Source organism: Triticum urartu, chromosome 1A (genome assembly GCF_056163025.1).
Source record: "Triticum urartu cultivar PI428250 chromosome 1A, HENAU_Tu73, whole genome shotgun sequence".
Lineage (NCBI taxonomy): Eukaryota > Viridiplantae > Streptophyta > Magnoliopsida > Poales > Poaceae > Triticum > Triticum urartu.
The window spans coordinates 517565432-517637520 of NC_141873.1; the positions used below are offsets into that span (position 1 = coordinate 517565432).

A 72089-nucleotide genomic window follows, 5' to 3' on the forward strand; every position below is an offset into this window, starting at 1 on the left:
GGAAAAAAAGGAGAGAAGAGAAAGTTGGAAGAGGAATTTGGACATGCGGTTAATTTTCTTGGACTCACAAAAAAATAAGTTTGACCCAAGAAAATTAGAAACGGCAAGATTGAAAGATATAAATTCAAACTCATTTGAATTTAATTCAAATGGGTTTGAACTGGGACTTGGTAAAAGGAAGGTCCAAAAATGTTGAGGTTTTTGGTGGAATTCCGGAAAACGACGAAAGAATTTACGGACAAGGTTCGAGGTCAAGAAGCGAGATAACAAAGGCATGGGGAAATTTTGCAAGTGTGTTTTAGGTGATTCCATAAGAATGGATTATTTATCATAGCTCCCTAATATTGGGAGGGTATGTTACAAAGAGAATCACCATGTGAATTCCCTCGATTTAAATGGACCGAAGATCCATTCATTTTATTTAGTTGAGTTGCAAAAAGAATTATGAGATGATGGCATGATGACATGATGCAATGCACAAGATGCAACAAACCAAACAAATCACACGACGAAACCCAGAAACCCTGGAAGGCATCTGAAGCTCCGGTCTTGGGGCGTCACATAAGGCTGTGGAAAGAATTCAAGATAACTATGCCTAAGGAGGCACATGCAATCTTCCAAGTGTCCACTAGGGTTCTGGTAGGCGATGGCCAAGGGACAATTGTCTGTGGGTACAGATGGATCAATGTGTTCAGAGCACATGAGCTTACCCCAAGGATCTACCATCGCATTACGGCGGGGGAGAATCCAACAGGACGGTGCACTTGGCGGTGATCGATGGAAATTGGGATGCGGATGTGGAATTGTGGGCCTGGAGATGGATGCAGACACCCATGATGAATACATGCTCCTATGGATAGCTGTTATAGAGGTCTACCTGAACATGGATGTGTTGGATAAGGTCAGGTGGGCGTGGGAAACGAATGGTGATTTTTTTGTTCGATCGCCTTATGCAGCGAAGTTCGCAGGACGTGAAGTGACACCGTACTCAGAGATTGTGTCGAAGTCTACATGATACGTCTCCGTCGTATCTACTTTTTCAAACACTTTTGCCCTTGTTTTGGACTCTAACTTGCACGATTTGAATGGAACTAACCCGGACTGACGCTGTTTTCAGCAGAATTATCATGGTGTTATTTATGTGCAAAAACAAAAGTTCTCGGAATGACCTGAAACTTCACGGAGCAAATTTTTGGAAAATATAAAAAGTACCGGCAAAAGATGAAGGCCAGGGGGCCCACCACCTGTCCACGAGGGTGGGGGCGTGCCCCCTACCTCGTGGGCCCCCTGGAGCTCCTCCGACTCCAACTCCAACTCTATATATTGTGTTTCGGGGAGGAAAAAATCAGGGAGAAGAATTCATCGCATTTTACGATACGGAGCCGCCGCCAAGCCCTAAAACCTCTCGGGAGGGCTGATCTGGAGTCCGTTTGGGGCTCGAAGAGGGGAATCCGCCGCCATCGTCATCATCAACCATCCCCCATCACCAATTTCATGATGCTCACCGATGTGCGTGAGTAATTCCATCGTAGGCTTGCTGGACGGTGATGGGTTGGATGAGATCTATCATGTAATCGAGTTAGTTTTGTTAGGGTTTGATCCCTAGTATCCACTATGTTCTGAGATTGATGTTGCTATGACTTTGCTATGCTTAATGCTTGTCACTAGGGACCGAGTGCCATGATTTCAGATCTGAACCTATTATGTTTTCATCAATATATGAGAGTTCTAGATCCTATCTTGCAAGTCTATAGTCACCTATTATGTGTTATGATCCGTTAACCCCGAAGTGACAATAATCGGGATACTTACCGGTGATGACCGTAGTTTGAGGAGTTCATGTATTCACTATGTGTTAATTCTTTGTTCCGGTACTCTATTAAAAGGAGGCTGTAATATCCCTTAGTTTCCGTAAGGACCCCCGCTGCCATGGGAGGGTAGGACAAAATATGTCATGCAAGTTCTTTTCCATAAGCACGTATGACTATATTCGGAATACATGCCTACATTACATTGATGAACTGGAGCTAGTTCTGTGTCACCCTAGGTTATGACTGTTACATGATGAACCGCATCCGGCATAATTCTCCATCACTGATCCATTGCCTACGAGCTTTCCATATATTGTTCTTCGCTTATTTACTTTTCCGTTGCTATTGCTATCATCATTACAAAATACCAAAAACATTATTTTTACTATTGTTACCTTTTGCTATCGTTACCACTACTATCATATTACTTTGCTACTAAACACTTTGCTGCAGATACTAAGTTTCCAGGTGTGGTTGAATTGACAACTCAGCTGCTAATACTTGAGAATATTCTTTGGCTCCCCTTGTGTCGAATCAATAAATTTGGGTTGAATACTCTACCCTCGAAAACTGTTGCGATCCCCTATACTTGTGGGTTATCACTACAGAGCCGCTACAGTTTCATTTCTTTGTGTGGTTGGACATGACGAACTACTTTTGGACATATTGGCGGCGAGGGGACTACCACACCAGGAGACCTGCCCTTATTGTGATCAACATGAAGAATCGATCAATCATATACTCGCCACCTATGTCTTCGCTAGAACTATTTGGTCGAAAGTGTGGACAGCCCTAGGTAATCCTGATTGGACATCTTCATCTGAAGACCACATGGTGGAGTGGTGCACAGATTGACAGGGGATCGACGTTAGAGGAAGGAAGCACAAGCAATTGTCATGCTAGTCTTTGGAGCTCTGGAAGCGTATGAATGCCAAGTTTTCAATGGTGTGGCTCCATCCACTACTCAGGGTTTTCGAAGGTTGAAGAGGAGGGTCATGTGTGGATGCAGGCGAGTCTCCACCAAGGGGGACTATGATCCTCTTTTGGGGGTCTTGGCTAGGTGGGTAGGTATTGAGTAATCACCTTGTAGCCGCCAAATTCTTTGACCATTACTTCATAATTAGCCACCGCACCCACTAAGCCAATCACCATACATGCCTCACCCTGTCCAACCTCTAGCAAAAGGTGACATGGCAAGAACAAAGCAACCAAGCTATGTCACGACCGATGTCGGAGACCTTTGCAACAAGACCCTAACTCCAGGATAGTCTAACTAGAAGGACGTGGCAACACCGACTAGCCTATGGTAGAGTCCTCGACATCCTCATCATCGCAGAGTCCACGAGAGAACCCAGACGTGTTCGCCGACTCACCCCCGGTTTACCAGAAGGTGCGGAGCTCATATCTACTTAGAAGCAAATGTATATTTTGGTTGAATAAGTGGTTCATATGAACTTGATGAGAACGGATGTTTATTTAAAATTAGTAGTATTAAGTTCGATGAGAAGCGCTCTTAGTTCACTTCGGTAGAACGCTGGTCTACAAAACCTGATGTCATAGGTTCAAATCCTACAGAGCATGATTCCATCTATTTTATGTCGAAGTAGAGTAAACAAATGTTTATTTAATATTAGTAGCACTAAGTTTGAAGTGTATGATACAAGATGAAAACATTGTGATATGATCCCAAACAGATGAACCACAACGAAACAACATGATTGTTTTTGTGAAACATAATAAAACATTATGGTAAAACATTTGAATTTGTTAGAATATTATGTTTCTTGTAAATGACAATATATTTTATCTAATTTACTCTTAGCTCACTGTGCTTCAAACATGATTGATAAATAAGATGTATAGGTTAAAAAAATCAATTGTTTTATTGTAAATTATTATTTTTTTGCATGTCGGGAGCATATCACAATGTTACATTCCGTATCAATATACTTCAAACTTAATATCTGGATTTTAATAAACATTCATTCTTATTAGGTTTTCTTCATGTTCTATAGTCCATCCCTATGTTTCATAATTAAAAAAATTATCAAAATATATTCACTATTGATCTTGTTAAGAAGCCCTCATTACCATGAACACAATTGTGCAAATGGATCATAAATTCGACTTTATGTTCAACAGATATGGAGGCTTCAATTTTCAGAATAAGATTTTAATGCATATGGTTGTGGAATGAGAGAGTAGATGGATTGTTGCACTGTACAATGTCGATGGTGACACACACATACTCCTATGTAACATACCTGACATCAACACGGTATGTATATGAGAGTATATAGTGATAATAGAAATCTATTATGTACTCTTACCTTTCATGTACATGTGAAAGCATGAACGACTAAGCCATGCACAGTACCTTCCGCGCACGGTAAAAAAACAGTCTGCTGAAGAGGTAAAAAACAGCCTTTGGAAGTAGGAGCGACTGGAATTGGGGATTGGGAGGCCCCGATTATGCGAGCATTGCAACGTCCCCACTTGATAGTTCATCCACAGATAGCAACTGTACCTCCCGTGAGTGAACTGAAGAGAGATAAATCGATCTCTACCATGTCATGCTGTAAAACATGGTGTAGCATGAAAACAAGGAAGACTATATTTTTTTTCCATCCACAGAGGAAAGATAAATCATTCTTAGTCAGGAAAAATGATAAATTGATGTATTTGTGCTTAAGCTATGTAGTTGTGACAGGTCTCTACCTAAACAATGTGAGATCTTTGTGCATGATGTATTTTCCTTTTGACGAATTTGTGCGTGAGCACTTGCGTTCCTCGCACCTACATCATCTCTCCCAGCATTTGTTTCAACCTTTTGAAAGTTAAATCATGATCATCAAGATATCTGAAGGAAAAAAACTACACGTGCTGCACTAAATGGGCCACTAAAATGGGGCAAGGGGCCCATGGCCTGTTGTATTTGGTATAAATAACACAGCCGGCCCTTGGTCAGATTCAGTACTTGATTCTAGTTGAACCCTACTCGGCTCGGGGAATGCATAGCGCATAGCGGAGAATCCAGTGCGGCGGCGTCTCATCTGGAAAATCCACCGCGGCGGCGGCGGCGCAGTACATGGAGATGGAGGGTGCCAAGAAGAGGAAACTAGCCGCAATGGGCATCAACGAAGCCACGCCGGCGGTTACGGAAGGCCACGATCCCAAACCACCGACGACGACGGCGGTGAGAAGCCCAGAACAGCCGCCCGGCGACCACATCAGCAACCTCCCCGACGCAATCCTCGGTGAGATCATCACCCTTCTCCCCACCAAGGACGGCGCTCGCACCCAAGTCCTCGCGTCACGCTGGCGCCACCTCTGGCGCTCTGCCCCTCTTAACATCGACGTCCGTGACCTCCACGCCTATGGGATACAAGCGAAAGCTCTCCTCGGCGTCATCCTTTCTGCCCACCACGGGCCCGGACGCCGCCTGTGTCTACCTGCGCCTTATCTTCTGTACCAAGCAAAAGCAGCGCATGGCTCAGTTGGAACCCTCGGATCCCCTGCCCTTGATAACCTCCAAGAGCTGGAGCTCTACGTGGCCCCATTTGCAAGCCGAAGCCCACAACTGCCATCATCGCTTTCAACGTCCATCTTTCGGTTCACGCCCACTCTCCGTGTCCTCACCATCAGCCAGTACTCTCTCCGGGACTATATGGTCGAAACGCTCCGCTTTCCCCAGCTCAAGAAACTTGCACTGGTGGAGGTCATTATATCACAATTCGCGCTGCACATTATCCTCGCGAGCTGCCCTGTCCTGGAAAGCTTGCTTCTTGATTACACTTTTGGCATCCGTTGTCTCCGGATCAACTCCCCTACCATCAGAAACATCGGCATTCGTTGTGGCACAATGGAGCTTGTCATCGAGGATGCGTTTTTGCTTCAAAGGATGCTCAATCTTGATACATACACACAAATGCAAATTTCTGTTATATCGGCGCCTAAACTTGAGATATTGGGCTGCATTCCTGAATTGTATAGCGACTCCAAAATTGTGTTTGGCTCAACAGTTATTCAGGTAGCTATGTCTGTTTTACTTATTACATGGCTTCTCATTAGTTGCACTTTTGTGTGCACATATGTTATGCATATCAATCGTATATATTTATATTTCATTGTGCTAATGTTTCGTTCTATGCATGCTTGACAAAGGGATTGCGCATTCATAGCTTGACAACGGTGGTGCCTAATGTCAAGATCTTGGCTATCAGTATGTATATTTATGATCTGGATAAAGTTATTAATTTATTGAGATGTTTTCCCTGCTTGGAGAAATTGTATATAAAGGTAAAATTTCTCATGTATAAAGTTCATATCGTATTAGTGGTCACCATTCCGCTGGCATATGGTTGACCAGCTTTCAAGTGGTTAATTTTTCTCAATGGCTCCTTTCAGGGAGGCAGATCAGGAAAACGAAATTTGTGGCGCCGGAAGCATCGGAATCTTCTCAAATCTCTTGATATCTGTTTGAAGACAATAGTGATGCATTGTTATCGAGGCATCAAGGCACAAATTAACTTTGTCCAATTCTTTGTGCTGAATGCCAGAATCCTAGAATCACTTAAACTTGCGGTTGAATACCACAATCATAATGATGAATTTTTTGATAAGCAACATAGGATGCTTCAGATGGAGAATAGGGCTTCTAGGGGTGCTCGGCTTTGTTTTACAATAGCTTGTCGGCATGATGTTTCAGATATCATGCATGTCCGTGATTTGGATTTGACCGATCCCTTCACATGTGGATGCTGAAAAATGGGGCCCCCCTTCCATCTTGCTTGTCCCATCTTGTGTTTTGTTCAAGCCTGAGTAGTTCCAATGTGCTTGTAGTGTGGAGAAGTTCATATTATCCCAATTTATTGTATCTAAACAAGTCATTTGGTGGAGCTATGCACAATTGCACTGTTAAGAAATTCAGTACTAAACAACGATGGCTGACAGAAGGTATATCAATTAAGAAGTTTCTTTTAGAACTGTTTTTATGTTTTTTTCTAGTGTAGCATCATTGAAAATTTGCATGCCACTAAACTTCATGATTTGAGTACCTCTGATAGCTCAAAGTTTTTGAATGGAAGGGAAGAGTTCTTTCTTTTTCATCTGAAAATCAGGGACATGCGACATGCTGCTTTTTTCGCGAATACGCTAGAGAGGGTATCTTTTCATTGATAGGAAGAAGGGGAAAGTACAAGGGGGGGGGGGGGGCTCGGTGTCCAGCATGCATGCAAGACAAGCAGCAAGGAGCAGTGGTGACGGGCTGCTCAGCCCGGGTACAAGTTTAGGGACCAAAGTCAGCACCGCATTTAAACCGTGAGCGCCAGCCCTAGCCCAAGAACGTGCCTCGTTCTGGATAAGCTCAAAAAGCCGGGAGGTGGAGGGGGATTCGCCGTCGAAGACACAACGGTTGCGCTGCTTCCAGATAGACCAGGCCGTCAGGGTTGCAAGAGTGGCAAGCCCCTTGCGGTGCCCTGTGGGGGAGCTCATGATCATCGAGGAGCACCAGGGGAGGAACTCCTCGGGACCGGACGGAGGGGGGACGGTGGCGTGCACCCAAGACAGGACATCATTCCAAATCTTCCTGGAGAAAGGGCAGGCGATGATGATATGTTGCATGGTCTCGACGTCCTGGTCGCAAAGAGCACATCTGTCATTGTGGGGGAGACCGTGGCGCGCCAGTCTATCGGCAGTCCAGCAGCGGTCGAGGTCGGCCAGCCAGGTGAACATCTTAACGCGCAGTGGGGCCCAACATTTCCAGGTGAGGCGCCAGAATGGGGCGGATATGGAGCTGGCAAAGAGGGCTCGATAGCAGGATCTGGCAGAGTAGTTCCCATCTGCAGTCCAGCGCCAGACAAGTCGGTCTGGGGAGGCGGACATGTGAAGGTGACGGAGCCTAGTCCAGAGCTGACGTACTCCACCAGTGCAGTGGGCGTGAGCGCACCACGCAAGTCCGCAATCCAGCAGCGGTCCTGGAGCCCCTCCGCCACGGTGCGTTTGCGACGCCGTCAGGGGACTAGGGGAAGGAGGGTAGGGGCGATGTCCGCGATGGCCAAGCCGTCGATCCAAGCATCAGTCCAGAAACGGCAAGACCTGCCATCACCGAGAATCCAAGAAGTGGACGCGTGGAAGATGGCGGAGGAGTCAGTATCGGAGGGCAGGTGCAGGTGTGCCCACGGCCAGGCTGGGTCGGTGCGCTGCAGCCACAGCCAGCGCACACGGAGAGAGATCCCTTGCCGATGGAGGTCCGGGATGCCGAGCCCGCCGAGATGGAGGGGCCGGCAGACACGCTGCCAGTTGACTGGCCCGTGGCCAGCGCGGGTTTCCCTTATTGCCATGCCAGAGGAATTCGCGGATCGTGCGGTTCACTTGCTTGAGAATCGTCGGACAGAGAGCGATGACAACCATGATGTGGGAGGGGATCGCGCACAGCACTTGGCGGACGAGGGCGAGATACTCGCCGCGGGACAGGAGCATCGCCCGCCAGGAGGAAAGCTTCTTGGCCAGCTTCTCTACGATCGGCCAGAGCGACGAGGTGGACGGCTTCCGGAGTGATAGCGGAATGCCCAAGTAGGTGATAGGGAAGTCCATGACAGTGCAGGCCAGTTCGCACGCGATGGAAGCACGCGTGGGGTCGTCGCAACGGATCGGGGTTGCCGAACACTTGGAAAAGTTCGTGCAGAGCCCGGAGGCCTCGCCTAAGACATGAAGCAGCTCCCGAATGACCCGGAGATCGCGGGTTGACGGGTGGCAGAAGATGATCACGTCGTCGGCATAGAGAGAAATGCTCGAAGAGGCGTGCCGAGTGGTGAGCCGCTGAAGAAGGCTGCTGTGGTGGGCATGGAGGAGGAGGGAGTTGAGAGCATCAATGGCAATCGTAAAAAGCATTGGGGACACGGGATCGCCTTGCCGCAGTCCGCAAGCGTGGGCGATGGGAGGGCCGGGGGATCCCTTGATGAGGACGCGTGTGCTGGACGTGGAGTGTAAGATGGCAATCCACTCGAGCCACCTACGACCGAAGCCCAGGTGGCGTAGCACGTCGAGGAGGAAAGCCCAAGAGACCGTATCAAACGCGCGTGCAATGTCAAGCTTGAGGAGGACACGAGGCACGCGGAGGTTGTGAAGCTGGCGGGCGGTCTGCTGGACCAGCATAAAATTATCGTGCACACACCGCCCGGCGATGAATGCACTTTGGTTGGAGGAGACGAGTTGGCCCAGGCGAGGAGCAAGGCGTAGGGAGAGGACTTTTGCGACGAGCTTCGCAATCAGGTGGATTAGGCTGATGGGGCGGTAGTCCGAGAGAGAGGAGGCATCCGGCTTCTTTGGGATCAGCGTGATTAGGGCTTCATTGAGGCGCTGGAGGCTGCGCCCGTTCATGGAGTAGAACTTGTCGAACACCTCGCAGATATCGGCTTTGATTGTATCCCAGCACGCCACAAGGAACTCGGCCGTGAATCCATCGGGGCCTGGGGCTTTTCCACGGGGGAGCGCCTTGACCGCGGTCCAGATTTCCTCCTCAGAGAAAGGAAGCTCGAGCTCCTCGAGATCGAAGGAGCGGTCATCAATTTGTTGCAGATCGAGGGAGAAATCACGGGGCCTTGGAGTGCCGAGAAGCGAGGAGAAGTGGTGGTAGGCCGCCTTGGCCATGTCCTGCTCATCGGTGATCGTAGAGCCCTCGCGCAGAAGGGAGAGGATGTGGTTCTTCTGGTGCCTGTGGGCCGCGTGAATTTTGAAGAAGGCTGTGTTAGTCTCGCCCTCCTTTAGCCATCCAAACCGCGCCCGCTCGCGGGCGATGGATCTCTCGAGCGAGGCTAATCCAAGGTAGGCGCGCTTTAGACTGCGCCGAAGCCAGATCTCAGAGGGAGAGAGAGCCCGAACGTCCTGGGCCGCATCGAGGCGGGCAATGAGCTCCCGTGCAATCATAAGTTGCAGGGACACGTGGCCATGAGTGCGCGCGCCCCAGCTCTGGAGGCGGTGAGCCGTGATCTTGAGGCGGAGGTAGACGCGCCGGAAGGGGTCCGGGTCGTGGACGGAGCCCCAAGCAGCCGCCACCGTTTCTTGAAAACCTTCAAGCTTGATCCAAAACTGCTCGAAGTGGAAACGTCTCGGGCCAGCCGAGCGCGGAGTGCAGTCGAGAAACAGCAGGCAGTGGTCGGACACCGTCGAGGCAAGGCAGCGGAGGATGGCATGCGGCTGCGCGAGATCCCACTCAGAGGTGCATAGAAAGCGGTCGTTGCGCACAAGCGTGGGCGAGTCTCTCTCGTTGGACCAAGTGTAGCGGCGGCCATGCATGTAGACGTCGCGCAGCTCCATATCAGCAATGAAGCGACGGAATCTGTTGGAAGTGCGTCTGTTAATCCGGCCGTTGCTTTTGTCACTAGAGGAGGAGACGAGGTTGAAGTCACCGCCGAGGAGCCAGGGGCCAGCGCAAGAGTCACGGGTATCTTGCAAGTCCTCGAGGAACAAGATCTTTTCACCGTCGTCCTGCGGGCCATAGACCCCGGTGATCCACCAAGGATGCGCGCCCGAGGTGGTAGAAACGAGGGCCGTGATGTGGTGTTGACCAAAGTAGGGGCTGGAGATAGCGATCTCATTACGGTTCCAAGTAAGAAGGATGCCGCCCCGGGTGCCGGAGGCCGGGAGGAAGAAGTAATCCAGGAAGCATGAGCCGAGCGTCTCCACAACAAGGGGCAACGAGAACGAATCGAGCTTCTGCTGAAACTTTATTTTGAAACCGATCATGTGAGTGTCAGGCATATGGGAAAATGCTGACCTAGTTTATGGTAATACGTTGGCCTGGGGGATTACTAAGGTACACCTGTAATTTCTGGACAGAATCAGGTTGTCAGTTACTTGTGCTCTTTTTATCCCCGGATTTATTTCTTTTGGTGGGAGGTACAAAGATTGTTCAGCAATCGGCATAGTTACCATTTCACTAGCGAGGTGTGTCGCTCTAAGAAAAGTTCACTAGGGAGGTGTGCTTCGGGATCGCAGCCTGCTGCTCGCAACCCACGCCGGCGGATGCTGCACCTCAGTATTGCGCTAGCTGCGAGTGTGCCTGAGAATTGCAAGACGAGTGAAGTGATCCTCCATTGTGCGCGAGAGGAGAACAGAAAGAGATGATGTCCCTCCGGTGTATCAGGCCTAACATAGACGGAGATAGGTTGTCTAACTGCTATGGTACATCTAAATTATCGTTGTGCAATATAAGTCAAGAAAAGTAAAAAAAATTATCATATGTATATCATCGCCTGGCTTTTGTATTTTCTTTTTCCTCTGAAAACTATATCATCATATTCATCACCCAGCCTTGGTTACCCCATCACGGCCATACCTCAACAAATCAGGGACTGCTTTCTTTGTTGTGTCACATACTCAGTCGTCAATATACATATCCAAGAACCATTCTTAAATAGTTATTTCTAGACTTATATGATGCATACCACTTTGTGGAACCTTTGAATTTGTGTACTGAGCTTGGGGACCTCTGTGCTCGAGCTCAAATGAGCTTGAGTAAACAGTAAAATTGAAACAAATTTCAAAGACAACTGTTTTTTTGGTGCAAACATTGACAAATGTTTCGAGTGATCACAAAATTTCATTGCGAAATGACATTAGTGGAAGTCGTGGCAAAAACAAAACGATGCTCCAAAAGTGTTATTTTCAAAAGTGTATTGGATTGCTGATTTATTTTTGGCCACGACTTCTACGAATGTCATTTCATGATGCTCCTAAACTGAACAAATTTGAGTATCAATGGCAACCACTTTTTTCTACACATTTGCATAGGATTGTAATGCATGCCATCATATCGTCTATGAAAATACAGACTCAAACTGCAAGTTTCCTAGAACAATAAATTATAGCTTGTCGTATTAGTAAGTGTAGAATTGTGAAGCTCCATGGTATCATAGACATGAGCATGCCAATACCAGAAGGAATCAACCTTGGCCCAGCCATTAGACAACTTTCTGTCAGCTTTCACTTGTGAAAACAAAAATCTTCAAATTATATGACCCATGATTCAACCTGATGGAAGAAGCTAATTAGTCAAGTTGTCAATTCTTTGCGAATTAAATGAAGCGGCATGTTAAATACGAAAACTAAAGCAGATAGGAGATTTTCCCAATAAAGTATTCAATGTTCTTTATCTAATAAGATGTTGCAGCAAGTTAATTGATTTGTGGAGTGAAGTGACATTCGCAATATGTTTTGATCATCTATCGGCTGCAAATTTGTATTAACATGGCATTCATGGATCACGAGCGCAACCAAGAAGAAGTAATGTAGGTTCTATGTTGTGGCGGAGATAGACATAAACCACTAGGAGGCTAAACGCAATAGATGAAGAGCTGGGGGGGGGGGGGGCAAAGGCTAATGTTTTCCTAATTTAAGCCCTTCAAAAAATAATTTCTCTAGGGATCTCTCAAGGCCGGGGGGCACTGCCCCCCCCCCCCATCCCACCACATAGCTCTTTGATTGGTGCAGAGCACCGAATCGATCAATCTTTGAAGATGACGGTGTCTACGATGGCCATTACCGGGTGCAGCCGGCGGGGTCGGCCATGTCGAGCAGTGTCGAAAAATAGTGCTCCTTCCGTCATTCGGGTAGGATGAGCCTTGCCACACCAGCAGGCACAACCCATATCCCCTCATGAACAGAAATAGAGTCTAACAAGGGATGTGTCGTTCATGGTTGCGACCCGCGGTCGTTGTGACGGCTATTTTATTTGCCTTTGTTTCACATGGTGCTCTCGTGCCATGGACCTCCCCTTGGACCCTCGGGTCGTAGTCTTCCTTCTCTTCCCTTTATTCCTTCGTTATATTAATTCTCTTTAGGGATGGGACCCAATCATCCACTCTGTTTTTATTCCAATGAGCCTATTTGATAACTCAAGAAACTTAAAGACGTATATAAGTTGCAGGAATAGAGTGTAAGGAAGCGAGATGGGACTATTCAATATATTTTTTAGACATCGGTGGGACTATTCAATAGATATACTGACCCTATTTAGGAGCAATATTTTTGCATCGCAATCGGGCTGCATGTATCTTAAATGGGCCTACTCGGACCTACACACGTACAACAACAGCCCGAAGAAAAAAAGGCAATGTTTTTCCTTTCTACTAATAGTTCACACAAGGTATAAATAGAATAAAATATGTTGTTTTTTGCAAGAGATAGCTAGATTAGTTGGTTATTTGTGACTAGATGATGTTGTGAGTTCAAATTCAATTGGCACCAACTTTTTTATATGACCGAGCAGGCCCGCGCGTACCGGTGGGATGCTAAAAAAAACCTACCCTAACGAAAAATTCAGAAAAACACATCCAATAATAATAATAATAATAATAATAATAATAATAATAATATAGGTGAACGGATGAACAAATGAAAAATGACCTTGCTTTATAATTATATATATAATATAATATAATAATAATAATATATAATTAAAAATTAAAGAAGAAGAAGAAGATAGAGATATAGACATAGACATGGATATATAGGCATATAGGCATAGATATAGATTTAGAATGTTTACAGGGATCACCTCCGAATCGTGTGGATTACCTAGCCAAACATGTCTTCCCTGATGGAGAGAGACACCATACCTAGCCAAATTATTTGGTTCTTTAAGGGTATTTTATTTGTTTTTTTAGATAAACCCTTTCTGATTTGAGGGGAGGCTAAAGAAAAATACACGGGCTGCACTGAATGGGTCACTGAAAAGCGGCAAGGTACCAGTGGGCCGTTAAATGTGGTTATACACACCCCCGCCCTTTGTCAGGTCCAGTACTTAATACTAGTCGAACCCAACAGACTATCTGTTGGCGTACGTTGTTTTCCCGACCAACTTGTGTGTCGAGGATGTAGTGTTGTGGTGTAGTGCCACCACCAGGGCACTACCAACTCGGCAATGGACGATCTCCTGAATGCTGAGTACAAGGTGGAGGAAGTGAAAACTGCTTTATTTCAAATGTTCCCGGCCAATGCGTCGGGTTCAGACGGGTTCCCTGCACATTTTTATCAACATCATTGAGATGTGTATGGCAAGGAGATAACCAAGGCTGTTCTACGCATTATTAGTGGCACTGAATCAGCAGCATGTATTAACGAGACCATCCTGATTTAATACTAAAGGTAAAAAACCCAAACTTGATGTCACAGTTCAGGCCCATCTCTCTCTATAATGTATTATACAAGATAGCATCCAATGTTATTTCTAACAGGCTGAATCTAGTACTTCCAGACGTTATCTTAGAGGAGCAGTCAGCTTTTGCCTAGGAAGCACTACTAGAGAAAACCTTACTAGTGGCGCTGGTTTTTTACATACCAGTAGCGCGGGCACCCGCGCTACTGCTAGGGCGCTACAGCTATTATTTAACAGTAGCGCGTTTCTAAACAAGCGCTGCAGCTAAAATACTTAGTAGTAGCGCCTCTTTCTCTACCAACGCTACTACTATCATCATGTAGTAGTAGCGCCCTATTTTCTCCCCACGCTACAACTAGCTAAATAAAAATTTAAAATAATAAAAAGAAGTCAGATGCAATATTCATGGAAATCAAGACAAGTCCAGTGCAAATAAACTAAGTTCACAGAACCACCTCACAAACATTAACGACAATACCACATTTAATATAACCACACAATCTCACAAACTCATATATAGTAGTCAACAATCCATGGATAGATCATAGTTGATAAGTCTACTAGGTAGTCATACTAGCATATATATGGTTCAGCAGCCACACATATGCATATGTAGTTCTAGATGATATCGATGACGATCATCATCCTCAAGCCTGTGCGGTGGGTGTTCTTGATAGTAATTAGGATAGCCTGTCCAACATGAAGATTCTTGCCGACGAGAAAGCTCTTCCACCCAACCGAGTTGAAGTGTGTGCGACCGCCCGTGTCCACGCCGTACGCAAAGGTGGTGACGAAGCCCCTCGCGGTAAGGCGTATTCCAGCAGAGCCTTCTTCATCAGGCTTGATACTACAACTCTCGGATAGGCTCTTTGGCAATTTCTGAATAAGAAAAACATATCAATTAATAAGAAGCCTCACACATTCTACACTATCAAAAGACAGTACTACATTTCTACTAAGCATGAATTCTACTAATAAGTATATATGGATTCTACATTATTAATAGTTCTTTGATTCTACATGAAGCATATATATCATCAGATTCACTAAGCATATAGATCATCGGATTCACTAAGCATATAAGATTCATTAAGCATATATATCATCGGACTCTACACTAAGTATAACAATAAAGCATATATATCATCGGATTCACTAAGCATATAGACCATCGGATTCACTAAGCATATAAGATTCGCTAAGCATATATATCATCGGACTCTACACTAAGTATAACAATAAAGCATATCATCAAATTACTATAGTAAATGCAACATACCATGACATGCCGATCAACCATGGTACTTGTCAGGCGGGTCACGAATGGCACTCTGACGAAGTCAACACGTGGCGGAATGATGTCCCATAGGTTGCACACCTCCTCGCTCAACCTCATTCTTTGAGCTACGACGGCTTCATCAAGTGGGTCGTCATCATCCTCATCATCCTCATCATCTTCATCATCTTCTGCTTTCTTGACATAAATGACGGCCAGCTTGGGTCTTTCTACTCTGAAGGAGAAGCTGATCAACTCACCACCGGTGATACGCATGTAGGCAATGAAATGAACCCATCCATCTCCTCCCACCTGCGTCATATTTCGTCCTTTCTCGACCTCCATAGTGTAGGGGCTCTGCTACCTCTTGAGCACTGTGTTGGTTTTCCCTTGAACAGGAAAGGATGATGCAGTAAAGTAGCGCAAGTATTTCCCTCAGTTTTGATAACCAAGGTATCAATCCAGTAGGAGATCACGCTCGAGTCCCACGCACCTACACAAACAAATAAGAACCTCGCAACCAACGCGATAAAGGGGTTGTCAATCCCTTCACGGTCACTTACGAGAGTGAGATCTGATAGATATGATAAGATAATATTTTTGGTATTTTTATGATAAAGAGAAATAAAGATGCAAAGTAAAATAAACGGTAATAGAAATAGCTAAGTGTTGGAAGATTAATATGATGGAAGATAGACCCGGGGGCCATAGGTTTCACTAGTGGCTTTTCTCAAGAGCATAAGTATTACGGTGGGTAAATGAATTACTATCGAGCAATTGATAGAAAAGCGAATAATTATGAGAATATCTAGGTATGATCATGTATATAGGCATCACATCCGCGACAAGTAGACCGAAACGATTCTACATCTACTACTATTACTCCACACATCGACTGCTATCCAGCATGCATCTAGAGTATTAAGTTCATAAGAACAGAGTAATGCTTTAAGTAAGATGACATGATGTAGAGGGATAAACTCATGCAATATGATATAAACCCCATCTTTTTATCCTCGATGGCAACAATACAATACATGTCGGTTCTCTTTCTGTCATTGGGATCGAGCACCGCAAGATTGAACCCAAAGCTAAGCACTTCTCCCATTGCAAGAAAGATCAATCTAGTAGGCCAAACCAAACTGATAATTCGAAGAGACTTGCAAAGATAAACCAATCATACATAAAAGAATTCAGAGGAGAAACAAATATTGTTCATAGATAATCTGAATCATAAACCCACAATTCATCGGATCTCGACAAACACACCGCAAAAGAAGATTACATCGAATAGATCTCCAAGAATATTGAGGAGAACTTTGTATTGAGATCCAAAGAGAGAGAAGAAGCCATCTAGCTAATAACTATGGACCCGTAGGTCTGAAATAAACTACTCACACATCACCGGAGAGGCTATGGAGTTGATGTAGAGGCCCTCCGTGATCAGTGCCCCCTCCGGCGGAGCTCCGGAAAAGGCCCCAAGATGGGATCTCCCGGGTACAGAAGGTTGCGGCGGTGGAATTAGGTTTTTCGTGGTTCTCCTGGATGTTTGGGGGTACGTGGATATATATAGGAGGAAGAAGTACGTCGGTGGAGAGGGGCCTACGAGGGTGGAGGGTGCGCCCAAGGGGTAGGCGCGCCTCCCTGCCTCGTGCCCTCCTTGATCGCTTCTTGACGCCCATTCCAAGTCTCCTAGATCATGTTTGTTGAGAAAATCACGTTCCCGAAGGTTTCATTCCGTTTGGAATCCGTTTGATATTCCTTTTCGGCGAAACTCTAAAATAGGCAAAAAACAGCAATTTGGGCTGGGCCTCCGGTTAGTAGGTTAGTCCCAAAAATGATATAAACGTATAAAATAAAGCCCATTGACATCCAAAATAGATAATATAATAGCATGGAGCAATCAAAAATTATAGATACGTTGGAGACGTATCAAGCATCCCCAAGCTTAATTCCCGCTCGTCCTCGAGTAGGTAAATGATAAAAGAAGAATTTTTGATGTGGAATGCTTTCTAACACATTTCTCAGTGTAATTTTTCTTTATTGTGGCATGAATGTTCAGATCCGAAAGATTCAAGACAAAAGTTTAATATTGACATAGAAATAATAATACTTCAAGCACACTAACTAAGCAATTATGTCTTCTCAAAATAACATGGCCAAAGAAAGTTATCCCTACAAAATCATATAGTCTGGCTATGCTCTATCTTCACCACAAAAAATATTTGAATCATGCACAACCCCGATGACAAGCCAAGCAATTTTTTCATACTTTTGATGTTCTCAAACTTTTTCAATCTTCACACAATATATGAGCGTGAGCCATGGATATAGCACTATACGTGAAATAGAATGGTGGCTGTGGAGAAGACAAAAAGGAGAAGATAGTCTCACATCAACTAGACGTATCAACGGGCTATGGAGATGCCAATCAATAGATATCGATGTGAGTGAGTAGGGATTGCCATGCATCGGATGCACTAGAGCTATAAGTATATGAAAGCTCACAAAAGAAACTAAGTGGGTGTGCATCCAACTTGCTTGCTCATGAAGACCTAGGGCATTTTGAGGAAGTCCATCATTGGAATATACAAGCCAAGTTCTATAATGAAAAATTCCCACTAGTATATGAAAGTGATATCATAGGAGACTCTCTATCATGAAGATCATGGTGCTACTTTGAAGCACAAGTGTGGTAAAAGGATAGTATCATTGTCCCTTCTCTCTTTTTCTCTCATTTTTTTGTTTGGGCCTTTTCTCTTTTTTTGGCCTCTTTTTTTCCTTTTTTATTTTTCGTCCGGAGTCTCATCCCGACTTGTGGGGGAATCATAGTCTCCATCATCCTTTCCTCACTTGGGACAATGCTCTAATAATGATGATCATCACACTTTATTTACTTACAACTCAAGAATTACAACTCAATACTTAGAACAAAATATGACTCTATGTGCATGCCTCCGGCGGTGTGCCGGGATGTGCAATGATGCATGAGTGACATGTATGAAGAATTATGAATGGTGGATTTTCCACAAATACGATGTCAACTACATGATCATGCAAGCAATATGACAATGATGAAGCGTGTCATAATAACAGAACGGTGGAAAGTTGCATGGCAATATATCTCGGAATGGCTATGGAAATGCCATAATAGGTCGGTATGGTGGCTGTTTTGAGGAAGGTATATGGTGGGTTTATGGTACCGGTGAAAGTTGCGCGATACTAGAGAGGCTAGCAACGGTGGAAGGGTGAGAGTGCGTATAATCCATGGACTCAACATTAGTCATGAAGAACTCACATACTTATTGCAAAAATCTATTAGGTATCGAAACAAAGTATTACGCGCATGCTCCTAGGGGGGTAGATTGGTAGGAAAAGACAATCGCTCGTCCCCGACCGCCACTCATAAGGAAGACAATCAATAAATAAATCATGCTCCGACTTCATCACATAACGGTTCACCATACGTGCATACTACGGGAATAACAAACTTAAACAAAAGTATTTCTCAAATTCACAACTACTCAACTAGCATGACTCTAATATCACCATCTCCATATCTCAAAACAATTATCGAGTATCAAACTTCTCATAGTATTCAATGCACTTTCTATAAAAGTTTTTATATTATTCCTAAAAGAAAATTTCCATGTTGTTATAAAGGACTCTCAAAATAATATAAGTTAAGCATGAGAGAACAATAGTTTCTATAAAACAAATCCACCACCGTGCTCTAAAAGATATAAGTGAAGAACTAGAGCAAAAACTATATAGCTCAAAAGATATAAGTGAAGCACATAGAGTATTCTAATAAATTTCAAATCATGTGAGTCTCTCTAAAAATGTGTGTATAGCAAGGATTATTGTGGTAAACTAAAAAGCAAAGACTCAAATCATACAAGACGCTCCAAGCAAAACACATATCATATGGTGAATAAAAATATAGCTCCAAGTAAAGTTACCGATAGACGAAGACGAAAGAGGGGATGCCTTCCGGGACATCCCCAAGCGTAGGCTTTTTGGTGTCCTTGAATTTTACCTCCGGGTGCCATGGGCATCCCCAAGCTTAGGCTCTTTCCTCTCCTTTTTCCATAATCCATCAAATCTTTACCCAAAACTTGAAAACTTCACAACACAAAACTGAAAATAGAAAATCTCGTGAGCTCCGTTAGCGAAAGAAAACAAAACACCACTTCAAGGTACTGTAATGACCTCATTTTTTATTTATATTGGTGTTAAACCTACTGTATTCCAACTTCTCTATGGTTTATAAACTCTTTTACTAGCCATAGATTCATCAAAATAAGAAAACAACACAAGAAAAACAGAATTTGTCAAAAACAGAACAGTCTGTAGTAATCTGTAGGTTTCGACCACTTCTGGAACCCAAAAAATTCTAAAATAAATTTATGGACGTGAGTAATTTATCTATTAATCATCTGAAAAAATAATTAACTAAATAGCACCTTCTAAATAAAACTGGCAGCAATTCTCGTGAGCGCTAAAGTTTCTGTTTTTTTACAGCAAGATCAAAAAGATTTCCCCCAAGTCTTCCCAACGGTTCTACTTGGCACAAACACTAATTAAACACAAAAAACACAACCAAAACAGAGGCTAGATAAATTATTTATTACTAAACATGAGCAAAAAGTAAGGAATAAAAATAAAATTGGGTTGCCTCCCAACAAGCGCTATCATTTAACGCCCCTAGCTAGGCATAAAAGCGAAGATAGATCTAGGTATTGCCATCTTTGGTAGGCAATCCATAAGTGGCTCTCATAATAGATTCATATGGTAATTTATTTTTATTTCTTGGGAAGTTTTCCATGCCTTTCCTTAACGGAAATTGGAGTCTAATATTCCCTTCCTTCATATCAATAATTGCACCAATCGTTCTAAGGAAAGGTCTACCAAGAATAATAGGACATCAAGGATTGCAATCTATGCCAAGAACAATGAAATCTACGGGCATATAGTTCCTATTTGACACAATAAGAAAATCATTAATTTCTCCCATAGGTTTCTTAATAGTGGAATCCGCAAGGTGCAAGTTTAAAGAACAATCATCAAAATCACGGAAACCTAGCAAATCACATAAAGTTTTTGGAATCGTGGAAACACTAGCACCCAAATCACACAAAGCATAGCACTCATGATCTTTAATTTTAAATTTTATTGTAGGTTCCCACTCATCATAAACTTTTTTAGGGATAGAAACTTCCAACTCAAGTTTTTCTTCCTAAGATTGCATCAAAGCATCAACGATATGTTTAGTAAAAGCTTTATTTTGACTATAAGCATAAGAAGAATTTAGCACAGATTGCAACAAGGAAATAAAATCTATCAAAGAGAAATTATCATAATTAAATTCCTTGAAATCCAAGATAGTGGGTTCATTGATATCTAAAGTTTTAACCTCTTCAATCCCACTTTTAACAATTTTTGCATCAAGATCTAAAAACTTCGAATTTCTGTAATGCCTTCTAGGTAAAGGTGGCTCATCTCCAGTCCCATCATTACCAATATACATATTTCAAAACAAAGATTTAATAGGGGACACATCAATAACTTTTAGATCTTCATCCTTATTTTCATAAAAACTAGAAGAACACGCTTTCATAAAGCAATCTTTTTAGCACGCATCCTAGCGGTTCTTTCTTTGCACTCATCAATGGAAATTCTCATGGCTTTGAGAGACTCATTGATATCATGATTAGGTGGAATAGATCTACGTTTCAAAGAATCAACATCAAGAGAAATTTTATCAACGTTCCTAGCCAATTCATCAACCTTAAGCAATTTTTCTTCAAGCAAAGCATTAAAATTCTTTTCTGAATTCATAAACTCCTTAACGCTAGTCTCAAATTCAGAGGGAATCTTATTAAAATTTCCATAAGAATTGTTGTAGGAATTACCATAATTATTAGAGGAATTACTAGGGAACGGCCTAAAATTAAAATTACCTCTATACGCGTTATTACCAAAATTGTTCCTGCCAACAAAATTCACATCCATAGATTCATTATTATTCTCAATCAAAGTAGACAAAGGCATATCATTAGTATCAGTAGGAGCACTCTTATTAGCAACAAATTTCATAAGTTCATCCATCTTTCCACTCAAAACATTAATTTCTTCTATCGCATGCACTTTTTCACTAGTAGATCTTTCGGTGTGCCATTGAGAATAATTAACCATAATATTATCTAGGAGTTTGGTAGCTTCTCCTAAAGTGATTTCCATAAAAGTGCCTCCCGCGGCCGAATCTAAAAGATTTCTAGAAGCAAAATTCAATCCGTCATAAATTTTTTTGTATAATCATCCATAAATTCAAACCATGTGTAGGGTAATTACGTATCATTAATTTCATTCTCTCCCAAGATTGTGCAACATGTTCATGATCAAGTTGCTTAAAATTCATAATATCGTTTCTAAGAGAGATGATCTTAGTGGGAGGAAAATACTTAGAGATAAAAGCATCTTTGCACTTATTCCATGAATCAATACTATTTTTAGGCAAAGACGAAAACCAAGCTTTAGCACGATCTCCAAGGGAAAAAGTAAATAGCTTCAATTTAACAATATCATTGTCCACATCTTTCTTCTTTTGCATATCACACAAATCAACAAAGCTATTTAGATGGGTAGCAACATCTTCACTAGAAAGGCTGCCGAATTGATCTTTCATGACAAGATTCAACAAAGCAGCACTAATTTCACACAAGATTCAGCATCGGTAAGAGGAGCAATCGGAGTGCTAAGAAAATCATTGTTGTTGGTATTGGTAAAGTCACACAATTTGGTATTATCTTGAGCCATCATGACAAGCAAGCAATTCAACACATGAGCAAACAAGAAGAAAGCGAAAAAGAGGCGAACGGAAAGAGAGGGTGATAGGAAAAGAGAGGGTGAATAAAACGGCAAGGGTGAAGTGGGGGGAGGAAAACGAGAGGCAAATGGCAAATAATGTAATGCGAGGGATAAGAGTTTGTGATGGGTACTTGTTATGTCTTGACTTGTGCGTAGACTCCCCGACAACGGCGCCAGAAATGGTTCGTTGTCGGGAGTTAAATATTGACTTGACTTGGCGCAAATCTCCCCGACAACGGTGCCAGAAATCATTCTTGCTACCTCTTGAGCACTGCGTTGGGTTTCCCTTGAAGAGGAAAGGGTGATGCAGTAAAGTAGCGTAAGTATTTCCCTCAGTTTTGAGAACCAAGGTATCAATCCAGTAGGAGATCACGCTCGAGTTCCACGCACCTACACAAACAAATAAGAACCTCGCAACCAACGCGATAAAGGGGTTGTCAATCCCTTCACGATCACTTACGAGAGTGAGATCTGATAGATATGATAAGATAATATTTTTGGTATTTTTATGATAAAGAGAAAAATAGATGCAAAGTAAAATAAACGGTAATAGAAATAGCTAAGTGTTGGAAGATTAATATGATGGAAGATAGACCCGGGGGCCATAGGTTTCACTAGTGGCTTCTCTCAAGAGCATAAGTAGTATGGTGGGTAAACGAATTATTGTCGTGCAATTGGTAGAAAAGCGAATAATTATGAGAATATCTAGGTATGATCATGTATATAGGCATCGCGTCCGCGACAAGTAGACCGAAATGATTCTGCATCTACTACTATTACTCCACACATCGACCGCTATCCAGCATGCATCTAGAGTATTAAGTTCATAAGAACAGAGTAATGCTTTAAGTAAGATGACATGATGTAGAGGGATAAAGTCATGCAATATGATATAAACCCCATCTTTTTATCCTCGATGGCAACAATACAATACATGTCGGTTCTCTTTTTGTCACTGGGATCGAGCACCGCAAGATTGAACCCAAAGCTAAGCACTTCTCCCATTGCAAGAAAGATCAATCTAGTAGGCCAAACCAAACTGATAATTCGAAGAGACTTGCAAAGATAAACCAATCATACATAAAAGAATTCAGAGGAGAATCAAATATTGTTCATAGATAATCTGGATCATAAACCCACAATTCATTGGATCTCGACAAACACACCACAAAAGAAGATTACATCGAATAGATCTCCAAGAAGATCGAGGAGAACTTTGTATTGAGATCCAAAGAGAGAGAAGAAGCCATCTAGCTAATAACTATGGACCCATAGGTGTGAAATAAACTACTCACACATCACCAGAGAGGCCATGGAGTTGATGTAGAGGCCCTCCGTGATTAATGCCTCCTCCGGCGAAGCTCCGGAAAAGGCCCCAAGATGGGATCTCTCGAGTACAGAAGGTTGCGGCGGTGGAATTAGTTTTTCGTGGTGCTCCTGGATATTTGGGGGTACGTGGATATATATAGGAGGAAGAAGTATGTCGGTGGAGCAATGAGGGGCCCACGAGGGTGGAGGGCGCGCCCCCTGCCTCGTGCCCTCGTCGATCGTTTCTTGACACCCACTCAAAGTCTCCTGGATCACGTTTGTTGATAAAATCATGTTCCCGAAGGTTTCATTCCGTTTGGACTCCGTTTGATATTCATTTTCGGCAAAACTCTAATATAGGCAAAAAAACAACAATTTGGGCTGGGCCTCCGGTTAGTAGGTTAGTCCCAAAATGATATAAAAGTGTAAAATAAAGCCCATTGACATCCAAAATAGATAATATAATAGCATGGAGCAATAAAAAATTATAGATACATTGGAGACGTATCAGGCCCCTAGGAGCCTCAAAGGTCACAGAGTCTCCGGTCAACTTGTTGAATTCCGACCTCACATTGCATGGGACGATCTGTGTACAAAAAGCAAAATGATATATACACGATGCATTAATGCCAATAACGCTAAAAACAAAATAGTGGCTACTAGTTTCATATAATTCATTACGGCCGCATGAAGAAAACTAGACTCGAAGTAGATGTCGAACAGCATGCCAGTTGCAAGGCTGCTGGCGCACCTTAACTTGCACCGTCGACATGGTGGTGTTGGTGGTGGTGCCATTTCCCTAAAGAAAAATAACAACTAAATTGTAGTTCAGTTCAGACAATAACCTAATAGAGATCGTGTAACCCAAACAGAGCCTAATAATAAGATAAATGGCATATTGCCATTATTGCGCAAGCAGATAAGCAAAAGTAGTTCAAAAACAGCCTAATTCTGCATTATTACTAGATAAAATGCCGTTTATTCACACATTAATCGAGGCAGCTATAAGGCAGCAATAAGATCATCAATAGATAAAATACTATTTATTTACACAAATATCAATTATGCATTATCTCTGCAAGCATGGCAAACCAGAGCAATAACTCTTCCATCCTCATCAAGGACAACTCCGAGCCCTAACACAAGGGTAAAAACACTTCCATCCTCATCAAGGACAACCGAACTAAGTGGATCAATCCAGGGGAGCACTTTATCTATAACCACATCCAAAAGTTGAACCAGCTTAGAATATTTCAAAACAGCACGGCACAAGATTCACAAAATACAATAAGTAAACATCCATTCAACCATTGGCATTAGATGCACAATAATTAAAACTATAAAAGGCAAACACCCTCCTTTTAGATCAGATACAACTCCTGTCTCTCTGTGTTTTCTTTTTCTGAAATTTACCAAAAATGGGCTCACTAACAGCATCAAATGGATAGCGATTTGGGTCCATCATTCCATTAATGGCCGGGTGCTGGCGGATCGACGTCGTCACCGGCTAACCTCCTCCTACTCCTAAAAGGCAATGAAACAACACTGCAAGTGCATGCTTCCCTTTGCATCAACCGCTCTGGCCTCTATCTAATATGCCTGCTCTAGCCCACCTCAGGCCTGGTCTGCGCCTCTACATCGTCAAGGCAGGACAAGAGAGAGAACCCCTTTCTAAACCCTAGAACACTAGGCACCACCGCCACCGCCACTGCTCCAGGGACAACAGCCAAGGAAGAAGAAACCAAGCCTACGCCATGTCGAAATCCAAGCGCAATCGCTCAGGTCAGTTCAGTTGCTCCCTTCTGCTGCCCTCAATCCCCCCTCCCACCTCTACCCGCTTCCTTTTCTATCTCCTGGATTCGACCAAGTTTTTGGCTGACCAAACTTGTGCATCTGGATTAGTTCCAACAACTAGTGGTGTTCATATATGTGCTAAACTGCTAATCAAGAATTGAAACCCATGTTTCGGTGAGCAACAAAAAGCCTCTACTTCTCTCACCTAACCCCTCTCTCTACTCTCTCCCCAATCACGCGAGGAAACAAGCCTGGAACACGTAGCATCTAAGAACGGAGCCACCGTGCAATCCCTAAATCCCTTTCCCCCACGCGAAATCCAAAAACATGGCGAGCTGCCACGGCGAATGAATCGGAGCCTAGTGGTGGCGCGCGCAAGGAGGAGGAGATCGAGGGGGACTTACGGGGCTGGAGCGTTGGAGGAGGCGAGAGGCGACATCGCATGGTGGCGGCGCACGGCGCCATTGCCGGGGTGAGGCGGCCGAGGAGGAACCCTAACCGCGGCGGCGGCAGGCAGAGGGGGTCGATGTGAGAGTGAGGGGGTGCGGGGGCACGCGGGCTGGTTTTCTTTTCCTCTAGTAGTAGCGCTGGATAGAGGCCGACGCTACTGCTAAGCCCACCAGCTGTAGTGCCCGTTCAAAACAAACGCTACGGGTAAGTGGGCTACCATTTTTGGCCTGCGGCCCATGTAACAGCAGCACGGCCCAAGCTAACAAACGCTGCTGTTATTTAGTAGTAGTAGCGTGTTTTGTACCAGGCGCTGCTGGTAAATACCAGTAGCGCGGGTACTTAAACAGGCGCTACCGCTGAACTTCTATCTATAAGCATTTTCCTAGTAGTGGAGGCTTACCACAAATAACATAATTGAAGTGTATGAATGTCTTCATTTTATGAAGCGGAACAAAGCAAAGCACGACCGGCATTGTGCGTTGAAATTGGATATGATGAAGGCTTATGACAGAGTGGAGTGGAACTATTTACAGGCAATCATGCTCAAGCTAGGCTTCACAGAGAGATGGGTTGATATTGTTATGAGCTTGGTAAGAACTGTGAAATTCTCAGTTTTATTTAATGGCAAGAGATTGTAGGAGTTCACACCATATCGTGGAATTCGACACGGAGACGCAATCTCCCCGTACCTCTTCCTGATAGCAACAAAGGACCTTTCGCACCTCTTAAAATCTGTAGACGAGTCATCAAACATGAGTGTGGTGAAGGTGGCGACCTCGGCACAACCGGTAAACCACTTGTTATTCGCAGATGACAGCCTGTTGTTTTTTAAGGCAAGTGGAGATGGGGCAATAGAGGTAAACCAGTTGCTAACCACTTATTGTCAGGCATCTGGCCAATGCATAAACTATGATAAATCATCTATCTTATTCAGTAAGGGATGCCCAGGAAATATTAGAGAGGAAGTTAAAGCATTGCTGCATGTTCCAAATGAGACCTAGAATAAAAAATAGTTGGGGATGCCTTCTGATGTGGGCTCTTCGAAGAACGGTGCCTTCAAGTACTTAAAGGATTATCTGCGGAGTAGAGTGCAAGGGTGGATTCAGAAAACCACGTCCTCAGCTGGTAAGGAAGTGTTGGTAAAGTCAGTTGCGCAAGCTGTACCTATTTATTCTATGTCATGCTTTAAGCTTCCACGGGGATTATGTGCGCACCTGAATATATTGATCCGCAAGTTTAGGTGGGGCAGTAAAGATGGACCGGAAAGCCAACTGGGTCCCTTGGGATACGTTGACACAACCAAAATATACGGGAGGCCTGGGCTTCAGAGATTTTGATTTGTTTAACCTGGCCCTTCTAGCAAATCAGTCATGGCGTATTCTTTAGACTCCAAATTCACTCAGCACAAGAATATTGAAGGATGTTTACTTTCCTTCTGGTACAATTTTAGATGCAGAACTGATGACCAACAAGTATAGGGGATCTATCGTAGTCCTTCCGATAAGTAAGAGTGTCGAACCCAATGAGGAGTAGAAGGAAATGACAAGCGATTTTCAGTAAGGTATTCTCTGCAAGCACTGAAATTATCGATAACAGATAGTTTTATGATAAGGTAATTTGTAACGGGTAACAAAAGAAAACAAGGTGCATCAAGGTGGCCCAATCCATTTTGTAGCAAAGGAGAAGCCTGGAAAAACTCTTATATAAAGGAAAACGCTCCCGAGGACACATGGGAATTATCGTCAAGCTAGTTTTCTTCATGCTCATATGATTCGCGTTTGTTACTTTGATAATTTGATATGTGGGTGGACCGGTGCTTGGGTACTGCCCTTCCTCGGACAAGCATCCCACTTATGATTAACCCCTCTCGCAAGCATCCGAAACTACGAAAGAATAATTAAGGTAAACCTAACCATAGAATGAAACATATGGATCCAAATCAGCCCCTTAAGAAGCAACGCATAAACTAGGGTTTAAGCTTTGTCACTCTAGCAACCCATCATCTACTTATTACTTCCCAATGCCTTCCCCTAGGACCAAATAATGGTGAAGTGTCATGTAATCGACGTTCACATAACACCACTAGAGTAAAGACAACATACATCTCATCAAAATATCGAACGAATACCAAATTCACATGACTACTTATAGCAAGACTTCTCCCATGTCCTCAGGAACTAACGTAACTACTCACAATCATGGTCATGTTCATAATCAGAGGGGTATTAATATGCATAAAGGATATGAACATATGATCTTCCACTGAATAAACCAACTAGCATCAACTACAAGGAGTAATCAACACTACTAGCAACCCACAGGTACCAATCTATGGTTTTGAGACAAAGATCGGATACAAGAGATGAACTAGGGTTTGAGAGGAGATGGTGCTGGTGAAGATGTTTATGGAGATTGACCCCCACCCGATGAGAGGATCGATGGTGATGACGATGGTGACGATTTCCCCCTCCCGGAGGGATGTTTCCCCGGCAGAACAGCTCCGCCGGAGCCCTAGATTGGTTCCGCCTCGAGACAGCGGCGCTTCGTCCCGAAATCTTCCTTCTTCTTTTTTCCAGGGCAAAAGACACCTTATACCAGAAAATGGGCATCGGGGGCTTCCAGGTGGCCCACGAGGCAGGGGGCACGCCCCCACCCTCGTGGACGGTGGGTGGCCCCCCTCTGGTGCTTTCTTCGCCCAATATTTTTAATATATTCCAAAACTGACTTTCATGGAGTTTCAGGACTTTTGGAGTTGCGCAGAATAGGTCTCTAATATTTGCTCCATTTCTAGCCCAGAATTCTAGCTGCCGGCATTCTCCCTCTTCATGTAAACCTTGTAAAATAAGAGAGAAAAGGCATAAGTATTGTGACATAATGTGTAATAACAGCTCCTAATGCAATAAATATCGATATAAAAGCATGATGCAAAATGGACGTATCAACTCTCCCAAGCTTAGACCTCACTTGTCCTCAGGAGAAAGCTGATATCGAAAAATATGTCCACGCCCATACCCCGCGTCCGTTAACCCTGTTGGCCCGCTGGCCCTATGACAAGTGGGGCCTCAAGCCCCCAGAACGTATTTAAAAAATAAAGATAATTAATTAAAGAATTAATTAAATTAATTAATTTTGATTAATTAAACTAATCAAATAATTAAGCTAATTAAACATTAGTTATCTAATTAACCTGGTTAGTTAATTAGCTAATTAATTAGTATGACAGTGGGGCCCACCCCCTAATTAATACTAATTAGGTTAATTAAATTGTTTAATTAAAATGTGTCACTAACCAGTGGGACCCACTGGTCAGGTTGACCAGTCAACCCTGTTGACTGCTGACGTCAGCCTGACATCATGCTGATGTCATAAATACAATTTTGAATTAATTTAAATAATTAATTAAATTCCAGAAATTAATAAAATCTTTAGAAAATCATATATTTTAAACCGTAGCTCTGATGGAAAAACTTTTACATGAAAGTTGCTCAGAACGACAAGACGAATCCGGATACGCAGCCCGTTCGTCCGCCACGCATCCCTAGCATAGCAAACACGCAACTTTCCCCCTCCGGTTCGTCTGTCCAAAAACATGAAACACCCGAGATAATTTCCCGGATGTTTCCCCCTTCACTGGTACCACCTCGTACCGCATTAGGGCACACCTAGCTTTACGCTTTGTTATGTCATGCATCGTCATGCATTTGTTTGCATTATATTTATTGTTTTCTCCCCCCTCTTCTCTCGCTAGACACTGAGACCGACGTCGCGCTACCCAGTACGACTATGGTGCTGACGACCCCTCTCTCTTGCCAGAGCAACCAGGCAAGCCCCCCCTTGATCACCAGATATCGCCTACTCTCCTCTATACTGCTTACATTAGAGTAGTGTAGCATGTTACCGCTTTCCGTTAATCCTATTCCCATGCATAGCCTGTCATTGTTGCTCTAGCTGTTGATACCTTACCTGCAATCCTAAATGCTTAGTATAGGATGCTAGTTTACCATCAGTGGCCCTACATTCTTATATGTCCTCCATGCTATACTATTGGGCCGTGATCACTTGGGAGGTGGTCACGAGTATATACTTATACATAATATATGATACTTGTGGTGATTAAAGTCGGGTCGGCTCGTAGGAGTACCCGCGAGTGATTCCAATGTTGGGGGCTGAAGGGGCAGGTGGCTCCATCCTGGTAGAGGTGGGCCTGAGTTACCGAAGGCCCCCGACGGTTACTTTGTGGCGGAGCGACAGGGCAGGTTGAGACCACCTAGGAGAGAGGTGGGCCTAGCCCTGGTCGGTGTCCGTGGTTATTTCGGAATAACACGCTTAACAAGATCTTGGTATTTGATCTGAGTCTGGCTACTAGCCTATACGCACTAACCATCTATGCAGGGACAATTATGGGCACTCGACGTCGTGGTATCAGCCGAAGCCTTCGTGACGTCAGCGACTGAGCGGCGCGCGCCGGGTTGGACCGCATAACGCAACTTCCTTTGTAATGGAGGTTGCTAGGTTTGCTCACCGGCCGCGTACGCAACGTGCAGGTGTGCAATGGGCGATGGGCCCAGACCCCTGCGCCATAGGGTTTAGACCGGCGTGCTGACCTCTCTATTGTGCCTAGGTAGGGTTGCGACGTGTTGATCTTCCGAGGCCGGGCATGACCCAGGAAAGTGTGTCCGGCCAAATGGGATCGAGCGTATTGGGTTATGTGGTGCACCCCTGCAGGGAAGTTAATCTATTCGAATAGCCGTGTCCCTCGGTAAAAGGACGACCCAGAGTTGTACCTTGACCTTATGACAACTAGAACCAGATACTTAATAAAACACACCCTTCCAAGTGCCAGATACGACCGGTGATCGCTCTCTCACAGGGCGATGAGGGGAGGATCATCGGTTAGGATTATGCTATGCGATGCTACTTGGTGAACTTACCATCAACTCTCTTCTCCTGCTGCAAGATGGAGGTTACCAGAAGCGTAGTCTTCGATAGGACTAGCTATCCCCCTCTTATTCTGGCATTCTGCAGTTCAGTCCACATATGATACCCCTTAATCCTTTTGATACCAATGCATACATATGTAGTGTAGCTCCTTGCTTGCGAGTACTTTGGATGAGTACTCACAGTTGCTTTGCTCCCCCTTTTCCCCTTTCTATACTCGATTGTTGCGACCAGACGTTGGAGCCCAGGAGCCAGACGCCACCATCGACGACGATTACTACTACTCGGGAGGTGCCTACTACTACGTGCAGCCCGCTGACGACGACCAGGAGTAGTTTAGGAGGATCCCAGGCAGGAGGCTTGCGCCTCTTTCGATCTGTATCCCAGTTTGTGCTAGCCTTCTTAAGGCAAACTTGTTTAGCTTATGTCTGTACTCAGATATTGTTGCTTCCGCCGACCGTCTATGATCGAGCTCTTGTATTCGAGCCCTCGAGGCCCCTGGCTTGTAATATGATGCTTGTATGACTTATTTTATTTGTAGAGTTGTGTTGTGATATCTTCCCGTGAGTCCCTGATCTTGATCATACACATTTGCGTGTATGATTAGTGTACGATTGAATCGGGGGCGTCACAATTATGGTGTCAATAACATTGGTTTCTACATTTATGGGATTATCCGAGATATAATGTTTGATTCTTTAACCGTTCACCACCTTCGGATTTGTGCCTTCGAAGTTGTTGATTTTTATGGCACCGGAACGATAGACCTCCTCGATAACGTAAGGACCTTCCCATTTAGAGAGGAGTTTTCCTGCAAAAAATCTTAAACGAGAGTTGTATAGCAAAACATAATTACCTATGTTAAACTCACACTTTTGTATCCTTTTGTCATGCCATCTTTTAACTTTTTCTTTAAACAGTTTGGCATTCTCATAGGCCTGGGTTCTCCACTCATCAAGTGAGCTAATGTCAAATAGTCTCTTCTCACTCGCAAGTTTGAAATCATAATTGAGCTCTTTAATGGCCTAATGTGCCTTATGTTCTAGTTCGAGAGGTATGTGACATGCTTTTCCCTAAACCATTTTAAACGGAGACATACCCATAGGATTTTTATATGTAGTTCTATAGGTCCATAATGCATCATCAAGTTTCTTGGACCAATTATTTCTAGATCTATTAACAGTCTTTTGCAAAATTAATTTAATTTCTCTATTACTCAGTTCTACTTGACCACTAGATTGTGGATGGTATGGAGATGCAATTCTATGATTAACGTCATACTTAGCAAGCATTTTACGAAAACCACCATGAATAAAATGTGAACCACCATCAGTCATTAAGTATCAGGGACTCCAAACCTCGTAAACTTCTTTAAGCATCTTAATAGAGGTGTTATGATCAGCACTACTAGTTGGAATAGCTTCTACCCACTTAGTAACATAATCAATAGCAACTAAAATATGTGTATACCCATTAGAGGAAGGAAACAGTCCCATATAATCAAAGCCCCAAACAACAAATGGTTCAATAACAAGTGAATAGTTCATAGGCATTTCTTGACGTCTACTAATATTACCAATTCTTTGACATTCATCACAAGATAGGACAAACTTACGGGCATCTTTGAAAAGAGTTGGCCAATAAAACCGGATTGCAATACCTTATGTGCAGTTCTATCTCTAGCGTGATGTCCTCCATAAGCCTCGGAGTGACACTTGTGTAGGATCTGTTCATGTTCATGCTCAAGTACACAACGCCTAATAACACCACCTACTCCTTTATAAAGGTGTGGGCCATCCCAGAAGTAATGTCTTAAATCATAGAAAAAACGTTTTCTTTTGCTGGTATGTGAAACTAGGTGGTATAAATTTAGCTACAATGTAATTAGCATAATCAGCATACCATGGAGCAGTACGAGAAGCATTTATGACAGCTAATTGTTCATCAGGAAAGCTATCATCAATAGGTAGTGGGTCATCAAGAACATTCTCTAACCTAGATAAGTTGTCTGCAACGGGGTTCTCAGCTCCCTTTCTATCAATAATATGCAAATCAAATTCTTGTAGCAAGAGAACCCATCTAATAAGTCTAGGTTTAGCATCTTTCTTTTCCATGAGATATTTAATAGCAGCATGATCAGTGTGAACAGTTACTTTAGAATCAACAATATAAGGTCTGAACTTATCACAAGCAAATACAACTGCTAAAAATTCTTTTTCAGTAGTAGCATAATTTCTCTGGGCATTGTCTAGAGTTTTACTAGCATATTGGATAAATTTAATTTCTTATCAACTCTTTGTCCTAGAACAGCACCTATAGCATAATCACTAGCATCACACATAATTTCAAAGGGTAAATTCCAATTAGGTGGCTGAACAATAGGTGTAGAGATCAAGGCATTCTTAAGTTTTCAAATGCTTCTACACAATCATCATCAAAGACAAAAGGAACATATTTTTGTAAGAGATTAGTCAGAGGCCTAGAAATTTTGGAGAAGTCTTTAATGAACCTCCTATAAAACCGGCATGACCAAGGAAACTTCATATACCTTTAATGTCCTTAGGACACGACATCTTTTCAATAACATCAACTTTAGCTTTATCAACTTCAATGCCTCTTTCAGAAATTTTATGCCCCAAGACAATACCTTCCTTAACCATAAAGTGGCACTCCTCCCAATTCAATACAAGATTAGTTTCTTCACATCTCTGCAAAACTCGATAAAGGTTGCTTAAGCAATCATCAAAAGAAGTTCCATTCGGGACAAATCATCCATGAAAACCTCAACAATCTTTTCACAAAAGTCAGAGAATATAGCAGTCATACATCTTTGAAAGGTAGCAGGTGAATTACATAAACCAAAAGGCATACGTCTATAAGCAAAGGTACAGAAAGTGCAAGTAAAATTTGTCTTTTCCTGATCTTCTTTTGACATAGGTATTTGAGAGAAACCAGAATAACCGTCTAGAAAGCAAAAATGTGTATGTTTGGATAATCTTTCTAGCATTTGGTTAATAAAAGTTAAAGGGTAATGATCCTTTTTAGTAGCTTTATTTAATTTGTGGAAGTCAATTACCATTCTATAAGCTATAACAATTCTTTGTGGGGAGAAATTCATCTTTATCATTACGAACAACAGTAATACCACCGTTCTTAGGGACACAATGGACATGACTTACCCACACACTATCAGCAACGGGATAAATTATACCTGCCTCCAGAAGCTTTAGTATTTCATTTCTTACCACTTCTTTAATCTTAGGATTTAACCGTTGTTGGTGATCAACAACCAGTTTAGCGTCCTTCTCCAATTTTATTTTGTGCTAGCATAGAGTGGGACTAATGCCCGTAAGATCATCAAGAGTATATCCAATAGCAGCATGGTGCTTCTTAAGAGTTTTCAATAATTTCTCTTCTTCCTACTCTGAACGGTTAGCACTAATAATAACAGGATATATCTTCTTTTCATCAAGATAATCATATTTAAGAGTATCAGGTAATGGTTTAAGTTCAAACACGGGATCACCCTTGGGTAGAGGAGGATCCCCTAGAATTTTAATAGGAAAGTTGTGTTTCAAAATAGGTCCCAGTTTAAAGAATACTTCTTCTATTTTCCTTCTCTCATTCATAAACATATCATTTTCATGGTCTAGCAAATATTGTTCTAAAGGATCATTAGGAGGCACGACAATAGACGCAAGACCAATAATTTCATCTTTACTAGGCAATTCTTTATCATGGGGTTGTCTACGACATTTAGAAAAATTAAAATCATGAGACATATCCCCTAAACCAACAGTAACAATATCCTTTTCGCAATCTATCCTAGCATTAACAGTGTTCAAGAAGGGTCTACCAAATATAATGGGGAAAAAGTCATCTTGTGGGGAACCAAGAACAAGAAAATCAGTAGGATATTTAACTTTCCCATACAAGACTTCAACATCTCTAACAATCCCAACTGGTGAAATAGTATCTCTATTGGCAAGCTTAATTGTAACATCAATATCTTCTATCTCGGTAGGTGCAATATCATGCATAATTTCTTTGTATAAGGAATGAGGTATTGCACTCGCACTAGCACCCATATCACATAAGCCATGATAACAATGATCTCCTATTTTAACAGAAATAACAGGTATGCCTACAATAGGTCTATGTTTATTTTTAGTATCGGGTCTAGCAATTATAGCAGCTTCATTACAGAAGTAAATAACATGCCCATCAATATTATCGACCAAGAGATCTTTAACCATAGCAATACTAGGTTCAACTTTAATTTTCTCAGAGGGTGTAGGTGTTCTAGCACTACTCTTATGAACCACAGCTGAAGCTTTAGCATGATCCTTTATTCTAATAGGGAAAGGTGGTTTCTCAATATAAGCGGTAGGAACAATAGGATCAACGTTATAAGTGATAGTCTTTTCTTCAACTTTAATAGGTTCAACTAATTTTACTTCAATGGGAGGGTGATATTTAAACCACTTCTCCTTAGGGAGATCAACATGAGTAGCAAATGATTCACAGAAAGAAGCTACTATCTCAGAGTCAAGTCCGTCTTTAGTGCTAAATTCATGAAAAACATTGGTATCCATAAAAGATTTAACACAATCAAACTTAGGTGTTATACCTGACTCCTTACCTTCGTCGAGTTCCCAATCTTCAGAGTTGCGTTTAATTCTTTCCTATAAATCCCATTTGAATTCAATAGTCTTCATCATAAAAGAACCAGTACAAGAAGTATAGAGCATGGAGCGATTATTGAGAGAAAGCCGAGCATAAAATTTTTGAATAATAATTTCTCTTGAGAGCTCATGATTGGGGCATGAATATAACATTGACTTAAGCCTCCCCCAAGCTTGAGCGATACTTTCTCCTTCGCGAGGCCAAAAATTATATATATAATTACGATCGCGATGAACCAGATACATAGGATAAAACTTCTGATGAAATTCCAATTTCAATCGGTTGTAGTTCCATGGTCAAATACCATCACATAGCCTAAACCATGTCAACGCCTTTCCCTTCAAAGATAAAGGGAAGACCTTATTCTTGATAACATCCTCAGGCATACCTGCACGCTTAAATAATCCACAAACTTCATCCACATAGATTAGTGCATATCGGGATGTAATGTTCCATCTCCTGTAAAATTATTAGCTAGCAGTTTCTCTATCATACCCAAAGGAATTTAAAATTAAACATTTTCAGTAGGTTCAGTAGGTTGAGGAGCAACTCTTTGCTCTACTGGTCGGGGTGAAGATACCCCGAACAAGCCCCTCAAAGGATTATTTTCCATAGTAACAAGTGATAGTAAATTTCAGCAAACTATATAAATTTTTCCTTACCAAATTCCACCTACCAAAGGCGCTTCACTCCCAGGCAACAGCGCCAGAAAAGAGTCTTGATGACCTACAAGTATAGGGGATCTATCGTAGTTGTAACACCCCGGATGCAACTTTCCATATTTGTAACTCTGACTCTTGCCTTTTCCGGAGATGCGATATGAGTTTCCCTTCGATGGTTGGGTTTTTGTCTTTTGTTTTGCATTTTGTTCATGTCATGCATTTCATATCATGTCATCATGTGCATCGCATTTGCATTCGTGTTCGTCTCATGTGTCCGAGCATTTTCCCCATTGTCTGTTTCGCAATCCGACACTCCCACATGCACCGGCGCACCCCTCTTGTCTCTTTTCATGAGCGGGTGTTAAATGTTCTCGGAATGGACCGAGATTTGCCAAGTGGCCTTGGTACACCATCGGTAGACAGCCTGTCAAATTTCGTTCCGTTTGGAGACCGTTTGATGCTCCAACGGTTAAGCGGGTAACCGCAAAGGTCTCTTGTGTGTTGCAGCCCAACACCGCTCCAAAATGACCCAATAACCCATCTAAACCAACTCCATGTCCTCCGTCGTCGGATCACGATCGTGTGGGCGAAAACTACACCTCATTTGGACACTCCCACCTCCTTCTACCTATATATATGTGACCCCCTCCGAATTTCGCGCAGTTGAACCCTAGCCCCGCTCCCCTCGCGCCGCCGGACATGTCCAGCCTCCACGTCGCCCGGACCAATCCGTGGACGCCACGTCACCCCGCCGCCGCTCACCTCCAACTGGAGCACGCCACGCCACCCTCTCTCTCCTCCCACCGCACCGGGCCTGCCGGAGCCCATCGCGGGACCTCCCGGCCCGTTTCCCCGCCGCCGCCGCCCGCCGCCACCTCGCCACTGCGCGCCTGCCGCCGTGCACCGCGCTGCCCCGCCGCCTCCCGTCACCGCAGTCGCCAGAGTTCGCCCAGGCCAGATCCACCCCGGGTGGATGAGATCCATCGGGAGTTGAACCAAACGGCCTCCCCGCGCCCTGGATCTATCCGTCCCCAATATCCTCGTCCCGTTGACTTTTTGGAGGGAAAAAATCCACTAAGTCCCGAATTCCTGATATTTTGTGCACTTCTTCAACATGTCATATCTCGGTGACCATAGCTCCAAATGGTGCATATGATATGTTGAATTGTTCGCCTCGTTGAGCTCTCCACGCTAGAAGCATTTCCATGCATGTTCATGTTCTTTATGATGCCATTTGCATTGATGCAAGGGTGCTATAAAATGTTAACTGCTGGTACTTATCAGATCATGAGGTTTTGTCACTTTTGTCACATTTGATGTGTGCTTCATATGAGTTTGAGGTCTACATGTGTTTTGAACTACAACATGCCATCTTTACGGAGGTGCTTGTATTGTATTTTTTGTGATCTTTGTGGTGACTAGCACAAGCATGCAAAGTAGCCTTCATGACGTTGCTATTTTTAGGGACTTCGGATTTTGCAGACTTTTTCCTGCTGTTATTTTGACGCCATGTAAACTTGATGTTATAGTGAGATCCATGCTTATTTTGGGATACTTCAGTAAGGGTGTTTTTAACATGTGGTTATGTTCTATCCATCCATGCGCCTGTTTGCAATTGTGGAGTTGCCTAGCATATCTTGTTCTTGCTCTACTTTTGCTATAAAATGTTCCTGGCAGAATATTAACATGTTAATCAATATTGCCATGGTTGTTGCTAGTGATCCATGCATCCTATGAACTTGCTCTTGCCATGGTTAGCTTCATAAACATGTCATCTTGCTATTGGTATACTTATATTGCCATGTAATACTTTGTGGTGAGTGGCATGAGCTCACAAAGTTTTTTTTGACTATGTACTGCAAGGCAACAGCCTCATAGTGCTTTATTAAATTAATAAGAGGGTTACATAATTACAGTGTACCAGAAAACAAAGAAAATAATATACTTACAAGAGTCCTATGAGAGAGAGGCTATCCAGGAGACCAAGCTATCCTTATATTTACATTTGATTCTATGAGCTAATAGGGAAATATCATGTATGAAATTTCTCCTCCAAGAAATGAAGGTAGGTCTCTCATTTCTAAAGATTTTCCCATTCCTTTATGTCCAGATATTCCAAGTAGTAGTAAAAACCACCTCAGTGAAGAAAGGATGACCAAAATCCCTCCTAGCAGCAAGAGCCATCTCATATGTATTCTAGTTGGGTTGAGCATTCCAAGAAATCCCAAGGTAATTCCAAACCCTTTGGCTGAAGTTGCAAGCAAAGAAAAGATGTGCACGATCCTCATGTGAAGCACAGAGGCAAAGAACACATGTATCATCCTGGATGATCCAGTTCCTGCGTTGCATCATATCCCTAGTGTTCAAACGGTCCATTAGAAGAAGCCATCCAAACACTTTAAACTTCAGCGTGCAAGCACACTTCCAAATCCATTTGAAGATGGGATCAACCACTAGATGGGAGAAGCAAGACTCATAATATATCTTTGATTTAAACTCCCCAGTTTTAGATGGCCACTTCCATATGTCCTTATTCTCCCCTTTCAAGCTGACTAAAGACAACAAATCTTGAAGCTGAGTTAGTTCAGTATAGGCCTCTTGTGACAGTGGCAGATGGAAGTGTTCCGAGATCTCTGGAAGCTCCATAAACTCTCTGACTATGATCGTGTCATCAATGACAAAAGAATGAAGCCTAGGGAAATGCTCGCTCAAAAAAACCACATTATTACCCAGTTGCCAGCGATCAAGCCAAAAGACCACTGTGTTTCCAGCATGTACTTGTGGGACGGCTAACTTGCAGAAGTTGGTGTACAAGTTCATGACATCCCTCCACCAAAATGAGCCACAGCTCTAAGTGACCTGTGGTGGCGAAGCAGCATAATAGGTGTCCCAAATTAATGTGACCCAAGGCGTGTCCAATCTGTTAAAAAACTTGAAAAGATGTTTGAGTAACAAGGCTTCATTTTGGAGTCCCAAATTAGGCACACCCAAACCACCACACTTCTTGGGTCGGCAGACCAGATCCCATGCAGCTAAGGATTGTCGAGGATTATCTGTGTTGCCTCTCCACAGGCATTGTCGCATGATTCTCTCAATCTGTTGCAAGATGCCCTTGGGGAGAGATAGTGTACACAGGAAGTAGATTGGCATTGAGCAAAGCACTGACTGAAGCAGTTGCAGTCGACTTCCTTGATTCATCAGACACGAGGAAGCAGATAACCGGCGTTCAATACGATCAACAAGAGGTAGTAGATCATAGATCGTGGTCCTGGAAGTACCCATGGGTAACCCTAGATATGTGAAAGGCATAGATCCCACATCACAACCTAGCAGGTTGGCGACCCTAGCGCCCTCCTCATCACTCATATTGATTAGAATAAGAGATGACTTACTGAAGTTGACACGTAAACCAGTTGATGTTGCAAAGGTGTTAAGCATGCCCTTGAAGGCGATCAGCTGGTCAGCAATCGCAGGCAAAACAATGAGTGTGTCATCCGCATATTGTACGATCGGGTAGGCATTGGAGTTTGTTGGTATTGGCAGAGTCAGTATGTTTCTCGAGCACATCTCATTGACTACCGACTGAAGCAAGTCCACCGCAATGACAAATAATAATGGAGAGAGTGGGTCTCCTTGGCGTACTCTAGATCTGCAGACAAAATGATTACCTGGCACTCCATTTAAGAGGACAGAAGAAGAACCCGTGGACAAAATGTTATCAATCCAGCCAGTCCAACGAGCATCAAAACCCTTGCATTGCAAGATTCTGAGGATGGCTTCATGCTCAATTGTATCGAAGGCCTTCGTGAGATCATGCTTAAAGAGGATGATGGGCCCTTTAGATGCTTTACATTGATGAATATATTCGAAGCACCAGGCTAAACAATCCTGGATAGAGCGGCAACGAAGAAAACCATACTGATTGCGATGTATACATCTCAGAATCACTTTTTGTAGCCGATTGGCCAGCAGCTTAGTCAAAAACTTCAAACATGTGTTGGTCAAGGATATGGGCCTGAAATCTCCAACCACTTCTGGGCTTAGCTTCTTGGGGACAAGGATGATTAAGGAAGTATTAAGACATTCCAAATTACACCTCCCCTCATAAAACTCGTTGACAAGTTGCATAAAATCCTCCTTGAGAATAGACCAATACCTTTTTAGGAAAAGAACTGTAAAGCCATCGGGGCCTGGAGCACGGTCGCACGGATGTTCTTAATTATGGCATCAACCTCAGAATCCGTGAACGGCAAAGATAAATCTTCCAGACCATCAACTCTCTGAATTAAATTGTGCAGATCAAAACTCATTTGTATTCCTTTTGCATGGCCCATTCGCTGATCGAAATCAGACCAAAACATGCCTGCCAACATTTGATGATCAGAAACCACCTCACCCACCGAATTCTTGATTGAATAAATCGTATCCTTCGGTACCTTTCGGTGGCCATAGCGTGAAAAAAATTAGAATTTTCCTCCCCCACCTTAATGCTTCTGATCGTACAGCGTTGTTTCCAATAAACATACTGCCAGTGCAGAATATCCTGTAGATGCAACTTAACTATTCGCCTGAAATTGAATTCATGCCAACTTAATGGCCGGATCTCCTCCATCTCATCAAAGAATAGAATTACTTTGTTACAATCAGAAATTAGCGCCTTAACTGTGGACAGCTTTAAATGCCATTTCTTTAATGCATGTCTGAGGCTTTGAACTTGGAGGATGTCCTTAAAGCAGCCGTTGGTTTATGCACCGTCCTGCCCCAAACCTGAGCAACACACTCATTAAAGCCAGGTAAGTCAACCCAATAATTTTTGAAACGAAAAACTTTAGCTTTAGGAATGGCCGTGGCCATTGTGACCACACAAGGAACATGATCTGATGTCGATCGCGCAAGAGGCAAGAACAAAGTGTTTGGATGATCCGAAGTCCAAGCAACCGAAGTGAAAAACCAGTCAATTTGTTCAAGAAGGGGCTGAGATTGCATATTAGAACAAGTAAATTGCCTTCCCTTAATTGGCAGCTCAACAAGACCCAAGTGACCTATGATTTCATTAAACAGGAAGATGTCGTTGGCATTACCACCAGGCAGGTTACGGTTTTCAAGCGATCTCATAAAGTTAAAGTCCCCCAAAAGAAGCCATTTGTCATCACAATTAATGTCCAGATTATATAACCACTGCACGAACTCATCACGAGCAAGACTCTAACAAGGACCATAGACAGTCACTAGCTTCCAAACTTCAGATGTATGTTTGGAAAGGAACTCCACAATAATACCAAAAGGTTTGGCCTCAATTAACTTGCCCTCAAAAAAAGAAGAATTCCAAATAACAACCATACCAGCTGATGCACCGACCAAAGGCACATAAGCAAAATTGTCAAAACGTCGAGGACAGAACTTTCTAATGAACCTATGATCAATATGCATACACTTAGTTTCTTGTAGGCAAACCACAGAGCAACCACTTTCATCAATTTTCTGTTTAACAGGAAGCTGTCACGCTTCAGAATTAAGGCCACGCACGTTCCAACACAGAACCTTCCATTCTTTAAACCCAGTCTGACTCATTACAAACCATAAGAAGTTGCAGCAAAAGTAGACCACACAATGATCCACATAGTCCAGCTAAGCATAGCAAAATGATAGAGTTCGAAACATAAAGACATAAATAAAGATAGATGACGTTTAAGGTGGTACGCCATGGACTAGAAAGCAGACGTATGCAATCAATCATCAGAACTCTTGCTGCTGGTAGATTGAGCCGGATTAGCAACAAGCTTATCCGCGGTGATCTTCTCCGGAGCAATGCGCAGTCGAGCCCCAATACGCTGGAGGTCGGCGATGGCAGTTGGTGGTGGCACTGTCGAAGCTCCATCAGACTGAGCCGACTTGGTCTTGTGCTTCTTCAGAGTGTGAGGTGACCTGCTCAGACCTTTAGATTTGCTGGTGCCACTGCATGGTAAATTACGGTAGCCATCTCGTAAAGCACTGAGCCATGCACTGCGACGAACCTCAGTGTCCACCAAAGCTGCCGACTTTTGCTTGCGATCGCGTTTCAAAGTCACCTTTGGTGCAGCAGTGAACTCAAAAGATTCAGTGATGGGTTCAGAAATATCATCAAAATAGAGGGCCCGAGCAACTGGCCTTTTGCTAGAGAAATAAGGCGAGAACTGACGCTGGAAGGAGCAGGCACAGGTGTCAGAACAGTGCTGAGATCATATCCATTATAGCAAACATCCCAAGACTTGTTAGAAAGCAAGAGTGACCCAAAACCAGACTTAAACATGAGCTTTGGGATTTCAGCAAAGCGAAGAGAGGGCATCATCTTCTCAAACGAGCGCTGCCATAGCATGTCAGGAGGCAGGACAGGCCCAAAGATAGTGAGCACCTGTCCAATATGCAGAGGAGGCTGCAAGGGAGCCCCAGGTTGCTGAAAAATGACCATATCATTCACTGGCTGATTATTAACTGAATCATCTGAAACTTGCAGGACCATCGACTCTTGCGATTGATCCACAACAACTTGATTCTCATCCACAAGCTCCTGTTGCACATCATGTGGAGCATCCTGGTGTTCTGGCGCATGGTTATGCTCTGGTGGTGGTAACTCATCCCAGCCAATCTCAGGAAATTCAGGCATAACCCAGTTATGATTATGAAACTGCAGGTGTCCAGGGAGAGGATGTGGGTTGCCATCAAAGGGCATAGGGTCCTCATCGGCTGGCAGAATATCAGCAAAGTCTGCAGAAAAGATGTATATCGGAGCAGACCAAGATATGCGGGAACCACCAAAGTCAGCAAACTCCCGATACACAACATCCCGTGGCACTAAGGTGGTTGCAGGAAAAGAAACATACGCCAGAGTACGAACAAGCAGAGGATCATCCTATTGCCAGTGATGAAAACGGCCAAAAGTGCTGATAGAATCTGAAATAAACTGTGTGCGCCTATAATCCAGAGGTATTCCAATAATCATAACCCAGCCCCGGCGAAAACCTTGGATAGCTCTGTAGTTAATACCCTCATCGTGCGACACAAATCGAACAAATCTATCATTTCCAAGATCGAATGGAGGATGATCTACTAGAGCTTGCCTAGCAAAGGGGCTATTGAAACGAAAGAGACCAACTCCTTGAATCCAAGGCTGAGCATCAAGAACAGCGCGGCCAAGATTGTTAACTACAAAATCACTGACCATATTCCTGAAGATGAGACCTTCTTCAGGCAGAGGAGCAGGCTCGATGATGGCAATGGAGTAGTCTTCATGCTGACGATCAGGAGCCATAGCAGGAGCGTAGAAGGTGCGCGGGAGTCGCCGCGGACCACCATCGATGATCTCGAAACCATGCGGGACGAACGGCGTGGGGTCGAGAGCAAAGGTGGCCATTGTTGGATTCGGAGCAAGCGCTGTTGGCGAGGATGGAGTCTTGGAGGATGGCAGCAAGCTGGGCAGCGGTGACGAAGGAGCTGGCGGTGTGGTGGGCGGCGGTGTTGAGGTAGGTGGCGGAGGTGTGATGGGCGGTGGCTTTGCGGGAAATGGCGGAAGCGATGGGGTGGCAGGCGTGATAGGACTGGGCAGAGACCCCAGGGGGGAAACTGAGACACTGGGCGAGTATATCTCCGCTGACCATTCCGGAGAAACCGAATTGGCTCATGGCACCCACCTGTAAGTTGGGAAAGGCGCAGAGCCGGAGCACCCCTTGGCTCTGTGGCCTGATCTAAAGCATCGACGGCATCTGACTTGCTTGGCGCACGAACTGGTGTTGTGCAACATAGATAAACAGTTCTGGCACTTCCAAACGTTGAAAACAATATCATCAATAATATCATTAACCCAAGCAGAATCCCCAGCAGAGTCCATAATCAGTTGAGAATAATTTCCAGACGAAGAAACCACCTTATCCAAAAGCGGTACTGATGGTTGGGCCGCAACTTGGGCCATAGACGCCGTGCAGGGTGCCAGATCACCATGTTGGGCCTGAAGTTCCAGTGCAACGCAAACAGATGACACAACATCTTGCGTGTCTTGCAACACATTGCCTACACAGATTGGTGTCGTTCCGGAAATGACGACAGTATTCTTGGCAGGGACGTTGATCATTCCGAAAGAGATGGGTGGCATCGCCACCGTCCATTGGAGATTGTTCGCCGGCGGTGATGGCAAGATCACCTTCTCAGTAGGGTTAATTTCATAGGCGGCCTCAGCAATCGTGTCAACAAGGAGCTGAGTAGCTGGGTATCTATAACCCTTACAAGCAGGATACCGATGGAACGTGGCAAAGGAGATTTTCTTCCTTGTCAAAGAACCCGATCTAAGAGAAGACTTTGATGGAGGTTTATGCATAGCAATCAAACCCAAAGTTGCATGCTTTTTAGAGGGACTAACCAGAATCCACTTAGCGTCACATTCCTTTCTCCAGATCTCTAACTCACGTCTCCAATTTGGACCACCATTTCCCCAAAGGTGAAAATAACATTTGAATTGCGGGCATGCAAACGATATCAACTTGAGAATGCAAAGGCCAACTTGCTTGCAGGAAACAATGAAAGAAAATACCTTGCCCTTGATGAGTTGGACCGACAAATCAATGGCCGATCCTCCAATCGCTGATTCCAATGCAGCCGCCACAGAATCCTCATTAAGATGGAAAATATGTCAGCTAAAGGACACAACCATGATGAAGTGGTTTGCATCATCCGAGGAGTGAACAGATCTTCCGCAAGAAATGAAAACTTTGTCAGCAAAGATGGAGCCCGCCGAGAAATCTAAATCCAACGTTGATCCACCAAAGGTACCCATGTGAGATGAGCTCACAAAGTTGCTATCGTGAATCTGTTTATACCATGCTTTGATTTTCTCCTAAGTCTGAATCTGTTAATAAATCTTGCTATGTTTACATGGGTGCCATCATATCTTCTGTGCCTTTTTGGCTCATGATTAGTAAGGGACTTTTGATCTATGCATTTAGTAGAATCATTCCATGCCTTTGTTTGCTATGATATGTTCTTGTAGCATATTGTTTGCTTGCTCTAAATAGTGCTTCATGATGTTGTTTTTGACATGTTAGTATTTTCACTAAGTCTGTGATGCTGATATCTTTTGCACTTTTGTCATGCTTGTTTGAACCTGCTCTAGTGTGATATTGTAGCGACCAGACCTTAAACAGTCTGATTTCTTGGCATCAGTGTCATCCCTGGATCGGTAATGCTGACACACACAGTACTTGAGGATTTATAACAGAGTAGCAATCACACACTTATTACATCGAATGTCTCAAAAGAGAACTTATTACAATAAATATGGCTTAAGGCTATCTATGTCACACCCTAGCTAGTTCAAGCATTAGAGTGTGCATCATGTTTAAATTTCTCTTAAATTTGAAATGGGGAAAGCAGAAACCCCCAACACCCCCCTGGAAACAACTAGGGTTTACTAAAATTATTTTCAATGAACCTGAAATGCCCTTCTAAAAAGTTCACCCTCTTTGTCTTGGGTTAAAACCTCACGCAAAATTGGTGCACATTTTTCTAGGTCAACAGAAGGTCATTGAAATAAATCATAAGTATTTGAATTTGGGCATTTAAATGCTATAAAATAATTTATATTCTCAAATAATTCTGGAAATAAATGTTTGCTGTTGGAAATAATCTAAACAGAGGCCACAATTATTTTCAGGATTTTTGGAAACGTTTTAGTATTTTAATTAAGCCCAACAGTTGCAGTTAAATAGAAAAACAGAAACAAATAAAAAAAGGAGAGAGGGAAGCCCACCTGGGCCTTACCTGTGTTGGCCAGCCCACCTGGCTCGGCCCAGCCGACTGGCCCTGCCAGTCGTCGTCCTCCTCGCGCCAGAAGGACGCGGAGCGCGTGGCCGGCGCCCGCGGCCACACGCCGGCCACCTCCTGCTTCCGCCGATGCCTGGAGACGCCTAGGGATGCCATGCGACCCCCACGTCCCCCTCTCATCCTCGCTCACTCTCCCCCTCGTCTCCCTCACTCTTCCCCGTGATGGCCGAGCGCGTACCTTGCCGCCGATCGCTGTAGTTACCACCAGAGCCACCCCCTCGCCCCTCCGACGAGCCCAATAGCTCCGCCTCGTCGCCCTGAACCTCTCCGTCGACCCACGCAAGCTCGGACGACCCCAAGAGGACGTGGTGCCCTTCTTCCCCGTCCACAGCCGCCGGACGCCGTCGTTCGATTCGCCGGCCTCAAGTCCTCCCCGAGCTCGCTGACCCCCTCTCCGACCCCGCTGTGAGCTCCACCGCCTTTCCCCTCTTCTTTCCCACGCGTTTGCACCCTCTAGGCCATAGTTCCACCATGGCCGAAGCTCGTCTCCGCTCGAGCTCGTCGCCGGTGTCGCTCCGGCGACCATTTGGTCCTCCCGTGCTATGCAACGTGCTTGCCGCATCGCGTAGTGCCTCGCTAGCGCTTCAGTTTTCGTGTTTGCACGCCGCAGCCCACTCCCTGCACATGGCCGAACTCCGGCCACCGCCTCGGAGCTCGCCGTCGTCGTCTCCGGCCACCGTAGGCCCGGCCTCCACCACCACTAGATGCGTGACTGCAAGAGCTCTCCAACGAGCCCAAGAACGGCCTCGCCCGTGCCCTGTGGGCGTTTTCCGAGCTGCGCCACCGTCTCGGGCCTCGCCGGCGTCGAGTCGCCGGCGAGTTTGACCCAGTTTGACTCCTGGGTGGGCCCAGGCAGACCCCCCCTGAGTCTATGACAGGTGGGGCCGGTCTGCTAACTAATTTAGGATTAGTTTTAATTAATTTTAATTAAATCAGTCACTAACATGTGGGCCCAGGCCCCACTGACAGCTAATTAGTGTTAATCTAATCCTGTTAATTAGCTGAGAGGCTGACAGAAGGGGCCCACCAGTCAGGTTTGACCTGGGCTGGCACCTTTGACCTGCTGAGGTCAGCATGACGCAATGCTGACGCAGTAATGCATTTTCTGGATTTATTTTTATTCAGGAATTTCCAGAAAATAGTTAAAACTTCTAAAAATCATAGAAAATCAACCATAGCTCCAAATGCAAAGATTTATATATGAAAAATGATCAGAAAAATTCAATCTATCCATCTGTAATGGTTTCATGCATGACAAAACAAGTTTACCTTGCTGATTAAGCAGAATAAGGAAATGCACTATTAAGGCCATGTTTAATGAGCTAATATTTGAATCTTTGATTCAAATGAGTTCATTCCTTTCTGTTATAACTTGCATTAGGCCAGGACACATTCATATTGCCATGTCATAGCATGCATCATATTGTTGCATATCGTCATGTGTTGATTGTGTTCTGATGTGTTCTTCTTGGTAGGTTCTGCCTCCGAGGATATTCACGAGTATCCAACTGAAGGGCAGTATCCCACCACCACTCCATCAGGCAAGCAACCCATTGATCATTTCGATACAAACCCATGTTCTCGCTTCTGCTCTTGTTTACTGCATTAAGACAACGCGATTCAAACTGCTGTGTGTTACGGTAGTTGAACCCTTATCCTCTACATGACTTGTCATTGCCACAGTAACTAGATGAAACCCACTAGCATGTGTAGGAGTTGATTGAGCCATGTATGTGATTCCTACCTTGCTATGCCTGCTATGCTTAGAGTTGTGTCAGGTCTGGTTCATCTGGGTGATGGGCTAGAGTGAAATGCTTATGTCGGTAATGTGAGGGATGTGTTGAAAATGTTTTGGTAAAGGTATCGATGAGAGGCCATGTAGGAGTACATGGTGGGTTGTTTCATTGAGGCCGTCCCTAAGAACTGAGATCTGTATGTGCAATTTAAGATGCAGCTACTACCATGCATTGGGATCCTTAATTGACCCTCTCGGCTTCTCAATCACCCTAGTACTCTGTCCAGGAGTTGCAAATAGTTTCTGGTGTTTGTAGGTTATGTGTTGGCGGCCGTGCGTAGTGCTGACCCTAGGGGTGGGCTATGTTGCGGTAGATACACCGTGGCCGGGTATGCCGGGCGCCCGTTTGGCGTCTCGGGACCCTGTTCACATCGTTCGGGGCCGTATGTGGAAACCTCGGCCGGACTCCCTGCGGATGGAACCTGGATAGGAGATAAACCTGGACTAGAGACTTAAGTGTTTAGGTAGGCCGTGGCCGACACCCTCGCTGGGCTTCCGCTTGAAGGTTGCCGAGTACATGTCGTGTAAGCGGCGGTAAGTGGTGAAAGCGTGTATGAAGAAGTACACCCCTGCAGGGTATAAAACTATTCGAATAGCCGTGTCCGCGGTAAAGGACTACTTGGTTGCCTATACAGTTCATAGACAAGTTAATGGATACTACTAAAAGACTCAAGATAAGTGTGAGTACCGAGGATGGCCCTCTCGTAGGATGACGATGGAGGATCCCCGGTGGAGTATTGTGTTGGTGAGTAGTGGACTCGTGTGCGAAAAACTATTTTACTGGTGGAGTTCCGTAGGATAGCTTAGCCAAGAGTCAAAGCTGGCTTGCTGCATTAACCCCACCACCTTCTTGAGAATAAGCATGTATAGTAGGTTCTGATGTAAGACTTGTTGAGTACCTTTGTACTCATGTTTGCTTAATTACTGTTTTCAGACGACAACACCGCCCCCTCCGATGGGTTCTACGTAGACCTTGACGTCAACGAGTGACTAGCCACCCAGGTGGTGATCCTGGCCATGGAGGGCCCTATGTAGATAGACAGGCTTCGGGAAGCCTTCTTCCTTTCTAGAGTATGTACTCAGACTAGTTGCTTCCGCATGTGCTTGTATGTTTGTATGACTTGAGTGTTGGGTCATGTGACTCCTATTTGTATGAACATGTTATGTATGGCTCTTTGGAGCCTTTAAATAAAGTACTTGAGTTGTAGAGTTTTGTTATGATGCCATGTTGTATGTACTCATATCGGGCATATTGTGTGTATGATTGAAATGCTTGGTATGAGTGGGATCCGACAATCTAGTTGTTTATCCTTGGCAGCCTTTCTTATGGGGAAATGTAGTCTAGTGTTCCTCGAGCCATAGTAGTCCGCTACAGCCCGGTTCACCGGAGTCCTGCAAGCCCAGCACTACTGTTCAGGACACTTGACTGGCCGGCATGTGTTTCACTTCGTTCCTATGTCTGTCCCTTCGGGGAAATGTCACACGGTGACTTCCGGAGTCCTGCCTAGCCTGCTACAGCCCGGGTTCCCCGGAGTCCTGTTAGCCCAGTGCTACAGCCCGGAATCACTCGCTGATGACCGACATGCTCGATGTGATTCATGTATGCCTATCTCCATAGGTCTGTGCCGCTTTGGGTTCACGACTAGCCATGTCGGCCAGGGTTCTCTGTCATATGGATGCTAGCGACACTATCATATACATGAGCCAAAAGATGCAAACGATCCCGGGCCATGGTAAGGCGACACCCGTGGGATACCGTGCGTGAGGCCGCAAAGTGATATGAGGTGTTACCGGCTAGACCGATGTGACTTGGAATTGGGGTCCTGACAGCGTTGGCATCAGAGCTGGACTGCCTGTAGGTTCGTTGAGCCAAACTGGTCAATGTCGAGTCTAGAAATGCTTTAGTTATATGTAGGGGAATTGATTGTGGGAGGGAACATAAGGCTCTTTTACTCCTTTACCCTATGCCTCTGATCTGAGTCATTCTCTTCTCATTCAACGTGGGTTAAGGACTAGGCTCTCTCCTTCTATCAGGTTCACGTGTTACTAATCTGTAGTAGCTTATAGGATTGTTGTTACAAGTCCCAGTACAGTTTCTACTATTCTTAGTATGTTGCTAATTGGATCAGAATCTTGTTATGATGTTGTTGAGTGGTATTGCGAATTGTTGTAGATGTCTCAAATCTTTTTCTGAGCATTTACAGCTGTTGGAAATATGCCCTAGAGGCAATAATAAATTAGTTATTATTATATTTCCTTGTTCATGATAATCGTTTATTATCCATGCTAGAATTGTATTGATAGGAAACTCAGATACATGTGTGGATACATAGACAACACCATGTCCCTAGTAAGCCTCTAGTTGACTAGCTCGTTGATCAATAGATGGTTACGGTTTCCTGACCATGGACATTGGATGTCATTGATAACGGGATCACATCATTAGGAGAATGATGTGATGGACAAAGACCCAATCCTAAGCCTAGCACAAGATCATGTAGTTCGTATGCTAAAGCTTTTCTAATGTATAGTATCATTTCCTTAGACCATGAGATTGTGCAACTCCCGGATACCGTAGGAGTGCTTTGGGTGTGCCAAACTTCACAACGTAACTGGGTGGCTATAAAGGTACACTACAGGTATCTCCAAAAGTGTCTGTTGGGTTGGCATGAATCGAGACTGGGATTTGTCACTCCGTGTAAACGGAGAGGTATCTCTGGGCCCACTCGGTAGGACATCATCGTAATGTGCACAATGTGATCAAGGAGTTGATCACGGGATGATGTTTTACGAAACAAGTAAAAGAGACTTGCCGGTAACGAGATTGAACAAGGTATCGGGATACCGACGATCGAATCTCGGGCAAGTGTCGTACCGATAGACAAAGGGAATTGTATACGGGATTGATTAAGTCCTTGACATCGTGGTTCATCCGATGAGATCATCGTGGAACATGTGGGAGCCAACATGGGTATCCAGATCCCGCTGTTGGTTATTGACCGGAGAGTCATCTCGGTCATGTCTGCATGTCTCCCGAACCCGTAGGGTCTACACACTTAAGGTTCGGTGACGCTAGGGTTATAGAGATATTAGTATGCGGTAACCCGAAAGTTGTTCGGAGTCCCGGATGAGATCCCGGATGTCACGAGGAGTTCCGGAATGGTCCGGAGGTAAAGAATTATATATAGGAAGTGCTATTTCGGCCATCGGGACAAGTTTCGGGGTCACCGGTATTGTACCGGGACCACCGGAAGGGTCCCGGGGGTCCACCGGGTGGGGCCACCTGCCCCGGGGGGGCACATGGGCTGTAGGGGGTGCGCCTTGGCCTATATGGGCCGAGGGCACCAGCCCCAAGAGGCCCATGCGCCAAGAGAAGAGGGAAAGGAAGAGTCCTAAAAGGGGAAGGCACCTCCTAGGTGCCTTGGGGAGGATGGACTCCTCCCTTGGCCGCACCCTTCCTTGGAGGAAGGGCCAAGGCTGCGCCCCCCCCCCCTCTCCCTTGGCCCTATATATAGTGGGGGAAGGGAGGGCAGCAACACCTAAGCCCCGGCGCCTCCCTCTCCCTCCCATGACACACCTTCCTCCTCCCGCAGCGCTTGGCGAAGCCCTGTTGGAATCCCGCTACTTCCACCACCACGCCGTCGTGCTGCTGGATCTCCATCAACCTCTCCTTCCCCCTTGCTGGATCAAGAAGGAGGAGACGTCGCTGCTCCGTACGTGTGTTGAACGCGGAGGTGCCGTCCGTTCGGCGCTAGGATCATCGGTGATTTGGATCACGACGAGTACGACTCCATCAACCCCGTTCTCTTGAACGCTTCCGCGCGTGATCTACAAGGGTATGTAGATCCACTCCTCCCTCGTTGCTAGATGACTCCATAGATAGATCTTGGTGACACGTAGGAAAATTTTGAATTATTGCTACGTTCCCCAACAGTGGTATCAGAGCTAGGTCTATGCGTAGTTTCTATGCACGAGTAGAACACAAAGTAGTTGTGGGCGTTGATTTTGTTCAATATGCTTACCGTTACTAGTCCAATCTTTATTCGGCGGCATTGTGGGATGAAGCGGCCCGGACCGACCTTACACGTACTCTTACGTGAGACTGGTTCCACCGACTGACATGCACTAGTTGCATAAAGGTGGCTAGCGGGTGTCTGTCTCTCCCACTTTAGTCGGATCGGATTCGATGAAAAGGGTCCTTATGAAGGGTAAATAGCAACTGGCATATCACTTTTGTGGTTTTTGCGTAGGTAAGAAACGTTCTTGCTAGAAACCCGTAGCAGCCACGTAAAACATGCAAACAACAATTAGAGGACGTCTAACTTGTTTTTGCAGGGTATGCTATGTGATGTGATATGGCCAAAAGGATGTGATGAATGATATATGTGATGTATGAGATTGATCATGTTCTTGTAATAGGAATCACGACTTGCATGTCGATGAGTATGACAACCGGCAGGAGCCATAGGAGTTGTCTTAATTTATTTATGACCTGCGTGTCAACATAAATGTCATGTAATTACTTTACTTTATTGCTAACCGTTAGCTATAGTAGTAGAAGTAATAGTTGACGAGACAACTTCATGAAGACATGATGATAGAGATCATGATGATGGAGATCATGGTGTCATGCCGGTGACAAGATGATCATGGAGCCCCAAGATGGAGATCAAAGGAGCTATATGATATTGGCCATATCATGTCACTATTATTTGATTGCATGTGATGTTTATCTTGTTTATACATCTTGTTTACTTAGAACGACGGTAGTAAATAAGATGATCCCTCACTAAAATTTCAAGAAGGTGTTCCCCCTAACTATGCACCGTTGCAAAAGTTCGTCGTTTTGAAGCACCATGTGATGATCGGGTGTGATAGATTCTTACGTTCACATACAACGGGTGTAAGCCAGATTTACACACGCGAAACACTTAGGTTGACTTGACGAGCCTAGCATGTACAGACATGGCCTCGGAACACAAGAGACCGAAAGGTTGAGCATGAGTCGTATGGTAGATACGATCAACATGAAGATGTTCACCGATGTTGACTAGTCCGTCTCACGTGATGATCGGACACGGCCTAGTTGACTCGGATCATGTAATCACTTAGATGACTAGAGGGATGTCTATCTGAGTGGGAGTTCATAAGATGAACCTAATTATCTTGAACATAGTCAAAAGGTCTTCGCAAATTATGTCGTAGCTCGCGCTTAGTTCTACTGTTTAGATATGTTCCTAGAGAAAAATTAGTTGAAAGTTGATAGTAGAAATTATGCGGACTAGGTCCGTAAACTGAGGATTGTCCTCATTGCTTCATAGAAGGCTTATGTCCTTAATGCACCGCTCAGTGTGCTGAACCTCGAACGTTGTCTGTGGATGTTGCGAACATCTGACATACACATTTTGATAACTACGTGATAGTTCAGTTAAACAGTTTAGAGTTGAGGCACCGAAGACGTTTTGAAATGTCGCGGAACATATGAGATGTTCCAAGGACTGAAATTGGGATTTCAGTCTCATGCCCACGTCAAGAGGTATAAGACCTCCGACGATTTTCTTAGCCTGCAAACTAAGGGAGAAAAGCTCAATTGTTGAACTTGTGCTCAGATCGTCTGAGTACAACAATCGCTTGAATCGAGTGGGAGTTGATCTTCCAGATGAAATAGTGATGGTTCTCCGAAGTTATCACCACCAAGCTGCTAGAGCTTCGTGATGAACTATAATATATCAGGGACATATATGATGATCCTTGAGATATTCGCGATGTTTGACACCACAAAAGTAGAGATCAAGAAGGAGCATCAATTGTTGATGGTTGGTGAAACCACTAGTTTCAAGAAGGGCAAGGGCAAAAAGGGATGCTTCATGAAACGGCAAATCAGCTGCTGCTCTAGTGAAGAAACCCAAGGTTGAACCCAAACCCGAGACTAAGTGCTTCTGTAATAAGGGGAACAGCCACTGGAGCAGAATTACCCTAGATACTTGGTAGATTAGAAGGCTGGCAAGGTCGATAGAAGTATATTGGATATACATTGTGTTGATGTGTACTTTACTAGTACTCCTAGTAGCACCAGGGTATTAGATACCGGTTCGGTTGCTAAGTGTTAGTAACTCGAAATAAAAGCTACGGAATAAACGGAGACTAGCTAAAGGTGAGCTGACGATATGTGTTGGAAGTGTTTCCAATGTTGATATGATCAAGCATCGTACGCTCCCTCTACCATCGAGATTGGTATTAAAACCTAAATAATTGTTATTTGGTGTGTGCGTTGAGCATAGACATGATTGGATTACGTCTATCGCAATACGGTTATTCATTTAAGGAGAATAATGGTTACTCTGTTTATTTGAATAATACCTTCAATGGTCTTACACCTAAAATGAGTGGTTCATTGAATCTCGATCATAGTGATACACATGTTCATGCCAAAAGATAAAAGATAGTAATGATAGTACCACCTACTTGTGGCACTGCCACGTAAGTCATATCGGTATAAAACGCATGAAGAAGCTCCATGTTGATGGATCTTTGGGCTCACTCGTTTTGAATCACTTGAGACATGCGAACCATGCCTATTGGTATATATGCATGAAGAAACTCCATGCAAATGGACCGTTTGGACTCACTTGATTTTGAATCACTTGAGACATGCAAATCATACCACATGGGCAAGATGACTGAAAGCCTCATTTTTAGTAAAATGAAACTAGAAAGCAACTTGTTGGAAGTAATACATTTTGATGTGTGCAGTCCAATGAGTGCTGAGGCGTGTAGTGGATATCGTTATGTTCTTACTTCACAGATGATTTGAGTAGATGTTGAGTATATTTACTTGATGAATCACGAGTCTGAATTATTGAAAGGTTCGAGTAATTTCAGGGTGAAGTTGAAAGATCGTCGTGACAAGAGGATAAAAGATCTATGATATGAACATAGAGATGAATATCTGAATTACGAGTTTGGCACAGAATTAAGACATTGTGGAAATTGTTTCACAACTAATACAGCCTGGAACACCATAGTGTGATGGTGTGTCCGAACATCATAACTGCACCCTATTGGATATGATGCATACCATGATGTCTCTTATCGAATTACCACGATAGTTTATGGGTTAGGCATTAGAGACAACCACATTCACTTTAAAAGGGGCACCACGTAATTCTGATGAGATGACACTGTATGAACTATGGTTTAGAGAAACCTAAGCTGTCATTTCTTAAAAGTTTGGGACTGCGACGCTTATGTGAAAAAAGTTTCAGGCTGATAAGCTCGAACCCAAAGCGGATAAATGCATCTTCATAGGACACCCAAAACAGTTGGGTATACCTCCTGTCTCAGAACCGAAAGCAATAAGGGATTGTTTCTAGAATTGGGTCCTTTCTCGAGGAAAAGTTTCTCTCGAAAGAATTGAGTGGGAGGATGGTGGAGACTTGATGAGGTTATTGAACCGTCTCTTCAACTAGTGTGTGGCAGGGCACAGGAAGTTGTTCCTGTGGCACCTACACCAATTGAAGTGGAAGCTTATGATAGTGATCATGAAACTTCAGATCAAGTCACTACCAAACCTCGTGGGATGACAAGGATGCGTACTACTTCAGAGTGGTACGTAATCCTGTCTTGGAAGTCATGTTGCTAGACAACAATGAACCTACGAGCTATGGAGAAGCGATGGTGGGCCCAGATTCTGATAAATGGCTCAAGGCCATAAAATCCGAGAGAGGATCCATGTATGAAAACAAAGTGTAGACTTTGGCAGAACGGCTCGATGGTCGTAAGGTTGTTGAGTACAGATGGATTTTAAAAGGAAGACGGACAATGATGGTAAGTATCACCATTAAGAAAGCTCGACTTGTCGTTAAGATGTTTTCCGACAAGTTCAAGGAGTTGACTACGATGAGACTTTCTCACTCGTAGTGATGCTAAGAGTCTGTTGGAATTATATTAGCGATTACTGCATTATTTATGAAATCTGCAGATAGGATGTCAAAACATTGTTTCCTCGACGATTTTCTTGAGGAAAGGTTGTATGTGATACAACCGGAAGGTTTTGTCAATCCTGAAAGATGCTAATAAGTATGGAAAGCTCCAGCAATCCTTCTAAGGACTGGAGTAAGCATCTCGGAGTTGGAATGTACACTTTGATGAGATGATCAAAGATTTTGGGTTTATACAAAGTTTATGAGAAACTTGTATTTCCAAAGAAGTGAGCGGGAGCACTATAGATTTCTGATGAGTATATGTTGTTGACATATTATGGATCAGAAATGACGTAGAATTTCTGGAAAGCATATAGTGTTATTTGGAAAGTGTTTTTCAATGGAAAGCCTGGATTAAGCTACTTGAACATTGAGCATCAAGATCTATAAGGATAGATCAAAACGCTTAATGGTACTTTCAAATGAGCACATACCTTGACATGATCTTGAAGGTGTTCAAGATGGATCAGTCGAAGAAGGAGTTCTTGCCTGAGTTGTAAGGTATGAAGTTAAGACTTAAAGCTCGACCACGGCAGAATAGAGAGAAAGGACGAAGGTCGTCCCCTATGCTTAAGACATAGGCTCTACAGTATGCCATGCTAAGTACCGCACCTGATGTGTGCCCTGCCACATGTCTGGCAAGAGGGTACAAAGGTGATCCAGGAGTGGATCACTAGATAGCGGTCAAAAATTGTCCTTGGAGTAATAAGGACATGTTTCTCGATTATGGAGGTGATAAAGAGTTCGGCGTAAAGGGTTACATCGATGCAAGCTTTAACGCCTATCCGAATGACTCTGAGTAGCAAACCGGATACGTATAGTGGAGCAACCATTTGGAATAGCTCCAAGTGGAGCGTGGAAGCAGCATTTATAATATGACCTAGAGATTTGCGAAGTACATACAGATCTGAATGTTGCAGACCCGTTGACTAAAACCTCTCTCACAAGCAAAACATGATCAAACCCAGAACTCATTGAGTCTTAATCACATGATGATGTGAACTAGTTTAGTGACACTAGTAAACTCTTTGGATATTGACTCTAGTGAAAGTGGGAGACTGTTGGAAATATGCCCTAGAGGCAGTAATAAATTAGTTATTATTATATTTCCTTGTTCATGATAATCGTTTATTATCCATGCTAGAATTGTATTGATAGGAAACTCAGATACATGTGTGGATACATAGACAACACCATGTCCCTAGTAAGCCTCTAGTTGACTAGCTCGGTGATCAATAGATGGTTAAGGTTTCCTAACCATGGACATTGGATGTCATTGATAACGGGATCACATCATTAGGAGAATGATGTGATGGACAAAGACCCAATCCTAAGCCTAGCACAAGATCATGTAGTTCGTATGCTAAAGCTTTTCTAATGTCAAGTATCATTTCCTTAGACCATGAGATTGTGCAACTCCCGGATACCGTAGGAGTGCTTTGGGTGTGCCAAACGTCACAACGTAACTGGGTGGCTATAAAGGTACACTACAGGTATCTCCGAAAGTGTCTGTTGGGTTGGCACGAATCGAGACTGGGATTTGTCACTCCGTGTAAACGGAGAGGTATCTCTGGGCCCACTCGGTAGGACATCATCGTAATGTGCACAATGTGATCAAGGAGTTGATCACGGGATGATGTGTTACGGAACGAGTAAAAGAGACTTGCCGGTAACGAGACTGAACAAGGTATCGGGATACCGACGATCGAATCTTGGGCAAGTGTCGTACCGATAGACAAAGGGAATTGTATACGGGATTGATTAAGTCCTTGACATCGTGGTTCATACGATGAGATCATCGTGGAACATGTGGGAGCCAACATGGGTATCCAGATCCCGCTGTTGGTTATTGACCGGAGAGTCATCTCGGTCATGTCTGCATGTCTCCTGAACCCGTAGGGTCTACACACTTAAGGTTCGGTGATGCTAGGGTTATAGAGATATTAGTATGCGGTAACCCGAAAGTTGTTCGGAGTCCCGGATGAGATCCCGGACGTCACGAGGAGTTCCAGAATGGTCCGGAGGTAAAGAATTATATATAGGAAGTGCTATTTCGGCCATCGGGACAAGTTTCGGGGTCACCGGTATTGTACCGGGACCACCGGAAGGGTCCCAGGGGTCCACCGGGTGGGGCCACCTGCCCCGGGGGGCCACATGGGCTGTAGGGGGTGCGCCTTGGACTATATGGGCCAAGGGCACCAGCCCCAAGAGGCCCATGCGCCAAGAGAAGAGGGAAAGGAAGAGTCCTAAAAGGGGAAGGCACCTCCTAGGTGCCTTGGGGAGGATGGACTCCTCCCTTGGCCGCACCCTTCCTTGGAGGAAGGGCCAAGGCTGCACCCCCCCCCTCTCCCTTGGCCCTATATATAGTGGGGGAATGGAGGGCAGCAACACCTAAGCCCTGGCGCCTCCCTCTCCCTCCCATGACACACCTTCCTCCTCCCGCAGCGCTTGGCGAAGCCTTGTTGGAATCCCGCTACTTCCACCACCACGCCGTCATGCAGCTGGATGTCCATCAACCTCTCCTTCCCCCTTGCTGGATCAAGAAGGAGGAGACGTCACTGCTCCGTACGTGTGTTGAACGCGGAGGTGCCGTCCGTTCGGCGCTAGGATCATCGGTGATTTGGATCACGACGAGTACGACTCCATCAACCCCGTTCTCTTGAACGCTTCCGCACGCGATCTACAAGGGTATGTAGATCCACTCCTCCCTCGTTGCTAGATGACTCCATAGATAGAGCTTGGTGACACGTAGGAAAATTTTGAATTATTGCTACGTTCCCCAACACTAACCGCCTGCTGGAGCGGATTGAGCAGAACACTGCATGCCACCCGCGAAATGACTTGGTGTCGATCAATGACTTTATCAAGCTGTACCCACCAAAGTTTAACCATTCCGTCAAACCCCTCGACATGGATGACTGGCTTCGCAGCATTACCCACAAGCTACGTTCTGCCAACGTAGCCGAAGCCGACAAGGTTACCTATGCTGCCTATCACCTCGAAGGCCCTGCTAGCCTTTGGTGGGAAAACTTCGAAGCTATGCGCCCGGTCGGCCAAGTTACTACTTGGGCTGGGTTCAGTGAGGCTTTCCGCGAGCATCACATTCCGGAAGGTCTCATGGATCGCAAGAGGGAGGAGTTCTGCAACTTCACCCAAGGAAGACTGGCTGTGGATGCTTATAGTCGTGAATTTGGAAATCTGGCACGCTATGCTCCCGAAGAGGTATCTACTGACGCTAAGAAGCAAGCAAGGTTCCGCAAGGGACTTAGCCCTGAGCTTCGCCGCGATCTTCATCTGCACGAGTGCACCTCCTTTCAGAAATTGGTCAATAAATCCATCAGTGCTGAGACAGGCCAGACTGATTATGACGCTTCACGCAAGCACTCCCGTGACTTTGGCTCTTCATCCGGCTCTGGAGCTCAGAAGCGCCGGGTGTGGATCCCAAGCACGGCACTGCCACCCAGGTTCATCCCGAGGCCATCCTTTGAGGCGCCTCGTCCCAACCAGCAATTTGCACCGCCCAAGCCCTATGGTGGCCCCGCTGCTAATGCTGCTCCACGCCCCAATGTGGTGACATGCTTTAAGTGTGGAGCGCCGGGTCACTATAGCCGAGAGTGTCCCCAGAACAACAACCCCAATCAAACTGGAAAGCCCGTTGGCCGTGGTAAGCCCGCGGGAAAAACATTCTACGCCAAGCCGGTCACCACTGCCCGTGGCCATGTCAACTATGTTTCAGCCGAGGAGGCTCATGAGGATCCCAACGTCGTCCTTGGTACGCTCCTTGTTAACTGCCATCCGGCATCTGTTCTTTTCGATACTGGAGCATCTCATTCATTCATATCCGAGAACTATGCTCGATTGCACACCATGACATTCTGTGACATGCCCTCTACCATGGAAATTCAAACTCCTGGCTCTAGATGGCAAACTTCTAGAGTAAGCCATGGGAACGAAATTCTTGTCGATAGACTTGTCTTCCTTGCATCCTTAATAGCTCTCAAGTCCTCGGACATAAATATCATCTTGGGTATGGACTGGATGTCAGCTCATTATGCTAAGATCGACTGTGCCACTAGAACCATTCAACTTACTCACCCATCGGGCAAGACAGTTAATATCTTAACTTGAGTGGCCAAGCGCCAGCTTTACTCCTTAAATGCCAACCCCCTTCCAGACCTTGAGGATGTTCCGGTAGTCCGAGACTTTCCAGATGTCTTTCCAGAAGAATTGCCAGGTGTTCCACCTGACAGGGATGTCGAGTTTGTGATAGACCTTGTTCTAGGAACCGTTCCAATTTCTAGAAGACCCTACAAGATGGCACCCTTAGAACTAGCCGAGCTTAAGAACCAACTCGATGAGTCCTTGAAAAAGGGTTTCATCCGTCCTAGTTCCTCTCCTTGGGCTTGCCCCGTCCTCTTCGTCAAGAAGACGCATGGAACGGATCGAATGGTTGTGGATTACCGACCTGTCAACTTGGTCACCATCAAGAACAAATACCCGCTTCCCAGGATCAACGATCTGTATGATCAGCTCGCTGGATCCTCAATCTTTTCCAAGATGGATTTGAGGTTGGGCTACCATCAAATCAAAATCAGAAACGGGGACATCCCCAAAACGGCCTTTGTTACTCGTTATGGCCAATACGAGTACACCGTCATGTCCTTTGGTTTAACCAATGCCCCATCTACCTTCTCTCGGTTAATGAACTCGGTTTTCATGGAGTACTTGGATAAATTCGTCGTGGTATACCTCGATGACATACTCATCTACTCCAAGAATGAAGAGGAACATGCCGAACATCTAAAGCTGGTATTGATGAAACTTCGAGAACATCGCCTTTACGCCAAATTCTCCAAGTGTGAATTTTGGTTGCCAGAAGTGACCTATCTAGGCCATGTAATCTCTGGAAAGGGTATTGCTGTCAATCCCGAGCGAGTTCAAGCCGTCCTTGATTGGACTCCACCTGAGACGGTTAAGCAAGTTCGGAGCTTCCTTGGCTTAGCGAGCTATTGCTGCCGCTTCGTCAAGAATTTCTCCAAGGTTGCTAAACCTCTAACTGAACTCCTCAAGAAAGATAAAAAGTTCGAGTGGACCCCACAGTGCGAGTTCAGTTTTCAGGAACTGAAAAGACGCCTGACATCTACTCCCGTACTGGTACCACCAGATTTCTCCAAGGACTTTATTATCTATTGCGACGCCTCGCGACAAGGACTAGGTTTCATACTCATGCAAGATCGTCAGGTAATTGCCTATGCTTCACGGCAATTACACCCACATGAGGAAAATTATCCCACACATGATCTAGAGCTTGCAGTTGTAGTCCATGCACTTAAAACTTGGCGACATTACCTTCTCGGTAATCGTTGCGAGATCTTCACCGATCACCAAAGTTTGAAATATATCTTCACCCAACCAGATTTTAATCTCAGGCAAAGACGTTGGGTTAAGTTGATCTCGGATTACGACTTAGGAATAACTTACACCCTGGGCAAAGCCAATGTCATGGCTGATGCACTAAGCCGTAAATCCTATTGTAACAATCTGATGTTACAACAGAGTCAACCACCTCTCCATGAGGAATTCCGTAAGCTTAACCTTCACATTGTTCCTCGAGGATTCCTATCCACCCTGGTGGCGAAACCTACCCTTATGGATCAAATCATAACCGCCCAGCGGTATGATAAGGGCATATCCCGGATTAAGGAAAACATCGCTAGCAGAGTTGCTAACTATTTCTCCATGGATGAGCGAGGTGCTGTCTTCTTCGAGAACCGTTTGGTGGTTCCCAAGAAACAACATCTGCGCCAGTTGATCCTTAAGGAAGCTCATGAATCCCCTCTCACCATTCATCCCGGTAGCACTAAAATGTATCAAGACCTACGCCAGAGGTTTTGGTGGACTAGGATGAAGAGAGAAATCGCTCAATACATTGCTAATTGCGACGTTTGTCGTCATGTTAAAGCAGAGCATCAACGGCCTGCTGGCACTCTTCAACCCTTGGCTATTCCCGAATGGAAATGGGATAAAATCAGTATGGATTTCATCACTGGGTTTCCCAGGACCAAGAGAGGGAATAATGCCATCTTTGTCGTGATCGACCGACTTTCCAAAGTAGCCCACTTTCTACCTGTCCGTGACAGTATCACCGCTAGCCAGCTAGCCGATTTATACATCTCCCGAATAGTGTCTCTTCATGGTGTTCCATTGGAAATTAACTCAGACCGTGGGAGTCTCTTCACCTCTTGATTTTGGGAAAGTTTCCAAAATGCTATGGGAAATCGTCTCTCTTTTAGTACCGCCTTCCATCCTCAATCAAGTGGTCAAGTAGAGCGAGTCAACCAAATTCTGGAAGATATGCTCCGAGCTTCTGTCATCTCGTTCGGAATGAGTTGGGATAAATGCCTTCCATTCGCGGAGTTTGCTTACAACAATAGTTATCAAGCCATCTTAGGCAAGGCTCCTTTTGAAGTTCTCTATGGACGAAAATGTCGAACGCCTCTTAATTGGTCAGAAACCGGGGAAAGACAACTCTTTGGCCCGGATATGATTCAGGAAGCAGAAGAGCAGGTTCGCGTTATTCGTGAGAAATTGAAAACAGCCCAATCTCGTCAAAAGAGTCAATATGATCATAAACATAAGCCTATGAATTATGAAGTCGATGAGAAGGCTTACCTTCGGGTTACTCCGTTAAAGGGAACCCATCGTTTCGGTATCAAAGGCAAATTGGCCCCTCGTTACATTGGACCCTTTCGCATTCTTGCCAAACGAGGAGAAGTTGCCTACCAATTGGAACTACCTCCGCATCTTTCCAGAGTTCACAATGTCTTCCACGTTTCACAACTCAGGCGTTGCTTCGCGGATCCTATCCGTGCAGTGGACCACGAAACGCTTGATCTACAAGATAACCTCTCCTACCGGGAATATCCCATTCGTATCCTTGATCAAGCCGAGCGTACCACCCGACGTCATAATATCAAGTTTCTCAAGGTTCAATGGTCACACCATTCTGAGAAAGAAGCCACTTGGGAAAGGGAGGATCGTCTTCGACTTGAGTACCCCACCTTCTTCCCGGAGGATCCTAAATCTCGGGATGAGATTCTTTTGAGTGGGGGTGAGTTGTCACACCCTAGCTAGTTCAAGCATTAGAGTGTGCATCATGTTTAAATTTCTCTTAAATTTGAAATGGGGAAAGCAGAAACCCCCAACACCCCCCTAGAAACAACTAGGGTTTACTAAAATTATTTTCAATGAACCTGAAATGCCCTTCTAAAAAGTTCACCCTCTTTGTCTTGGGTTAAAACCTCTGGCAAAATTGGTGCACATTTTTCTAGGTCAACAGAAGGTCATTGAATTAAATCATAAGTATTTGAATTTGGGCATTTAAATGCTATAAAATAATTTAAATGCTCAAATAATTCTGGAAATAAATGTTTGCTGTTGGAAATAATCTAAAGAGGGGCCACAATTATTTTCAGGATTTTGGAAACGTTTTAGTATTTTAATTAAGCCCAACAGTTGCAGTTAAATAGAAAAACAGAAACAAATAAAAAAAGGAGAGAGGCAAGCCCACCTGGGCCTTACCTGTGCTGGCCAGCCCACCTGGCTCGGCCCAGCCGACTGGCCCTGCCAGTCGTCGTCCTCCTCGCGCCAAAAGGACGCGGAGCGCGTGGCTGGCGCCCGCGGCCACACGCCGGCCACCTCCTGCTTCCGCCGACGCCTGGAGACGCCTAGGGGTGCCACGCGACCCCCACGTCCCCCTCTCATCCTCGCTCACTCTCCCCCTCATCTCCCTCACTCTCCCCCACGATGGCCGAGCGCGTACCTCGCCGCCGATCGCTGTAGTTGCCACCAGAGCCACCCCCTCGCCCCTCCGACGAGCCCAATAGCTCCGCCTCGTCGCCCTGAACCTCTCCGTCGACCCACGCAAGCTCGGACGACCCCAAGACGACGTGGTGCCCTTCTTCCCCGTCCACAGCCGCCGGACGCCGTCGTTCGATTCGCCGGCCTCAAGTCCTCCCCGAGCTCGCTGACCCCCTCTCCGACCCCGCTGTGAGCTCTGCCGCCTTTCCCCTCTTCTTTCCCACGCGTTTGCACCCTCTAGGCCATAGTTCCACCATGGCCGAAGCTCGTCTCCGCTCGAGCTCGTCGCCGGCGTCGCTCCGGCGACCATTTGGTCCTCCCGTGCTATGCAACGTGCTTGCCGCATCGCGTAGTGCCTCGCTAGCGCTTCAGTTTTCATGTTTGCACGCCGCAGCCCACTCCCCGCACATGGCCGAACTCCGGCCGCCGCCTCGGATCTCGCCGTCGTCGTCTCCGGCCACCGTAGGCCCGACCTCCACCACCACTAGATGCGCGACTGCAAGAGCTCTCCAATGAGCCCAAAAACGGCCTCGCCCGTGCCCTGTGGGCGTTTTCCGAGCTGCGCCACCGTCTCGGGCCTCGCCGGCGTCGAGTCGCCGGCGAGTTTGACCCAGTTTGACTCCTGGATGGGCCCAGGCAGACCCCCCCTGAGTCTATGACAGGTGGGGCCGGTCTGCTAACTAATTTAGGATTAGTTTTAATTAATTTTAATTAAATCAGTCACTGACATGTGGGTCCAGGCCCCACTGACAGCTAATTAGTGTTAATCTAATCATGTTAATTAGCTGAGAGGCTGACAGAAGGGGCCCACCAGTCAGGTTTGACCTGGGCTGGCGCCTTTGACCTGCTGAGGTCAGCATGACGCAATGCTGACGCAGTAATGCATTTTCTGGATTTATTTTTATTCAGGAATTTCCAGAAAATAGTTAAAACTTCTAAAAATCATAGAAAATCAACCATAGCTCCAAATGCAAAGATTTATATATGAAAAATGATCAGAAAAATTCAATCTATCCATCTGTAATGGTTTCATGCATGACAAAACAAGTTTACCTTGCTGATTAAGCAGAATAAGGAAATGCACTATTAAGGCCATGTTTAATGAGCTAATATTTGAATCTTTGATTCAAATGAGTTCATTCCTTTCTGTTATAACTTGCATTAGGCCAGGACACATTCATATTGCCATGTCATAGCATGCATCATATTGTTGCATATCGTCATGTGTTGATTGTGTTCCGATGTGTTCTTCTTGGTAGGTTCTGCCTCCGAGGATATTCACGAGTATCCAACTGAAGGGCAGTATCCCACCACCACTCCATCAGGCAAGCAACCCATTGATCATTTCGATACCAATCCCATGTTCTCGCTTCTGCTCTTGTTTACTGCATTAAGACAACGCGATTCAAACTGCTGTGTGTTACGGTAGTTGAACCCTTATCCTCTGCATGACCTGTCATTGCCACAGTAACTAGACGAAACCCACTAGCATGTGTAGGAGTTGATTGAAACATGTATGTGATTCCTACCTTGCTATGCCTGCTATGCTTAGAGTTGTGTCAGGTCTGGTTCATCTGGGTGATGGGCTAGAGTGAAATGCTTATGTCGGTAATGTGAGGGATGTGTTGAACACATTTTGGTAAAGGTATCGATGAGAGGCCATGTAGGAGTACATGGTGGGTTGTTTCATTGAGGCCGTCCCTAAGAACTGAGATCTGTATGTGCGATTTAAGATGCAGCTACTACCATGCATTGGGATCCTTAATTGACCCTCTCGGCTTCTTAATCACCCTAGTACTCTGTCCAGGAGTTGCAAATAGTTTCTGGTGTTTGTAGGTTATGTGTTGGCGGCCGTGCGTAGCGCTGACCCTAGGGGTGGGATATGTTGCGGTAGATACACCGTGGCCGGGTATGCCGGGCGCCCGTTTGGCGTCTCGGGACCCTGTTCACATCGTTCGGGGCCGTATGTGGAAACCTCGGCCGGACTCCCTGCGGATGGAACCTGGATAGGAGATAAACCTGGACTAAGACTTAAGTGTTTAGGTAGGCCGTGGCCGACACCCTCGCTGGGCTTCCGCTTGAAGGTTGCCGAGTACATGTCATGTAAGCGGCGGTAAGTGGTGAAAGCGTGTATGAAGAAGTACACCCCTGCAGGGTATAAAACTATTCGAATAGCCGTGTCCGCGGTAAAGGACTACTTGGTTGCCTATACAGTTCATAGACAAGTTAATGGATACTACTAAAAGACTCAAGATAAGTGTGAGTACCGAGGATGGCCCTCTCGTAGGATGACGAGGGAGGATCCCCGGTGGAGTATTGTGTTGGTGAGTGGTGGACTCATGTGCGAAAAACTATTTTACTAGTGGAGTTCCGTAGAATAGCTTAGCCAAGAGTCAAAGCCGGCTTGCTGCATTAACCCCACCACCTTCTTGACAATAAGCATGTATAGTAGGTTCTGATGTAAGACTTGCTGAGTACCTTTGTACTCATGTTTGCTTAATTACTGTTTTCAGACGACAACACCGCCCCCTCCGATGGGTTCTACGTAGACCTTGACGTCGATGAGTGACTAGCCACCCAGGTGGTGATCCTGGCCATGGAGGGCCCTATGTAGATAGACAGGCTTCGGGAAGCCTTCTTCCTTTCTAGAGTCTGTACTCAGACTAGTTGCTTCTGCATGTGCTTGTATGTTTGTATGACTTGAGTGTCAGGTCATGTGACCCCTATCTGTATGAACATGTTATGTATGGCTCTCTGGAGCCTTTAAATAAAGTACTTGTGTTGTAGAGTTTTGTTATGATGCCATGTTGTATGTACTCATATCGGGCATATTGTGTGTATGATTTAAATGCTTGGTATGAGTGGGATCCGACAATCTAGTTGTTTATCCTTGGCAGCCTTTCTTATGGGGAAATGTAGTCTAGTGTTCCTCGAGCCATAGTAGTCCGCTATAGCCCGGGTCACCGGAGTCCTGCTAGCCCAGCACTACTGTTCAGGACACTTGACTGGCCGGCATGTGTTTCACTTCGTTCCTATGTCTGTCCCTTCGGGGAAATGTCACGCGGTGACTTTCGGAGTCCTTCCTAGCCTGCTATAGCCCGGGTTCCCCGGAGTCCTGTTAGCCCAGTGCTACAGCCCGGAATCACTCGCTGATGACCGACATGCTCGATGTGATTCATGTATGCCTGTCTCCATAGGTCTGTGCCGCTTTGGGTTCACGACTAGCCATGTCGTCCCGAGTTCTTTGTCATATGGATGCTAGCGACACTATCATATACGTGAGCCAAAAGACGCAAACGGTCCCGGGCCATGGTAAGGCGACACCCGTGGGATACCGTGCGTGAGGCCGCAAAGTGATATGAGGTGTTACCGGCTAGACCGATGTGACTTGGAATCGGGGTCCTGACAATCTAATACGATAACAGCGGAAGGCTTGGAAGATAAAGTAAGTCCATCAACTCCAACGGCATCACTGAGTGAAAGACCACGACCTAAGGCTCCTTACTCGTTGTCTGAAAAGTCTGCAATATGATACGTTGCAGCCCGAAATGGGTCAGCACATGGAATATGCTGGCAATGTAACACAAGAGAGTAATGAACGGAATAATGCTGTCACTACATGCATATTTGGCTGGTGGAGGTTGTATGGTTAATATGTTTTGCGGAAAGCCAATTTTTCCCTACTTCAAAGGAATATATTTTATTTAACTACAAAGTTGGTTGAAATACATTGAGAAGGTAAACCCCCTCTCAATCCCAATTAAAAGGTACGTAATAACCCAATCAAATTATATTAAAGGTGATGAGATCCACATGATAATCCTAGAACTAGATACTCAAAAAGGTCCATAACCAGGGACACGACTAACCATGATTAGTTCGTACACTCTGTAGAGGTTTGTGCACTTTTCCCCATAAGACTCGATCTCCTCCGTTAGATTTCTCGCACTACATGATGTTTGAGAAACGGATGACCGAGACACAGTCTTTCTGAAGAGGTCCCCTTAACCGATAGATAGGCCTATACACCTACAATCCCCTACATTTGCTAGCCCATCATGGAAAGGTTTCCCACAACTTACTCAACTATGCCAGAGCCCATATTGGCATGTGGCTGCACAAGGAAGTTTCCAACATGAAAAAGCTTATGATCCCTTTGAGCCTGGGTGGCAGTCCATAGGAGAATCACACGGTACCCCGGGATTTCCAAAAGTTACAGGCAATCACTAGGTTCCCCAGGTGCCTCAATCCACCCAGATGTGTATTTAAGTTGCCACCTTAAGTTGAAACATTAATTAACAACTCACATCTGTCATGGATATCCTCAAACCCAATCCACGTCTACGAGCATAGCATGACAATATAAGCATAACCTAGAAGTAACTCCCAAGGGTTTGATAATAAACAGGTGATAGGTACTACCTCATCTACTTCCCAAAACCCACAATTTATTCAAGTCCTAACCATGCAAGTGTTTGAGGGTTGATCTAATGCAATAAAACTGGGTAGTAAAGAGGTATGATCAAAGTGTTATTTGCCTTGATGATGATTCGTGAAACCTAGAGACTCGTAGTAGCACGCTTCGCACTCCGGGTACTCTATCGCAATCAAACAAGCATACAATAAGCAATCATGCAAGGTGCACGGGTAAAACTCAAATAAGAAGATCTAACCAGAAAGTTCAACTTAAGAACTCTGGTTTGCAAAAAGAATCAAATCAAACGAAGCAATGAAACTCAAACTGCGAAAGAAACAAGCTTCGTTTACTAATCTGGACTAAAGTCAAATTTTACACTAGCAAAAACTTGTTCAAGTTGGTTAAACAGAAAGAGGGCTTCGAGACAAAACTCTAGGTGCTTGAATCGCCTGATTCCGATAAACGAGCGAAAAGTTAAACTAAAACGAAAATCAGATCAGGAATCGAGATCGAAAATAATCGCGAAAAATCCGAGAAAAAAGAAAAACTGACGAACAGTCTAACGAACGAACATTCACTATTTGCGGCTAACAGGCGAAAACCGTTGGTTAAAAAGAATGTACGGACGAACGTCCAGTAAATAACAAAACCGAAGGAAAACCGATCTAACGAAAATAAACCAGAAAAGAATAAAAAAACCGGGGTTTAATCGAAGAAAATCGACCAGTCAACCGGTTGTCAACGGCGACGAGATCCGGCGGCGGCGGCGCGGTTCCCGCGGCGATGCATTTCCGGCGACGATGGGCGACGGCAACCGGCGGCTAGGGTTTGGCGACGGGGCGCGGGCTGGTGGGCTGCGGGGCTTGGCCGGCGCGGCTTATAAAGCCCCCCGGGCGGAGTCCCGCTCGGGTACGGCCCGGAGTCGGTTTCTCTTTTTTTTTAAAAAAATATTCTGACGTGCAAAAAAAGAAAGAAAAGAAATACTAAACGGACTCCAAAAATCCTGAAATAAATCTTCCCCGTCCTCTAAAAATCTACCGGACAAGGTGAACATTTATTTGGGACTCTAATGCAATTTGAAAAATGCATATTTTTCCTAATTCAAATAAAATAGCGATAAAAATCCGAATAAAACTCTTATTTGATTTTAATATTAAATCTCCAATATTTCTTTATTTTGAGGGAGTCATTTTATCCTCTCTCTTTTATTTTTATAAAAGAAATATTTGAAGATAAAATAATTAAAATCAAACGATCCTCTTTTCAAAATTCGAGAAAACTCAAATATGAAAATAATGAAATTCCCAACTCTCTCCATGGGTCCTTGAGTTGCGTAGAATTTCTGGGATCAAGCCAAAATGCAACAAATATGCTATGCAATGATGATCTAATGTATAACATTCCAAATTGAAAATTTGGGATGTTACAAACCTACCCCCCTTAAGATGAATCTCGCCCTCGAGATTCGGGTTGCCTAGAAAATAGGTGAGGGTGATCTTTCTGTAGGTCTTCCTCGCGTTCCCAGGTGGCTTCATCTTTAGTATGGTGGCTCCACTGAACTTTGCAAAACTTAATAACCTTGCTGCGTGTAACACGGCTGGCAAAATCAAGAATCTTGATTGGCTTTTCCTCATAGGTCAAATTGCTATCCAACTGTATCGCTTCCAGTGGCATTGTGTCTCTCAGAGGGATATCAGCCATCTCTATGTGGCACTTCTTCAACTGAGAAACGTAGAACACATCGTGAACTCATGACAATCCTTCGGGCAATTCCAACTTGTAAGCAACTTCTCCCATACGTTCCAAAACGTTGTATGGTCCCACAAAACATGGTGCTAACTTTCCCTTAACTCCAAAGCGCTTAACTCCTCGGAGTGGTGATACACGAAGATACACTATGTCTCCAACTTTGTAAAATGTCTCCTTGCATTTAGAATCCGCATAGCTCTTCTGCCTAGACTGGGCTACCTTGAGTCTATCGCGAATCAGCTTAACCTTCTCTTCAAACTCCTAAATCAAATCTGGTCCAAACAACTGTCGGTCTCCAACTTCATCCCAGAACAACGGTGTTCTGCACCTCCTTCCGTACAATGCTTCGAAAGGGGCCATCTTCAAGCTAGTTTGGTAACTGTTGTTGTAAGAGAATTCCGCGTAAGGCAAATTATCGTCCCAACTAGATCCATAATCTAGTGCACAAGCTCTCAACATGTCCTCCAGAATCTGATTGACTCTCTCAGTCTGTCCATCCGTCTGCGGGTGAAAAGTTGTACTGAACTCTAGCCTGGTTCCCAAAGTTTCATGCAACTGATTCCAAAACTTTGAGGTAAACTGGGTTCTGCTATCTGATACAATTGTCCTCGGAACTCCGTGCAAACATACGATCCTGGTCATGTATATCTTTGCCAACTTAGCACTGGTGTAAGTGGTCTTCACTGGGATAAAATGAGCTACTTTCGTCAAACGATTGACTACAACCCATATCGAGTCATAGCTTGAATGAGTCCTTGGTAATCCCGTGATAAAATCCATGCCTAGCTTATCCCACTTCCATTCGGGTGTCAGCAATGGTTGTAGCAATCCTGCTGGCTTCTGATGTTCTGCCTTCACTCTCTGACATACATCACAAACTACTACATACTCCGCAATATCCTTCTTCATTCCGGTCCACCAGAATCTATCCTTCAGATCCAGGTACATCTTGGTATTTCCTGGGTGAATCGAATATGGCGAATCATGGGCCTCCTGTAAAATCAGCTTCCTGTTCACTTGATCGTTTGGCACATATACACGGTCCTCAAACCATAAGGTATCGTGCTCATCCTCACGAAATCCTTTAGCCTTTCCTTTGTTCATCCTTTCCTTTATCTCGGCAATCTCCTTATCCGTCTGCTGTGCTTCTCTGATCTTATCCATCAAGGTAGACTAATCTCCAATGCTGCTACATAGCCTCTCGGAACTATCTCCAAACATAGCTCACGAAGGTCTTCTGCTAACTCCTTGGGTAACTCTCCGGTCATGAGTGTATTGACATGACTTTTTCATCTCAACGCATCGACTACCACGTTAGCCTTTCCGGGATGATAATGCAACTTCATATCATAAACCTTTATGAGTTCCAACCATCGTCTCTGCCTGAGATTCAACTCTTTTTGCGTGAAGATATACTTCAAACTCTTGTGATCCGTGTATACCTGTGACGCCCCCGATTTGACCATACACTAATCATACATGCAAACGTGTATGATCAAGATCAGGGACTCACGGGAAGATATCAGAACACAACTCTACAAATAAAATAAGTCATACAAGCATCATATTACAAGCCAGGGGCCTCGAGAGCTCGAATACAAGAGCTCGATCATAGACGATTCAGTGGAAGCAACAATATCTGAGTACAGACATAAGTTAAACAAGATTGCCTTAAGAAGGCTAGCACAGACTAGGATATACATCGAAAGAGGCGCAGGCCTCCTGCCTAGGATCCTTCTAAACTACTCCTGGTCGTCGTCAGCGGGTTGCACGTAGTAGTAGGCACCTCCCAAGTAGTAGTCGTCATCGACAGTGGCGTCTGGCTCCTGGGCTCCAACGTCTGTTCGCGGTAATCGGGTATAGAAAGGGGGAAAAGAGGTAGCAAACCAACCGTGAGTACTCATCCAAAGTACTCGCAAGCAAGGAGCTACACTACATATGTATGCATTGGTATCAAAAGGATTAAGGGTATCATATGTGGACTGAACTGCAGAATGCCGGAATAAGAGGGGGTAGCTAGTCCTATCATAGACTACGCTTCTGGCCACCTCCATCTTGTAGCAGGAGAAGAGAGTAGATGGTAAGTTCACCAAGTAGCATCGTGTAGCATAATCCTAACCGATGATCCTCCCCTCGTCGCCCTGTGAGAGAGTGATCACCAGTTGTATCTGGCACTTGGAAGGGTGTGTTTTATTAAGTATCCGATTCTAGTTGTCATAAGGTCAAGGTATAACTCCAAGTCGTCCTGTTACCGAAGATCACGGCTATTCGAATAGATTAACTTCCCTGCAGGGGTGCACCACATTTCCCAACACGCTCGATCCCCTTTGTCCGGACACACTTTTCTGGGTCATGCCCGGACTCGGAAGATCAACACGTCGCAGCCCTACCTAGGCACAACAGAGAGGTCAGCACGCCGGTCTAAATCCTATGCACGCAGGGGTCTGGGCCCATCGCCCATTGCACACCTGCACGTTGCGTATGC

At 44.7% G+C, this 72089-nt stretch overlaps 2 protein-coding genes across 2 annotated transcripts; one reads left to right on the forward strand and one right to left on the reverse strand.

The window, feature by feature from the left end:
* The first annotated feature begins 4899 nt into the window (after positions 1-4899).
* LOC147992137 (F-box/LRR-repeat protein 13-like) lies at positions 4900-5970 on the forward strand. Its single transcript, XM_087539808.1, has one exon. The coding sequence runs from the start codon at positions 4900-4902 to the stop codon at positions 5968-5970; it is 1071 nt and encodes a 356-aa protein (XP_087395934.1).
* Positions 5971-14586: 8616 nt separating this feature from the next.
* On the reverse strand, positions 14587-15565 carry LOC147992138 (uncharacterized). The gene is made up of 2 exons (XM_087539812.1): positions 15248-15565; positions 14587-14847 (listed from the first exon to the last, which is right to left on the reverse strand). Exons 1-2 carry the CDS (start codon positions 15563-15565, stop codon positions 14587-14589), a joined length of 579 nt encoding a protein of 192 aa, XP_087395938.1.
* Positions 15566-72089: the final 56524 nt, after the last annotated feature.

Bases quoted from the DNA above. Each gene is read 5' to 3' on its own strand.
- LOC147992138 (XM_087539812.1), bottom strand. From the start codon at position 15,565: ATGACGCAGGTGGGAGGAGATGGATGGGTTCATTTCATTGCCTACATG. The intron at 14,848-15,247 runs GTATGTTGCATT...TTTCTTATTCAG, and splicing joins TGGTTGATCGGCATGTCATG to AAATTGCCAAAGAGCCTATC.
- LOC147992137 (XM_087539808.1), top strand. From the start codon at position 4,900: ATGGAGATGGAGGGTGCCAAGAAGAGGAAACTAGCCGCAATGGGCATC.